This window comes from Lepidochelys kempii, chromosome 15 (assembly GCF_965140285.1).
Source record: "Lepidochelys kempii isolate rLepKem1 chromosome 15, rLepKem1.hap1, whole genome shotgun sequence".
Lineage (NCBI taxonomy): Eukaryota > Metazoa > Chordata > Testudines > Cheloniidae > Lepidochelys > Lepidochelys kempii.
Window position 1 is genome coordinate 7159267 of NC_136394.1, and position 72089 is coordinate 7231355.

At 44.0% G+C, this 72089-nt stretch overlaps 1 protein-coding gene across 1 annotated transcript; it reads right to left on the reverse strand.

Annotated features, from left to right (window-relative positions):
* Positions 1 to 10991: 10991 nt before the first annotated feature.
* TBX5 (T-box transcription factor 5) lies at positions 10992 to 60020 on the reverse strand. Its single transcript, XM_073312831.2, has 9 exons — positions 59812 to 60020; positions 55808 to 55985; positions 53767 to 53861; positions 50848 to 50967; positions 50024 to 50171; positions 45792 to 45944; positions 37708 to 37799; positions 21633 to 21859; positions 10992 to 11572 (listed from the first exon to the last, which is right to left on the reverse strand). Exons 1-9 carry the CDS (start codon positions 60018 to 60020, stop codon positions 10992 to 10994), a joined length of 1803 nt encoding a protein of 600 aa, XP_073168932.2.
* Positions 60021 to 72089: the final 12069 nt, after the last annotated feature.

The following is a 72089-nucleotide window of genomic DNA, read 5'->3' on the forward strand; positions in this document are numbered from 1 at the left end:
AGTTCTAAAAATCAAGAAACCCAGCCAATTCCTTTAGCACCTGGGCTGAGAGTTCTGGGCCAAATGAAACCCTGACACAACTAATCTGTGTATAACTGGAGCGGGGCTAGTCGAAACTAAACCTATCACTTCAGTGTATATGGTGAGTGCCACTTTATATCAGTGTTTTCTATGAAAAGAAAAGGAGCTTTTCTTGCTAGATTAAGGAATACATGTTTCTGGAATAAATTTACCTACACACCAAAGCTGTAACAAAGAGTTTTTGCTATCTAGCTATCATCACAGAGAGCAGAATTTAGTGATACGTTCAAAACAAAACCCCAGGACACATGACATTCACCTGGTTTCGAATTTCCTTACAAATTCAATGCACATCCATTTTTCAGGAGGTTGCTGGCATTCATGAGCTTTTTGAGGGAACTTCGGTTTATTTTTGAGCCAACTTCATTCACAATCTCCCTTCAAAGCCAAAAGGAACTCAAATGTTTTTGACTGAGTTATTTGGGTTACTTGAGTCTGAAACTTGAAGCAGTTCTCAGTGAGTGTGAAAAGAGGGGGCTCAGAACTGAAGGACATGTTCAGATTAACCTCAGTGAACCAAAAACAATGGGCTTCACTCAACTCTAGGAAAATGCTGTGCATGAGAGGGTGTGTGCGCTAAGGCTAAGTATGTGGTGGTCCTGAGTTCCAATCCTGGTTCTTCTCTTCAGCCACTCTGGCTCTGGATAAGTCATTCCACTTCTCTGCATCAGTTTCCCCATTTGTAAAATAAGAATCAGAATGTCCATATATTGCACAAGGGATGTTGTAGCTAATGCTTTAAGTCTTTGATTCCAGTGGAAATTATTGAGAGGATCAGACGTTTAGCACCCATGGAAATTAGCCTTAAGGTGTCTGAAGTTGGGCACCACACAAACTGAGACCCCCAATTAATGAGCACCTTGGAAAATGAAAGCTGTGTATGGTAAATGTTAACTATTATTATGTTATGATCTGGAATGATAAAGGCTCCATTTCCAAAAGCTGCTTAAGCACCTGAGTGGTCCCATTTAAGTTAAAGTTAACCATGTTTAGGGCCCTACCAAATTCATGGTCTATTTTGGTAAATTTCACGGTCATAGGATTTTAAAAATCATAAATTTCTTGATTTCAGCTATTTAAATCTGAAATTTCATGGTGTTGTAATTGTAGGGGTCTTGACCCAAAAAGGAGTTGTGGGGTGGGGGGGTCACAAGATTATTTTAGGTGGGGTTGCGGTATTGCCACACTTCTCCACTGCTGCTGGCGGGGCACTGCCTTCAGAGCTGGGCACCCAGCCAGCAGCTGCCACTCTCCAACTGCCCAGCTCTGAAGGTGGTGCAGAAGTAAAGGTGGCAATACTGCAATCCCCCTAAAATAACCTTGCAGCCCCCCTGCAACTCCCTTTTGGGTAAGGATCCCCAATTTGAGAAATGCTGGTCTCCCCCTTAAAATCTGTATATTATAGGATAAAAGCACACAAAAGATAAGATTTCATGAGGGGAGACCAGATTTCATGGTCCATGACACGTTTTTCATGGCCGTGAATTTGGTGGGCCCTAACCATGTTGTTAAGTACCTTGCTGATATGGAGCCAAACTCAGAAGTTGGCTTGAACCAGAACATGGTGTTCAAGTCCCTCCTCTAAATTTAGGGATGTTCAGATCTAGCTCTGAACCCATCTTTCTGAAGGGTCAGATTGCAAAACAAAATCCAAACAATCCCAGAGTTTATGGAAGTTCAAATTTGGACCTAAGTTTAGATTTCAATTTCATGACTGGGCCATAGGTCTCTAACAGATCCCAGCATCCCTGAACTTTGGGAAAGTCCAGAAACAAACTCCGTGAGCCAGGATCGTCTGTAGATAGAATCAATATTTCCAAACCCAAACATTTAAGTCACCCTCTCACCTCCCACCAAAAAGCCCTCCAAAACAAAACACGAGATTGGTTTCAAAATCACAAGATTTTTTTTAACAATAATTTATGGGGGTTCTCTTTATTTGACTTCTGGCTTTTCAGCACTCAAGTTGCATTTTCAGGCTTTACTCCACAGTCATGAAGGCTAGAAACATACTTTCTTTAGAGAAGAAGAGCAGCTGAGATTCTCACCTTATCACAGGCTTCCGGGAGCTGGGTCTTTAAGTAAAATGCCAAATATCCTGAGACTTGTGATGAAATAGTGAGAGTCAGCAACTCTGTAAGAGAGAACTCCAGTGTTTTGCATTCCATCAAAGACAAGTGTAAGATGTCTTGCTTTTGTGTTCATTACAGGAATGAAATAAAGAAAGTCACTTATGTTCTTAGAGCTGCCACCTCCAGCAGATAGCCCAGTGAAAGGAGACCTGCACCACAACTATGGAACTGTAGCTATTGGCATTTGACGTTTGAAAGGAGGCTGGTGTAAGCAAACAAAGAGCCTTGTGTTTGCCCCCTCTGTGCCTCCTCATCCCCTTCAGGCAGAAATTGTGTGATACACAGGGAATATTTTAGCCCAGGAAGGCAGCTGAAAAAACAGAAAGCTCACAACCACAGCATGGGCAATGTTTAAAAACACATTTTTCCAGTTACAGGGGTAGAGCAGAATGCATGTATTGATCAAGATTAACATAGAAAGCACTGGTTTATACCCAGTGGTAATGCACCAGGTTTATTTCCCAGCTGCTCACTTGTGCAGATCGCTCACTCCAAAAATGCCAGCAAAGGGGACAGTGTTGTGGTGAAGGTGCAGGACTTGGAGTCCAGAGTCCTGAGTTTTATGCCTGGTTGTGATGCTGACTTACTGTGACCTTGATTGAGCCATTGAACTTCTCTGTGCCTCAGGTTCTTCATCTGTAAATTGGGGTGATACCCTCCTTCAAGGGGATGGACCAGGCTTGGCTCTGTTCTCGCCTTTCCTACCTAGAACCGAGGGGCCATTGAAAACTATGGATTAGATTACCATTTATTGTTTATTGTTTCGAAGGAGTGAAACCAAACTCCCAATGTATTTCAGGGGGAACTGGGCAGTTAATGCCCTTAGGACCCTTTGCAAGTTCCAACTTTAATCATTTTCCAAAAGCCAATATGGTGTGTGCTGGGGATGGGCTTGAGACCACCAAATTCACTCCATTGTGGCCTGAGCCAGCTTGGAAGACTGAGTCCAAGTTTGCAAGGCTCAGGGGTGAGCACTCTGCACCATCTAGGTCACTACTTAACTTCCACTTTTGTCTAGTTTTATTTATCCCATTCATTTCCCCCATCCTCACCTCACTCTATATAAAACCAGCGTTGGCCCGTCTGATGTCTTCTTAGAGACTCTAACCCCCATTTAGTGAATCATGGAATAGCCATCTGCTGGGGCATCTAGTCCATCCCCTGCCCCAAAGCAGGATGAGTTTCATTATGCCCAAGTATCCCCAGTTGCAGAATATCTAATCTAGCCTTAAAAAGAACAGGAGTACTTGTGGCATCTTAGAGACTAACAAATTTATTAGCGCATAAGCTTTCGTGGGCTACAGCCCACTTCATCGGATGTATAGAATGGAACGTATAGTAAGAAGATATACATATACTGTGACAAAATTCCTCCTCTACCATAGGACCTTCCTCCTGGTGTCTAATAATGCTTGTACTCCTCAGTCCTCCAACAGTCCACATTCTCACTCTCAGCTCCTAGCACCTCTTGCTCCCAGCTCCTTACATGCGCACCACAAACTGAAGTGAGCTCCTTTTTAAACCCAGGTGCCCTGATTAGCCTGCCTTAATTGATTCTAACAGCTTCTTGATTGGCTGCAGGTATTCTAATCAGCCTGTCTGTCTTAATTGTCTCCAGAAGGTTCCTGATTGTTCTGGAACCTTCCCTGTTATCTTACCCAGGGGAAAGGGACCTACTTAACCTGGGGCTAATATATCTGCCTTCTATTACTCTCCTGTAGCCATCTGGCCCGACACTGTCACAATACATACAGAGAAGGTGGAAGTTGCCATACAAACTGTAAGAGGCTAATTAATTAAGATGAGCTATTATCAGCAGGAGAAAAAAACTTTTGTAGTGATAATCAAGATGGCCCATTTAGACAGTTGACAAGAAGGTGTGAGGATACTTAACTTTAGGGAAATAGATTCAATATGTGTAATGACCCAGCCACTCCCAGTCTCTATTCAAACCCAAGTTAATGGTATCTAGTTTGCATATTAATTCAAGCTCAGCAGTTTCTCATTGGAGTCTGTTTTTGAAGCTTTTCTGTTGCAACATTGCCACCGTTAAGTCTTTTACTGAGTGGCCAGAGATGTTGAAGTGTTCTCCTACAAGTTTTTGAATGTTATGATTCCTGATGTCAGATTTGTGACCATTTATTCTGTTGCGTAGAGACTGTTTGGTTTGGCCAATGTACGTGGCAAAGGGGCATTGCTGGCACAGGATGGCATATATCACATTGGTAGATGTGCAGGTGGACAAGCCCCTGATGGCGTGGCTAATGTGATTAGGTCCTATGATGGTGTCACTTGAATAAATATGTGGACAGAGCTGACATCGGGCTTTGTTGCAAGCATAGGTTCCTGGGTTAGTGTTTTTGTTGTGTGGTGTGTGATTGCTGGAGAGTTTTTGCTTCAGGTTGGGGGCTGTCTGTAAGCGAGGACTGGTCTCTGAGAGTGAGGGATCATTTTTCAGGATAGGTTGTAGATCTGATTGATTGATTGATGATGCGCTGGAGAGGTTTTAGTTGGGGGCTGAAGGTTACAGCTAGTGGCGTTCTGTTATTTTCTATGTTGGGCCTGTCCTGTAGTAGGTGACTTCTGGGTACTCTTCTGGCTCTGTCAATCTGTTTCTTCACTTCAGCAGGTGAGTATTGTAGTTTTAAGAATGCTTGATAGAGATCTTGTAGGTGTTTGTCTCTGTCAGAGGGATTGGAGCAAATGTGGTTGTATCTTAGAGCTTGGCTGTACACCATGGATCGTGTGGTGTGTCCTGGATGGAAGCTGGAGGCATGTAGGTAAGTATAGCAGTCAGTAGATTTCCGGTATAGGGTGGTGTTTTTGTGACCATCGCTTATTAGCACCTTAGTGTCCAGGAAATAGACTGCTTGAGTGGATTGGTCTAGGCTGAGGTTGATGGTGGGATGGAAATTGTTGAAATCATGGTGGAATTCCTCAAGGGCTTCTTTTCCATTGGTCCAGATGATGAAGATGTCATCAATATAGCGCAAGTAGAGTAGGGGCGTTAGGGGATGAGAACTAAGGAAGTGTTGTTCTAAGTCAGCCATAAAAATATTGGCATACTCTGGGGCCATGCGGGTACCCATAGCAGTGCTGCTGACTTGAAGGTATATATTGTCCCCAAATGTGAAATAGTTGTGGGTGAGGACAAAGTCACAAAGGTCAGTCACCAGGTTTGCCGTGACGTTATCAGGGATACTGTTCCTGACGGCTTGTAGTCCATCTTTGTGTGGAATGTTGGTGTAGAGGGCTTCTACATCCATAGTGGCTAGGATGGTGTTTTCTGGAAGATCACCGATGGATTGTAGTTTCCTCAGGAAGTCAGTGGTGTCTCGAAGATAGCTGGGAGTGCTGGGAGTGTAGGGTCTGAGGAGAGAGTCCACATAGCCAGACAATCCTGCTGTTAGGGTGCCAATGCCTGAGATGAAGGGGCGTCCAGGATTTCCAGGTTTATGGATCTTGGGTAGCAGATAGAATACCCCTGGTCGGGGTTGTAGGCATGTGTCTGCACAGATCTGTTCCTGTGCTTTTTCAGGGAGTTTCTTGAGCAGATGGTGTAGTTTCTTTTGGTAAAGAGAAAATGGCCTGTAGAATGTGGAGTTAGAGAGCTGCCTAGCAGCCTCTTGTTCATATTCCAACTTATTCATGATGACGACAGCACCTCCTTTGTCAGCCTTTTTGATTATCATGTCAGAGTTGTTCCTGAGGCTGTTGATGGCATTGTGTTCAGCACGGCTGAGGTTATGGGGCAAGTGATTCTATGTCCCCATGTTAAGTATCCTCACACCTTCTTGTCAACTGTCTAAATGGGCCATCTTGATTATCGCTAAAAAAGTTTTTTCTCTTGCTGATAATAGCTCATCTTAATTAATTAGCCTCTTACAGTTTGCATAGCAACTTCCACCTTCTCTGTATGTGTATATATATCTTCTTACTATATGTTTCATTCTATGCATTCAATGAAGTGAGCTGTAGCCCATAAAAGCTTACGCTCTAATAAATTCGTTAGTCTCTAAGGTGCCACAAGTCCTCCTGTTCTTTTTGCGGATACAGATTTACAAGGCTGCTACTCTGTAATCTAGCCTTGGAGATGATGATTTCCACATCCTCCTTTGGCTGCCTTATTCAATGGCCTAAATTGTTCCTCTGCAGATTTTCCTAACATTTACTGTAAAATGTCCCTGTTGTAGTTTAAGTCCTTCAAGAATATAAATCAAGGGAGATTTAGGGGAATCAGTAACAAAATATGGCAACATAAGAGAAACTGTCCATATATTTAAAGATCCACGTATCAGTCTTAGGCCATGTCTACACTTACAGGCTAACAGTAGCACAGGTGAACTGGAAGAGCTGCACCGCTGTAAGAGCACTCGTGGATCCCATTATGCCGACGGGAGAGAGCACTCCCATCGGCATCATAAAGCCAGCTCAGCGAGCGTTGGTAGCTCTGTCGGCGGGCAGGCGTCTCGCACCGACATAGTGCTGTACACATGAGCGCTTATGCTGGCAAAATTTATGTCACTGCAGGACGTGGGTTTTTCACACCCCGGAGCGACAAAAGGTTTGCTGACATAAGTGCTAGTGTAGACATGGCCTCAGTCTCAGGCGGGAGGGCATTAAGTATGAAAACTATGGCCTGCGGCCAATTTGCAAAGGAACTTAGTCACTGAATTGCCTCTTTAGACATCTTAGTTCAGCATTTAGGTGCCACTGGCATTCACAAAACCACCATGCAGCTGCTGATGAACCCTGAAGGGGCCTAAATCCCCGTAGGTGCCTACATTTCTGCTGAGGGCCATGCACCAAGCTGCCTAAGTCCTGATCCATCCCACAGCCACCACACTGCTCGGCACCTGAGCTCATGCCTAAACCCTGAAGGGATTTTCAAGCGAGGCATTCCCTTGTCTATCTCACCTGCAAGGTGTGATCCCGGACATATTCCCAGAGCATACCCTCCCCACCCGTATGGCACCACCCTAAGCACCAGAGGCCACCTCACGTTCTCTGGCCTAATGAATATTTAACACACACACACACACACACACACACACACACACACACACACACACACACACGCAAAATAGCCAGTCTCCTGGAGGTTCGGGCACTTCCTTGCAGTGTGGGAGATGTGGGTTCAAACCCCTGCTCCAAATCAGGCAGAACAGGGATTTGCGAACAGATCTCCTGCCTCCCCAGTGGGTATTCTAACCACTGGGTTCATGTTTGTAATGAGGAGGGGGGGGTCTCTCTGTGGAGTTTTTGCAAGAAAGGACTGAGCTGGCTTAGGAGCCTAACTCCAAGAAGAGGATTCTGGTGGAGGTGGGCACTTTCTTTGGCCTGTCAGTCAGGGACCTGAGGGCTAGATCAATGTGATTTGGGTGCTTATGTAGCTTTGAGGATCTGGGCACTTGCTCCTTTCCTCTGCATTTCGCTCCTGGCTAGCTTAGGTAACTTACTGCTCAGCTTCTGGGAATCCCTTTCTTAGGAAAAGTGCCCAGGCTCCTAACTCGGGGATCTGAATACCAAGGGGCAGTAGGGTGCCTAGGAGTTAGACGTTGAAATGCTCTGTCCCCTTTGGGAATCTAGCCACTTTTTCTTAAGGAAGGGCAGTGGGCCAAGAGCCAGCAGTAAGCTATACGCCCTTGAGCAAGTCAAGCCAGCTCTTCTTTCCTGTCCCACCGTTGGCTGTCTTGTCCATTTAGCCTGCAAGCTCCTTGGGGCAGAGGCCGTCTCTCTCTCTCCCTGTGTTTGTACAGTACCTCGCACAAGCAGGCCCTGATTTTGATTGTGGCCTCTGGGCGTTGCCATAATTCAAATAAATAATATATAAGACACTGTAATCAACTCTGTCTCAACTTCCCAGAATCCAGGAAGGGACTTCAGCTTTTTTTCCATTAAGGAAAACAAGGATAAACAAAACAAGGAAGGAAATTAGTCAAATCGAAAGCCTAAGACTTCTCTTCTGAAGCATGAGAAATAATCGACCAATGTGGGTTTATTTTCCCTAATGCTCTTTAAGATGCAATTTAATTAGTAATTTATCTTGGACTATCTAGGTGCTGAGTAGTCTGGAGGTCTAGCACAGGTTTTATGAAGTAGTATAAAAATTGAGTAATTCCCATGGGTGGATTCACTGCTATGAAGAAGACCAGCAAAGGCCTTTGCATATAACTTTAAATCTCACTCAAGCCCTCAGAAGACAGTTCAAGTGATCAGTAGGTCTTGTTTTGTCCCTCTGTGCATGGGTCAATTTTTTCCAAAGTGGGTAAAAAGGACTCAGAGAGGCACAACTACAGGACTGAGGCCTAGGAAGGAGCATTGCTGGGAGTCTGTTCTAGGTGAATACAGCAATCCAGTTCAGGCTCTTTTCCAGGGAGTCACAGGCTTCCATTGAAGTTAGAGGGAGCTTTTCCACTGCTGATAACAGGAGCAGAGTGAGGCCCATATAAATTAGAAATGGAGAAGAACTTTTAGGTCATCTCAGTCCATCTCCACTGGGGGAGGCGATTCCTGTTTGTTCCTTACAATATATTTTCTAGTGCTAGTTTACATCTCATTTAAGAGATGGTGCTTCTGCCGTTTCTTTAGTGAGCCATGCTGCAGCCTAATAAATCTCACTGGGCCAAATTCTGCCAACTTTACTCATGTTGAGCAGCACCTGATTCCAGGACTAGTCCCGCTGACTTCAGTAGACTATTTGCAGTTGTAAAGCTGGTGGAATCTAGCCTCTGGGCGGCTATCTGCCACTGGCCCTCCACCAGTGTGATGCTAAGGGTGGATTATAGGTTGGATATTGAATTGGAAGAGGGAAGAACATGAAGAAGGAGACGCAAAATAAAAGAATATTAAACCAAACATCACTTGTTATTAAAACTCCTTTTATATTTTGGAAGGAAGCATGGTTTTGTGCTTAAGACATAGAAATGGAGCTTGAAAGCTCTGGGTTAAATTCCTGGCTAAACCTCAGACTCCTTCTGTGACCCAGTACAAGTTACTTAGCCTCTCTATGCCTCAGTTTCCCATCTGCAAAATGGGGATGGTAATATTTGCTTTGTCCCACCCTGTGCCTGTTTAGATTGTAGGCTCTTTGGGGCAGGAAGTGTCTTTTACTATATGTATGTGCAGCAAAATGGGGTCTCAATCTCTTCCAGAGCCTATCGATGATAGTGAAATACAAATAAATAATAATAATTTAGCTTGTGGTTGTTTGCTAGAAAGAACAGAAAATGGGTGTCTGGGTACCTTATATCCATAGCACCTTGTATTTATTAGACATAAATTGGCACACAAGAATATGGTACAATGAGTTAGGTAGGGATATTTTTTTCTTAGCAACATAGATGTGCTCACATTTCTATAGACACTCCCACATACACACCAACACTCACACACATTCACCCACATCCTCATTCCCCTTCACAATTACATATACCCTATTCTCTTAATTAGGGTCACTTTTAATTAATATATATAGAGAGAGAACAGTTTGGGGGAGAAAAAAGAAAAGAAACCATACTTGAATTAGAGTATCAATAAAATAAAAAACTCTCAACCAGCTGCTTTGCTGGTTTTATTACCTGTTATTACTTATTAGAACTCCTGTTTATAAATAAATAGTACCAGTAAAATATTACATCTGAAGAACCCTGCAATAGAAGTTTTATTTATACACATTTTCTGCTTCCCCGCCATCCCACTGTTTGCTGCACTTTTAAAACGTTTTGTTCAGTGTCTCATTTAACATATGTGAAAGTGTTCTTTTTTCTTTTTTCTTTTCTTCCTTTAATAGAGGATGAAAAATAAAGACTGAAAAGAAAGAGATGATTTTACACATTTACATTTTCACCATTCTTTAAGAATGCAGGCTTTCTAAATTTCTTTTGCTGTCTGCGACTCCTTGCTTGGCTCAAGGCCTTGTTTTCTTGTTGCTGTTAAGAGTTCTCCTGAAGACCAACCTGGTTTTCAAATTTTAAGGTATCCCAGGACATAGGGATTAAATAAGAGACAGTCAGTTGAAGAGGAGGAAAGAGAGATGTGAAAGGAAGAAGAAGGAGAGAAATACAGAGCCCAGCTTGGCAAGGAAATTATTTTACTAGACTGCTTCTTTTGGAGACAAATTTCAGGCATGTCGCATTTATATTGGAACATAGCACAATGCAGTGAGTAATTGCAATCATGAAACAACACATGGCAGAGGTAGATACCTATTTTTTCTGATTTGTGGGGGTGTCATTTGTTTTTGTTTAAAAAAAATAACACACACTGAAATCCACCCTTTTTAGGCCTCTTTAAAAAGGGGCAGTGTCTTTTTGAGATAATTGCAAGAATATATATATATATATTATTATTATTTATTATATAACAATGTCAACATCAAAAAAAAAAGTAACATCCTAGTTGTTTTCGTCCAAGCACTCTGATTGTGGTAAAGGCAGCAGGAGTTGTGTGTTCACTTGAAAACCAGAAGAACGGAAGGAATGAGGGCACAAGTTTTGTGCAGAAATAACACAAAAGTTGTGCGAGTGTGTCTGGGGAAGGGAATGGCGGGGGGGGAGTGTGCTGTTTTGTCGATTTTCTTTTGGAACAAAATAATAGAAAAAAGTCACAATGAATTACTATTTAATCTGTGGTTTCAAACAGCTGATCGGATCAGTGTCCATCTCTTGAGTGCTAACTGTGAACATTCAGTTAAAGGAGTCTTGCAAAATATTCTTGTTTGCTTGTTTGTTTTCAATTTTTCATGGCTAGATTTCTTGCATTTCCCTTATTGCCTTGTTAGCTGTTCTCACTCCACTCTGGCACCATGCCCACCCCATGAACAGAGTGGTACTGGTGAGGTGAAAGGGTTCTGGGCACCCCATGGGAATAAAGGAATTCTGCTGGCTGTATGCTGGGAGGAGACTGGATGCCCGTTTGAGGTCCACACTGCCGGATGATGGGCTGGTGAGAGACAGATGTTTGGTGCTGGAACATGCTGTGTGTGTCCCCTATTTGTGGTGATGTGTGATTGGCCACACCAGTGAGACGGGGCATAAGAGGACCAGAGGTGAAATGGGCAGAGAAATGCTGGTAGGGTAATCTGTCCATAGGCTGCATTGCAGTCACTGTGCAACTGCTGTAAGACGGCACGGTAGGCCACGTATTACAGCTAATGTCTTCCAGGCTGGGCACGGGGTCCGTGGTGGGAGCAGAGCTGGCATACATACAAGCTTGGCGCTGGGCAGATTCAGTCCTGTATGAGGTATTCAGTCCTTGCTGCTGGGAGTAACTGGACCTGTAGAAGGGATCCTCATCTGCCGGTGAGGTTTCCATGTAGGGTTTCTTGTACGGATGCTCAGTGGTGGAACATTCCTCATCTGCTGAGAAATAAAATGCTTAGTTATAAATAAGAACACATTGCCCTGTGTTGAGCCTCCCATCCTAGGATCTTGAAGTGTTTTGCAAGGATGGGTCAGTATCATCATTATCCCCATTTTTTCAGAGGAGAAACTGAGGCACAGCAAGGTGACTTGCCCACGGTTACACACAGCTGGGTCAAATTCTGCTCTCAAGATGCACAGCTGTAAAGCTGGAGCTATTCCATGGAGATGATCCAGATTTACATTGGTAAAACCAGGAATAGCATTTGGCCCCAGATCTCCAGACCTCCCAGATCCCTACTTTGTATTCTAGAAAGGAAAACAGACTACAAGATAACCAGAGAACAGCCAGGACAGAATTTAGCAACATGTAACAAAATTCTTTGCTATGTTAGGTTTTCCACATGAAGTGCTTACAGTTCACCTTAACCTTAGTCTCAGCGAAATCCTTTAGAAATGAGCATGGGAAATGGACAGTAGCAATTTAAAATTTTCATTGTTAGAGTTCGAGTTTATGTGTAGGTATGCGATGAGAGACAGTATGGTCCAGTGGATAATTTATTAGCCTAGGACTGGGAGACCTGGCTTGTATCACTTGGCTCTGCCCCTGATCCCTTGTGTGACCCTTGGTAAGTCATGAGACATCTGTGCCTCTGTTTCCCTTCCCACCTTTTCTCTGCCTTCTCTGTTTAGACTGCAAGCCCTTTGATCCAGAGACCTGCTCTTTTGCTATGTGTATATACAGTGCCTAGCACAATGGACTTCTGATCATAGCTGGAGCCTCTGGGTGCTATTGTAATCCAAATAATACATAATGATATACTTCAGCTATAAATATGGAGCTTACCATAAACCCACTCTGGATTATATTACTGTTGCCTGATCGGAAACATCCAATTTCAGGGCTTACACCCCTAAATCAAGTGTGACAAAAGCAAAAGCTGTCTTTGGTTTCTGCAGCATCAGTGGTTGAATTAATTGCAGCAAGAGGAATAAGAGAAACAGCTGAGATGCAAATCTCAGGAGGAATACTAAAGAAATAAATATGTATTAAGTCATAGATTGAAATCCTGACTCCACTGAAACCAGTGGCAAAATTCCCATTGCTTTCTATCAGAGAGGATTTCACCCGTATTTTTAATACCAGATGGGACCACTGTGATGATGTAGACTGTGTTCTAGCATGACTACCTGCGTAATGCAGGTTATAGAACATCACTTAGTAATTGTTGCATCAAGCCCATAATGTCTGTGTGAGCTATAGTTGAGCTATAGCATCTCTTTGGGAAAGACATCCATTCTTGAATTCATAGAATCATAGAATATCAGGGTTGGAAGGGACCTCAGGAGGTCATCTAGTCCAACCCCCTGCTGAAAGCAGGACCAATCCCCGACTAAATCATCCCAGCCAGGGCTTTGTCAAGCCTGACCTTAAAAACTTCTAAGGAAGAAGATTCCACCACCTCCCTAGGTAACGCATTCCAGTGTTTCACCACCCTCCTAGTGAAAAAGTTTTTCCTCATATCCAACCTAACCCTCCCCCACTGCAACTGAGACCATTACTCCTTGTTCTGTCATCAGCTACCACTGAGAACAGTCTAGATCCATCCTCTTTGGAACCCCCTTTCAGGTAGTTGAAAGCAGCTATCAAATCCCCCCTCATTCTTCTCTTCTGCAGACTAAACAATCCAAGTTCCCTCAGCCTCTCCTCATAAATCAAATGTTCCAGTCCCCTAATCATTTTGTTTGAATTAAAGACTTCAAGTGATGGAGAACCCACCATGCTTTAAATAAAGTCTAGAAAATATCTAGAAAAGTGGACTTCTGAAGCTGAGTTTTCAGAGAAGGATGCAAACATGAGGGCTGGTCAAAAACTTTCCATCTAAATAGTTTATTAAAAACCCAGTTTTCTGTCAAAGGTTTGTTTGTGAAAAGTTTCTGTTTTTCACACACAAAAATTGAATTCTCATTGAAAAATGAAACACCTCAGAGTAGAAAAGTTTGCAGTTTTTGGCTCAAAATTGAAAAGATTCTACTTGGAATTGTCCCCACAGTGCCTCACAGGAGTTGTATTTTGTGTTCCTCAGGATCCTATTTTCTTCTATGGCCTGGGTTACACAGCAAGACTACGTTTCCCATGATATAGGGTGGCCAGAGACTCCCTTGATCCACTGCAGTGGCCCAGCAGGAAGGGGAGACCGTGGTGCATCATGGGAGTTGTAAGCTGGCCTGATATCCAATTCCATAGAGGAGAAATCAGGGCATGAGGCCTTCAAACTGCAACTCCCAGGAGGAACCACAGCAGCATTTTTTCAAATAAAAATGTTCAGTTTTTGGCCTAAATATTTGGGGGTTGGATTTTTTTTTTGCCAAAAAGTCAAAATTTTCATGGGGATGGGGGGAAGGGAAAGGGCAGAAATGGACATTATCAGACCAGTTGTAGTGAAGAGTGAACATGCAAAGATGCAAGTACCAACCAAAATATCTGTGCACACATATTACCTTCAAAATGTATGTGCAACTATCCTCTCTACAAGCGTGCGCGCTACTGCAAATACAAGTCTACACATAATGGGCCTGCAAAAATCCCTGTGCACCCTGGGTGCCTGCAAATCCTATCATTTTCATGTGCTGTCAGACTACATCTCCCATGATGCACCTTGGGGTCCCCTCTTGCTGGGCCACCGCAGTGCATCATGGGAGTCCCTGGCCATGCTGCATTGTGGCAGATGTTCTTTTGCTGCAGTTCCCAGCCCACAGAGAAAAATGGGGACATGTGGAAAACATGCAAATGTAGGATCTCATTGGTGCAACCACTGAAACACAGTTTTACAGGCCTGCCCATAGCTTACTGCTTTGAAAATTGGGGTGCTTAACTTTGCATACAATTGCCTGTATATCCAAATTCATATACTTGGGGCCAAATTCATTTCTGGAGGATTGCGATCCCATCTTACAACACTGAAATCCACATTTTAAGCAAACATCAGAAATCTGAATCTCTAGTTATAGATACAGATCTAGATAGCTTACACTGACAATCAGTGGATAGTGTCAGGGAATCATGGACATGATAGCCCTAATTCAGCAAAGCAGATAAATTTAAGTAATTTTGAAGTCAATGAGATTTAAGCACAAGCTTAAAACTAAGCACATGCTTTTGTGCTTTGCTGAATCTGGGCCTTTATCAGGAGGTGGCTTTAGAGTAACATCCTGTCTAACCCTCCTGAATATTTCAGAATTCCGGTCCCAAGAGCCGCTACTGAATAATAAGAACACTAGGGCTGAAAAATGTCTTGTAAAATGAAGCATTGTTCTGCTAACAAATTTTTCAGCATTAAACTGTAACACAGCCCCAGCCATGCTCTGCTGGCACTGGGAAACACCAGCCCTGGGTTTTACTGTTTATTTTCCTTTTAAAAAATAGTTGAACTTTGCGTTTTTTCATTGTACTAAGTATTTGCTTGAGTTACAACCCTAGGTTGTTGATTTTTCCATTTAGTCAGGACATTCTTCTCCCTGCCACAGCATAACCAGGCAAACCTCTCCAAGTTATAGACCTTTTCCAGATTTACTGTCAGGTGCAGAGAAAAAATAAACCTGACTTTCATTTTGTAAAAGCAGGACGGTATAGGTCAGATCCTCAGCTGATGTAAGCTGGCATAGTGCCTATGAATCCTCTGGAGCTACACTGCTTGACATCAGTTGAGGAACAGGCTCTCTACTTCCACACTTCAATTTCCCCCAAAGTATGATACCAGCCCCCCAAAAAGAATTCTATAGTTTATCGCAACTGCTCTCAGTCTGCCCTTTGGTCCATCTTCCCAACCCCTCCCATGCTCATCCTCTGAACAAGTTCTTCAGTAAGGAATAAAATGCCAGGTTCGTCTTGAAAATAGATGCCGTTGTGCAGTGCGGAAGCCAGTTCCTCAGCTGGTGTAAACTGGCAAAATTCCATGGGGCCAGATTCTCTGGTCTGCTCTGCTCCCTTTCCAGTCTTCCCAGAGCTCTCCAGCTGGGAGTATACCTGGCATGGAGTCCTGAGCAGGCACAGAGCTGACAGATCAGATTCCTGTGCCTCCCTCCCTACAGCTGGCAAATGGATCCTACAAAGCCATTGCTATCTAACGCAGTTTAGAGCAACCCCAAGACAGCTCTAAACTGTTTGGGGGCCAGGACGCAGAATCCAAAGGCCATAATCCTTATCCAGACAGCTCCCCCACTTCCCAGCCTAAAGTGAACATAGCAGATAATCTTGACCATATCTTCAGTGGAAGTGGGCCGAAATACAGCAACTGAGGAACTGGTCTTGTGTGATTTTTCCTTGATGTTAATAACCTGATAGCTTTCTAATGTATTCATTCTTGCAGGGCCCAGTCCTGCAAGGTGACAAGCACCCTGACCTCTGGCTACCATCAATGGGAACTGAGGGTGCTAATCATCTCACAAGATCAGTCTATTACGATAGGCAAACCTCAAAGGACTAAAGGTTCTGCTGAGTGTGGAGAAGCAGCCAAAGTTTGGGCAAAGCTTCTCCAAAGTATATCCAAGCAAAACGGAGACTGCTAAATTAGCTGGAAACTTCGTGAGAACTGGCTTCCTCGCAAGGAATTTGGTGCTCTTTTTATTGAAAGGACTTGAGCATAATTGGACCCAAGATTTTCATATTTACGACTTCCAGCTGGGTCGTAAATACCACAAGAAGAGTTTTTTAAATGGAATTTGCACATTTCTACCACTGGTCCCATCCAGAATCAGGTACAAAAATGTAAACTATATGAGTGGTTTTGTATCTTGTGGGTCAAATCCTCAGGGTTCCTACTTTCAAGTCATTGAGGATCCGGTCCACTAAACTCAAGGCAACAAAGAATTGGGCCCTGTTTTTGTTTTTAGAAAAAGTTTGTCCACATTCATCAGGCTCAAAAAAAAAAAAATGCAGGTAGGCTCAATTTGAGTTTATGCTGAAGGCTTGAATGCTTTTTGTTATTCTTATTCTACCCAATCTAGTTTACGCTCCCTGGATTTAAATAACAAGCCAAAATTCTAAGGCCGACGAGAAGTAGCAAAGAAAAAAATTCCTGTGAGGAAAAGGGAAGGACCATTTTAAAAATGGCCTAAGCAAGGGTGAGTGATGCCTGTATCCTGGGGAATGGGTCCAAAGAAAGGACTCACAAATGGACTTAGAGCCAATTTCTCCGCTCCTGTAAATCCGCGTCGCTCCACTGGTCCAACAATTTCAAGATCTCCAATGCTTCTGTTAAACTTAAAATAGATTCCGAGGAGAGATGGCTGCAGTTTGTATGGAGACTTTGAAGGAGAGAGCCCAAAGCTGGAGCATCCCAGGGTTGTAAAAGATTGTAAACTATGAAACACAAGGGTGACTCTGGCCTTGCAACTTTACTGCCAGGTGGGTTTTGGGTGAACAACCTCTTTTTTTAACTTAACTAGCTTTGGACCATAGGGTTCAATATCCTATGGAGACAGACAAATTCGCAGGGTCAGTTCGAAGCCCCTATTTGCTACAAGGGCAGGGAGTATGCATTTGGTGCCTTTGGTGTTAATAGGATAACCTTAAGTAACCCCTTAAACTGAAAAAACAGCCACTGAATTGGGCCTCCTAAAACTCACAGAAGCTGGCATGGGGTATGGCAAAAAAAAAAAAAAAATAAGGCCTTAAAGGATTTAAGGATTTAAACTTGTGCGGATTCTATTGAAAAACAGGACTGTAGCTAATTTGTCCAGCATGCAGAGAGGACAACAATCCTGCTGCTTCCCAGAGTGAAGGAAGAAAGAGGTAGGATGAATAAGAACGGTGTGACAGTGCAATTCTGAATCGACAGAGGCATGTGCCCTAATGGTGCCTGTTACGAGAAAAAATGGGGATTTCCATATCTGTGAAGACCTCATGAGGCTTGGTGAAGCAGTAAGGAGAGAAAGTCATATTCTTTCCACCATGGACGGCATCATCTCCAACTTCGTGGGTGCAACAATTTGGAGCTAAAAGTAGCGAACCTGTCATCTAAAAACCATTCTCTTTCTGAACTACTTTAAACAGACTCTGTGTGGATAAAGCACAGGAATGCGCTGATGTAACTAAACTCTGTTGATCTCATCTCTAGTGCTGCCATTTTATGAGCATTTCAAGTCTACGGCAGTTTCAGAAGACACAAACAACAAAGGTCTCAGTTACACCAAGATGACTGGAAGCCTGTAGCATATTATTCCAGATGACTTTCAGATGCTGAGATCAAGTATGCCCAACTAGAGAGATTGTTTGTTGAGTGTATGTACACGCAAAGAGGGCCACAAGATATTTGCAGGGTCTTATCTATATGAAACTTATAACAGGCTGCAAGCCACTCATGCTATTAAAAACAGTAAAAACTTAGTCATACCTCCTAAGATGGTACCTACATTTTTTAAGATTTAGGTTTATTCGGAATACTGCCCCAACAAAGCCCCTTGTTGTGGCTGGCACCATATTTAAGAGTGCCATGGATCACTCAGGTTTTCCAGAGGTTTGGTATGATATAGAAGCTCATGTAGGTGCCCTTTTGAACGGTCTGTCAGGCTCACCACTGAAATTTAGAACTACTAGCACTGATAAACAACTATAAAATGTATCCAATTTTATATGGATGACCAGTCAGACCAGTTACTTGGCAGGGCATCCTCACCCAGCATGTGACTCCTATGGAATAAGATGAGAACTCGTCAAAGCTGATGGTCTGATTATCTATGGCACATGTACTCTAGTCCTTCAGTCTTTGCAGGATGTTGTATTAGAAAGGGTACCTAAGGGACTTCACAAAATGCTAGGAGATGGTCCAAATGCTGGTGTAGAGGCCCTGAGTAGGGCAGGTGCTTAACAACAAGGTAGAATCCTGGGGTAACCAGAAAAACACAAGTCAAAGAACCCCTTGTACCTACACCATTATCCAGAAGGGCTTGGAAAAAAATAGCACCTGACCTATGTGACAAAAAGGCACCTACATGCCTGGGAACCACTGGTTATTTTTCTACGTTTGTAGAAATTCTATTTCTGAATAGACGCACAAGTTAATGGGCCATAGAAATATTAAAAGGCATTTTTTTCTCATTTTGGCATTCTGAAAGAACTTGTCTCAATGGGACCCAGCTCTGAAGTCTAAGCTTTTGGGATAAAATATGTCTTCCTAGTACTTCCAGCGCTCATCACCCACGAGAGGAAGGACTCTGAGGTCTCTGAGGAGCATAGATTGTTAAGAGAATTCTGCAGCAATAGGATCCCACATTAGCCCAGCTGTTCATCTACAGGGGAACCCCCATTTCAGTCACCAGGGTAAGTCCATCTTTGCTCAACAGATAAGAACAATGCTATTAACCACAGAGGCAAATCTTTGTCCTAGCAAGTGGTTGAGAGGCCAGGAGGTGTCAGATGCCTCAGGATTTCTTCTTTAGCCGTTGGCATACAGACCAAAACTTACTCAAGCGTAAATCAAGAAACCTAGTCCTGATATAAATGGATAAGGAAAAAAACTGGACATGACTAGCTGTTGCAGTTACACCCTGACAGTCTTCATGGTAGAGGCTGATCAAAGTGTTTAGCACAGAAACATACAGGCAGCAGCTTAAGAACAGAAGAATGTCCCTATTGGGTCAGACCAAGGGTCCATCTAGCCAGTATCCTGTCTTCTGACAGTGGCCAGTCAGCTAGTTCTGAACCCAGCTGGATTGCCCTGTGATCCCAGTAACCTTAGAACCCACTGCACAGCCTTGCTGAAAGGTGATATTTCTATTGAGACTAGCTAGCGTACAGGAGTTAACGCCTCTGCACATTTGATGATCCAGGTAAATCAGTTGAAGAAAACCCTCCTCAAGACCAGAAGCTGAGCAGAGCTGGGTTAATAATGAATCTGCGGAGTTTATATTTTTGTAAAGTATTAAAGCTCATTAAAAGTTATTTATAAAGAAGATTAAGTGAGTGGGGAGGGGAAGATGTGAAGTGATGTGCACTGTATTCTTAAAACTGTAGCAGGAAGCCAGGTAGGAGTTGGATCCAGGAAAGTGCAGTGAAGTGAAGAGAGAGAACATGTTAGGGGGATACTGTTTTCCTTATTCTAATAAAGTGCCTTGTTTCAGTGTTAGAAGAAAGTGGCCCGTGACAAATGCAGCCTGAGATTCAGGTGAAAGCTTGGGTCAGGTTCTGATTTATCCCAACTGGCTTGCTCATCCTTCGTTACTTTTCTTTTTAATTAATCTCACTTTGCAAAGAGCCACTTGGCAGCTATGTTCGCTCTCTCTGTTTCCCATTAACTTCTTGTTTCTTTTCTTTAAGCCCTGGTGGCTGTTTTCGATTTATTAGATGCATGGGGTGGGGGGGAGCACAGAAAGGAAGGCAGAGATTCAGGCTCCTGAGAGGTACAGTTCTGGGCTTACGGAAGAAGCCGGTGGTATCTGACAGGACACTGCCACTCTTTGATTAAAGCATTTGGCGGCTTTCATAAAAGGCCCTTAACTGCTTGTGCCACTCAAGCCATTGGAGAGATAGCGAGGAGACAGCAGCGGCCCAGACGAGGGCTCCCTTTGCCAGTCCCCTGCACTTTCACAGGGCCCTGCCTGCCGAAAGGGGTTGGTGAGCTTATTCCTGAGGAGATATCTTCTCTTCTGTGACAATAAGAGGAAGTGAGATAATTGGGGGATTGAGGGAAACCACCCATGGAGCCACCACTTAGCGGGAATCCCAAACCTGGAAGGAAACCTCTGTTGATTCCTTATCACTTTACAATGTGGAGGCTGATGATGAATTGCTTTGTGTGGCCGGGACACAGAGCAGTCAAAGCTCGCCATGAGTGTTTGTTGTTGTTCAGGCTTTCTTGTTTTAAAAACAGAGCGCGGGGGAAGAGGGTCTGGCAAAGGTTAAGCTAGTTGTGCAATGGAGCGGAGCTCAGATGCGCCGGAGGCAGGGCTCGAACTCCGGGCGGGAAAGGGTGGCAGCTTTCTCACCACTAAGTGAGCTGAAGGGGCAGCGTCTGGCTATGAAGGGAGATGGTCTCCCGGACAGGGTGCTGACTCATGATCTAGGAGTCTTGGCTTCTGTTCCTGACTCTTCCATTGACTTGCTGCATGTGACGTTGGCTCTGCTTAGATTATAGGATCCTCCAGGCATTCACCACGTCTTACTGCATGTATGTGCAGCAGCTAAAAGGATGCATGATCTCAGCTGGACCTGCTAGGTGTTACCATAATGCTACTAAAAATGACCGATAGCAGCCTTATGCCTGAGGAATCAGTGCTAGGGGGGTCACTATTTTTTCCCCTCTGGCATGGCTCAGTCTTGCAAGTTTTTCCCCACTGACTACATATGCCTTACTCCTGCTGGTGCACAGCTATTCACAGAAGCAGTCCCATTGATGTCAGCGGGATTACTCATTTCTGTAATTGCTCCTCAGTCTGAATATGGGGTTCCCAGTAAAGCTTTGGCAGGACTGGGCTTAGGTCGCACAGCAGTCAGTGGCAAAGAACTCAGGTCTCCTGATTCCCAGTCCAGTTCCCTATTCACTGGACCAAAGACATAAAAGGAGCATAGGCCCCATGCAGCTGCACCCAAATATAAGACTGTATTCAGCAAACACCACCTGAAACCCAGAATATCTAGGTGTGTGCATGTTTAGATTAACCCGTAGACCTTCTCAGAGACTATAGAGACGGATAAGTTCTCTTTATCTCAGTCACTGGCTATCTTTCTGGATGTGGATTCGACTTGTAGCTGTGTTTCATCTGAGCGCTCTTTCCTAACCGAGTTGAATCGAGCGGCAAGGCAGCTCGTCAGCCAGTGCAATTCAGCATCGCTCCTGAAGTCAGCGGCACTGCAATGATTTACAACATCGGGGGATCTGGCCCAATGCATGTAACGCAGGCGACGCTGACAATAGCAAGCCTTTGCCCATCCAAAGGACTTAACTTTAAACCATGGCTGGGGAAATCAGGTATTGGTGAGGAATGCCAAATGGGTTTGACATCCATTTTTGCACGGGGAACCAATGAGCGAGATAAGGGGAAGTTGCCAGGGCCTGACCTTTTCTCTTGGTGCAGTGGTAGATCTGGCTGTGCTCCTGGGAGATCGGGTACGGGTTGGCAGGCGGTAGCAGGTCCTGGGAGGTGCTAGACACCCCGTTCTCGCACTGATACTGGGATGCTAGGTTGGAGGAGGCCGAGAGAACCCTGGTCTCACCACTGAAAGGGCTGTGATTAGAGGCCACTTTTTGTCTCACCGTACTCCTAGGAACCACTGGGTACTCTTTACTGAAAAACACAGGTGAAAAAATGCAGCACATTAGTATTGTCCATTTGCTCCAACTTCCAATAGAACCACCTCCCCAAGAATCAACGCCTTATGCGCACTTTATCGATACAACAAGCTACAGGGGGCCAGAGCAACGCTTATTTTTCTTCCCTATAGGTCTCTTTAAACATGTACCTCTCCCACTGTGACTGCTATTATATATGTATAATAATCACCAGACCTACTTCTGCCATGCTGTTTATGGGGAATCAAGCTGACTTGGATGTAAATTATATATTGTGTGCCTATTGCTGTTTCTATTCCTTTCCACCAACCTTCGCAGGTTTGTCTGTCCTCAGATTGTGATCTCAGAGCAGAGTGTGTCTAGAAAGCACGCAGCATACAGTGATGCTACCATAAATAAATAATCAATTATAAATAATCTATCTGAGCACGGAGACCTGCCTCAGACTGGGGGCAAAACAGTGTAGCTGAACCAACACAAACCCCCAGTGCAAACAAGCTGCACCAGTGTAAACTGGGACTTGCTCCCTTGCAGCTAACCTGGTTTGAAGCATCATTGTAGCTACACTGCTAGCTAAAAACCTCACGGTGGACAAGGCCATATAGTCATTTTCATCCATGGTTCGCAAAGCACTTTAGAAATGTGAGTTGGCATGATTATTACCCTCTGGGAAACTGAGCAGCTCCACTGAGTTCAACTACACCCACTGCGTTACTGGTATAACATCCACATCCAGAGACCTCAGCCAAGTTCAGGGCCACATTGTCTGTCTGTGAGGGCACAGGAGGCTTTAATTGCCACATCATGAGAGGCAGTCCCTTACTCAAAGAATTTACAATCAAAATAGATAGGGCAGACACAGAGTGGAAGGGGAAACTGAGGCTCAGAGTGGTGAAGTGAATTACTTAAGTTCACCCTGCAGGTAAGTAGCAGAGCCCAGAATAGAACACAGGTCTTCAGTCTCCCAGTCCTTTCCTGTATCCACCTCTGATGTGTACATGGAGATTACTCGTGTGACTAAGGTCTGCGAGCTGGAGTCTGGGCCTGATCCTGCAAACACATCCGTGGGACTTGGGGCATCAGTGGGACATCTTGTGTGAGGAAAGGGACTTCTGGTTGCAGGATGGAGCCCTATGCAGGATCAGGCCCCTTAGAGAGAACCCATTGCTGTGGCAACTAGAAGCTTATTTACAAAACTTAACAAAGCCAATTATAGAAAACTCCCTGCAGCAGCCAGCGTTCCTCCAAACCGCTGCGTCTGCTGCTGCCAGAAACATTAGCAGCCACGCTGTCATGGGGGAGGAAAAAGTCAATCGAGAGCTCAACACCAAACAAACGTGTCTCACGTCGTGCCCTGGAGCCGGCCAAATGTTGGGCTCTGGTCGTCTGCCAAGCAGAGAGTATTGCAAAGGTGGGGTCCCTTCCCCTGAGTAAGCCCATGGGAAGGGATAGTAGGAGCCCAGCTTTGCTGCTGGGAAGGGCTTGAAGGCCAGAGGCCCCTCTCACATGCCTGGGACCCAGGCTGTACAGGATAAGAAAGCGGGAAAGGGCATGGTATGAATGCACTGGCCCGATGTTGCAGCACCTTTCCCTCCCAGGGAAGCCAATGGCCATTGAGTATTGCTAGGGGCTCAGAGATGCATCTTCCACTCCCGTGGGCATTAACTTGTGCAGGTTCTGCCCTATGGTCTTGTCAGGGGAAGGGTTTTGCCTTCTGGAGAGGGAAGGTCCAGAGGCCATGGCCCTCAAACATCATGGAGCTGAGGGATCCCCAACTCCAGGTTATATCGTCCTCTCGAGCACAGTCAGCAGCCAAGAGTGTTTTCCTCCTGTGTATGCTGCAGCCTCCAGGAATCAGAGTGAGACCAGGGATATAAAGTGTAGTTCAGAACTCTATTTATTAGTTACATGACAAGATGGATCCTCCAGAGTCTAAGCAGCCAGCAGCTGAGTGTGCCTGCATCGTGCGAGAGACCCCTCACAGCGGGACGCCATCTGGTGATTACACAGATTGCCAGTGTGGAGTGGGCTCGACCCACTGGCAGTGTGGCTCCCAAAGCTACATCAGTGTCCTATCCCCTCTCGGCAGGCCGAAGAGGAGTTTACACTTTAACTCTCCCTTGCCTTTCTCCTTGAATCCAGAGGAAAGTATGGTGCATATAGTGCCTGATCCCCAGTCCCTTTTCCCCGTGCCCCAACATACCCTGAGAGCCTCCATTGTGCATGGTCATATGGAGGGAGGGGCTCCCCTAGGCTTGGAGCGGGGGGGACAACGCAACATTGCTTCATTTCCCTCTCTCTGGCTGCTTTAGGGAACACAGGGGTGACTTTCCATTGTGTTTGTCCCCAGCACATTATGAGAGAGTAGGTAAGTCTGTGTAGGAATGGATCATCCCTCTCTATTCACAGGCACAACTCACACTCACACAGAAGTTACATATACACACACACACAATACAGACCACTACCTTCGAGAGGAAGTGATGGAAAATTAGGGCCGGTCAAAAATTTTGTGTCACATCTGTTTTTTGATGGAAAACTGGGGGTTTGACTAAATGAATTTTGTTGCCAAAGTGTCTGCTTTCAGCAGAAAGTGTTGATTTTTGTCTTGTTTTGTTAAGAAAAACCAAATGTCTGAAAATCAGGATGTTGTTATTCAGACTTTCCACCACGGTGCCTGATGGGAGTTGTAATTTGGGTATCTCATGCTCCTATTCTCCTCTATGGGTTGGGCTCCCCACTCAGACTTTATTTCCTGAAGATGCAGAATGGCCATGCCATTTCCATGAGGCACCAGCTCCCTTTACAGAGAGAGGAGACCCAGAGGAAATGTAGTCTGGCCAGGGAAGCTGGCCTGTCGAAAGAACTCAAAGTACAACTCCAATGCGACACCTCAGTGGCATTTGTCAGAACAGAAATGTTTCGGTTTTCAGCTCAAATATACATTATTTTGATTTTTTGCCAAAACCTCAAAATTTCCCATGGGGAAAAAACCCTGTTTTCTGACCAGCTCTATATAAAATGTCCTTCTTCCAACTTGCTCATCTATCTATCCATCTGTCCAGACAGACATCTACAAATTTATATCTTGGTCTTCCCTGCGGTGTCTAAGTTCTCACAAAGAGATTTCTCTGGCACCATCTAAAGCAGCAGTCGTCTTGAAACATTTATTAATGTTTGCAGAGCACACTTGATATGTACTGTGAACATTTATCATCTGAGATTGCCCCCTTGGTCTTTAAAAATGCATTAGACATTTTTCAGTGCCGAAAATAGCCAATTGTAATCATAGGCCAAAGGTTTAATGGAACAAAAGGTTTTACTTATTGCTGGCGCAGAAAGATTGCCAGGCATAGGACTTTTGCTTTTCAAAAATAACTGCATGAAGGGGGACAGGGGAACGTGAAAGGCTGCATGCTACTGGCGAGTGTATTCGGCCTTCTGAGCGGCAAGGGGATACTGTTGTCATACAGCCAGAAAGCCAGGGCTCTACTTTTATATTACAATGTTAATGTAGGACTTTTTTTCACATTAAACATTGTATATAAAAAGGCTGGTTTAGGAAAGAATTTACAAGGAGGGAAGCTATTTACAGCATTCGAAAGGACGAAAGGTAAATGTTCAGTTACTGTATTTTATTACTGTTTTGCAGTAGAACCAAGGGGCCCCAACTGAGGTCAGGGCCCCATTTTCTAGGCATTGTACATACACATAGGGAGAGGCAGTCCCTGCCCCAAAGAGTTTACAGTCTGAACAAGCAAGAGGTAGCTAGAAGACAGTATTATTTTGTTTTATTACCATTTTACTGGTGGGGAACTGAGACCCAGAGAGGTTAAATGACTTGCTCGAGATCACACAGGAAGCTTCTGGCAGACGCAGGAACCTAGGCTGGTCCTGCTGGGTCTCAGGCTACGTCTCTACTTAAACTGCTACAGCGCACAGTTGTGCTGCAGAGCTTCAGGGTAGACACTGCCTGTGCTGATGGGAGGGGTTCTTCCCTTGGGGTGGGGAATCCATCTCCCCGAGAAGAACTATTCCATCGACCTAGTGCTGTCTACACCAGGGGTTAGACCGGCTTAACTGTATCGCTTTTTCACACCCCGGAGAGACGTAGCTATGCTGTTTTAACTTTTCAGTGGAGATGAGCCCTGAGTCTACTACCCTAACCACAACGCCTCCCTGTCTCTCCAGGGGGAGGGATAGCTCAGTGGTTTGAGCATTGGCCTGCTAAACCCAGGGTTGTGCGTTCAATCCTTAAGGGGGCCATTTAGGGATCTGGGGCAAAACTTGGGGGATTAGTCCTGCTTTGAGCAGGGGGTTGGACTAGATGACCTCCTCAGGTCTCTTCCAACCCCTGAGATTCTATGAAAGCCAATGGGAGATGCATGGCTAAAACCCTACACAGCTGTTTTAAAATCTGTCCTCTTGATGGGGGGGCGGGGGGAAGGAAAGAGAAAAGAGGGGAGGCAGGGGGAAGAGGTCCTTTTCCATGCACCTGATCAGCAGCAACAGGGAGGTCAAAGGATGGGGGATTCCTGGAGTGACTTCTGCCTGCCAGACAGCGGCACCAAAAGCAGCTGCTGAAGGTGGGGCTCTGGAATGTCTCTGTACAGCCTGGCTAGCGGTACTAGAAAGCAGCTCCACTATGTGGTGGCTAAGTGCAGAGGGTGCAGAGTGGGGAACTCACCACATGTCATATGTGCCCTGTCAAAGCAGCTCATAGATTCATAGATACTAAGGTCAGAAGGGACCATTATGATCATCTAGTCTGACCACCTGCACAACGCAGGCCACAGAATCTCACCCACCCACTCCTGCGAAAAACTTCTCACCTATGTCTGATCTATTGAAGTCCTCAAATCATGGTTTAAAGACTTCAAGGAGCAGAGAATCCTCCAGCAAGTGACCCGTGCCCCATGCTACAGAAGAAGGTGAAAAACCTCCAGGGCCTCTTCCAAACTGCCCTGGAGGAAAATTCCTTCCCGACCCCAAATATGGCGTTCAGATAAACCCCGAGCATATGGGCAAGATTCACCAGCCAGATACCCAGGAAAGCATTTTCTATAGTAACTCAGATCCCACCCCATCTAACATCCCATCACAAGCCATTGGGCCTATTTACCATGAATATTTAAAGATCAATTCATTACCAAAATCGTGTTATCCCATCATACCATCTCCTCCATAAACTGATCGAGTTTAATCTTAAAGCCAGATAGGTCTTTTGCTCCCACTGCTTCATCTTTTAAATACCAAATCCTTACCGCAAACTGCTCAGCAACAACCCACAGGACTTACAGAGAGTCAGAGAAATCACCAGCTGTTCATCTCATGAAGAAGAGAAATTTGGGGGATATAGAGAGGGGGAAATAAATGATCTGGGATTAATCATTTGCCCATTTCTAGTAAAATCTGTTGCATGCTCAGAGGAACCAATCGACATCACTGTGCCCATCGACATCACTAGGAATTTTATCTGGCTAGCTTTAAGCAATATGTTTTGAGCAACAGACTCAACTCCAGCTTCATAGCCTGTTCAGCAAAGGCTGTATGGGCAATGAAAGGATTAATGTGGGCCTGAGGGGCCAATTATGCTACCTGGCTGCACCTGGAGGGAGGGCGCAGCTTAATTAAAGATGAAGTCCCGCTGGGGAAGAAGCTGGGTGGTGACTATAAAGAAGGGAAGTCTGGCTGAGAAGGGTGCTGTAGGAAAGAATGTTTTAGTCATGCTTTAAGACTAGAAAGTGGGAAAATGAGGGGTTGGGAGTGTCAAGGAGGAAGCTCAGGGGGACAGTTAGCCCTGAGATCCTCTCCTAAGCAGATACATTGGACAGGAGAGACATGGAGCAGCCTCTGGCCTTGAGCAAGCTCTGGTGCTGAGGGTCCTAGATAAAAGGACTGGACTAGACTTCCTAGGAGTTGTTCAGCTGAGTAAGGGAAATGTGAGAAGTCAAACCTGAGGAGGGCAGAAGTTGGGTTAAATTTGCACTTTTGGTTTGGGATTTGGTTGGGGGAATCCAGCAGGGAGTCCTGACCCTGACCGAAGGACTAACTGAGAAAAGCTGTGGGAAAGGCCAGTTGCCAGGCTATGGTAGAAAGAAGGCCTGGAAAGCAGCAGCACAGAGTCTGACTGAGCAGATGTTGGTTGCTGGTAAGGTCCTGGACTGGAAACCAGTGTCATGAGAGGGCCTGGGCTCTCCTATTCACCTCTGGAGAAGGTGGTGTCAGGCCCAGAGCTGAAGACCTTTCCTAAGGACATTGGATTGTCTGTGGACACTGTTACCCCAGAAAGGGTGGAACTAAAATGTGACCAGGCTGGAGGGCTGAGCTGAGAGACGACCAGAGCAACCTATCAGCCGAGTGCTCTAGAGCGGAAAGGTTTCAGAGTAACAGCCGTGTTAGTCTGTATTTGCAAAAAGAAAAGGAGTACTAGTGGCACCTTAGAGACTAACCAATTTATTTGAGCATCCGATGAAGTGAGCTGTAGCTCACGAAAGCTCATGCTCAAATAAATTGGTTAGTCTCTAAGGTGCCACTAGTCCTCCTTTTCTTTTTTTCTAGAGCTGAAAGAGGCACTTCCCCAGCCGTAGCCACAAGCAGGTGCATCAGTGGTAAGTCCACTCTTCTCACCACGCTTTTTAAGTTCAAAGTGCTGGTGACGTTCACAAGCCCATATTGGTTTCATTGATTATCAATAAACTTGGCAGAATTTGACTTTTTATCAGTGAGAGATTATATTGATTGTTTTTAAGCATTCTTCTCTTTTTATCTATGAAAACTTTCATAGTTGCAGGAAATTATGGGGTGGGAAGCGGGTCTGATGACGATTATTTCATGACCGTAGACACAGATTCCAAAATGTCAAGCTTTATGAATGCTGCTGCCTAAGTATCGGCAGCTCTAGTTCTGTGAATGCTGGTGCTGGCTGTTTTAGCCGAGCTGTAAATACGTGCTTCGTGCAGCATTCACGACAATATGTTTTGTACGCATTCAGATGGGACTCTGAGTTCTCAGGCAACATGTTTCTTTCTTTGCCTATCTGTGAATTTCAGTTATCAGTGGAAATTTTGTCTGGAGGGTAAAATTATCAGCAAAGTAGATAATTGGCCTTGGAAGGATTTAGAATTTTAACAAGGAAGGCACTTAAAAGAAGGGGTAAATAGAGAACTGAGCAAACCAGGCAGGGAGGGCAAAAGGACTCAGTCAGAGACTATAATCGCCTTCTTTGAGAGTCAGAAAAATGGTTCTGTAAAAATCACATCTCTTTGCTCTACATCCCTGCTCTGAGTGTCTCTGAATTGTATCTGCTTATAGCAAATCACTTATGCCCTCAGTGCAAAGCCAATGCAGCTATAGGGGACTAGGCTGCATTCCAATGTGCCTGCTGCCTCATCGGAGAATTGTCAGCTAGGTTGTGTTTGCAAAGGGCCAGGTTTTCCTGCATGTGTGTGTGTTGCACACACCTGGCTAGCACTATGCATGACAGATCCAATGTGCACAGGCAAACTGATTTCAGGGTGTGCATGCACGTACAAATCAGTGGATGAAATTCATGGCTGTACAGAAGACCAGTCTAAAGTGTAGGCATCACCCAAACCTGCAAAATAGGGGTTAAGTGAGATTTAAATGGTGTGTATATACTCCTTCCACTGACTCTCTACCCAGCTTATGCACCTCCACTGAAGACGGCATGGATACACACACACACACACACAGTTGGACGCTGCCATATTTGAAAGTCTGGCTTAGAGGCCACAAACCTCTTCCATGCTCCAGTGGAGCAGGGAAGAGGCAAAGACTGTGTTTATGCTTCCATTTATCCTAAGCCATCTGGAGGGCCAAACTAGCCTCTGGTGCAAGTTAGAGCAGCCATAGGACTGCTCTAGCTTACTCCAGCTGGAATGGTCCCTAAAGAATGTTCCACTCACTGGAAATTAACAGAGCGCATCAAGCTCTTGTCCCCGCTCCAGCTCCCTTTCCCCAGCCAAACCAGATACAGCCACTATGCTAAGTCCAAGATTCCCCAATGCTGGAAGAATCCTGTTACAGCTTTACAGTAGCTTTGAGGTCATTTTGCATTGCGGGGAGGAAGCCCAGAAGTTTTGCTGTTGAAAGTTCAGATGGCACAAGGAGCACAACTTGATTTTCAGCTCTCCGGCAGACTTTGCAGCACTGAAAGTCAAACAGCTTCACTTGATTTTTGCAAATGGAAATTGAATTCTCATGAAACCTCACCATGTGAGTGTCATGCCACTTTGCTGACTGCAGTGAGGTTCATGCCACACTCATATGAAGGAAAGCAACTGGCATATCATTAAGTAAAACTTAGTTTTACAAGGTGCCCCAAGGCAGGCAACAAATATCAAGACTATCCAGAGTTATCCTAATTTGTTAAACAAAACTTTGGAAGGGAGATTAAAACCTCATGCTTCAGGGCTTAAACCAATCTCTAATAGAGTTCCGGACAAGACCTATGTGGGGGCAGATTATTCCAGATCTACTGTGAGATTTACACTTTCCTCCAAAACATCTGGTACTGGCCAACATCAGAGACAGAATACTGGGCTAGATGGACCTTGGGTCTGATCCAGTCTGACAAGTCATGTTACTAAGGTAAATAAGATGAGTGCAATAGCTAACTGTAAACCCAACAGTTAATATCCACTGACTTATCACTCACATGCAGCCTTGGACAATCGGGAATGGTTTTATTGAAAGGGAAGGTTGGCCAGGACACTGAGGTTATCCTTTATCTTTTTGATGAATCATGGGATCTTTAACTCTTACCTGGTCATCTAACTTAAGCCGAGAGGGCTTATGTTTACCAGCTCCTCAGTATGGTTTTATTCAATATCTTCATAAATGATCTGGAGGATGGTGTGGATTGCACTCTCAGCAAATTTGCGGATGATACTAAACTGGGAGGAGTGGTAGATACGCTGGAGGGGAGGGATAGGATACAGAAGGACCTAGACCAATTGGAAGATTGGGCCAAAAGGAATCTGATGAGGTTCAATAAGGATAAGTGCAGGGTCCTGCACTTAGGACGGAAGAACCCAATGCACAGCTACAGACTAGGGACCGAATGGCTAGGCAGCAGTTCTGCGGAAAAGGACCTAGGGGTGACAGTGGACGAGAAGCTGGATATGAGTCAGCAGTGTGCCCTTGTTGCCAAGAAGGCCAATGGCATTTTGGGATGTATAAGTAGGGGCATAGCGAGCAGATCGAGGGACGTGATCGTTCCCCTCTATTCGACATTGGTGAGGCCTCATCTGGAGTACTGTGTCCAGTTTTGGGCCCCACACTTCAAGAAGGATGTGGATAAATTGGAGAGAGTCCAGCGAAGGGCAACAAAAATGATTAGGGGACTGGAACACATGAGTTATGAGGAGAGGCTGAGGGAGCTGGGATTGTTTAGCCTGCAGAAGAGAAGAATGAGGGGGGATTTTATAGCTGCTTTCAACTACCTGAAAGGGGGTTCCAAAGAGGATGGCTCTAGACTGTTCTCAATGGTAGCAGATGACAGAACGAGGAGTAATGGTCTCAAGTTGCAGTGGGGGAGGTTTAGATTGGATATTAGGAAAAACTTTTTCACTAAGAGGGTGGTGAAACACTGGAATGCGTTACCTAGGGAGGTGGTAGAATCTCCTTCCTTAGAGGTTTTTAAGGTCAGGCTTGACAAAGCCCTGGCTGGGATGATTTAACTGGGAATTGGTCCTGCTTTGAGCAGGGGGTTGGACTAGATGACCTTCTGGGGTCCCTTCCAACCCTGATATTCTATGATTCTATGATTCTATGATGCCCCCTCTACGGCTGCAGAATCAAAACTGGGGATGGATCTAAGTGCAGATGTGCATATTTGGCACAAAAGTGTTTGATTTTAGGCCAATTTTTTGTTTATTGCTCAGAACAGGGGTCAGGAGAGGAATGGATGTTAGATACAACTGATGCAGAAAGGAAGAGGAAATTCATTGACCTACCAGCCCCCAACAAGAAAGCCTGGAGTGTAAATTTGCATCATTTTAATATTTGCATTGTGTGTGTGTAGTTATCTGTGTAACTAAAAACAGGTGTCTTAGAAGCATTCTTGGGAGAATCTCCTGGGATCCTGAATTTAATTAATCTACATTCTGAGAGAAGTCCGAGGAAAAACTGACACATTGCCTTCCCTCGCCAAATGACTCCCTGATCTCTTAGAAAATCCCCCCTCCCTGAGCCAGCAGGCCAGCGCCATGGAAAGCAGCAGAGTGGGTGGGTTACGTAATGGAATGAGCCAAAAGTCAGACTTGGTAGGGCTGCACTATTCCATCCCCACAGCTGCCCTCTCCACATTGCTATCCAATATCCCATCTCCACCCCACCCCCAGCTTGAGAGGTGATTTAACAAGACCAGTTTGGACTGGTGCAGGTAGTAGTTTAGCACCTAACACTTCCACACACAACACCTGATACCAGAAGTGAAGCCTGATGGAGGAGGGTTCTGGGGGGGGAGCCTAGCCACTCTTTACCAGAAGCTTGGAGTGGGTGACTGAGGATAGATCACTTGATTGCCTGTTCTGTTCATTCCCTCTGAAGCAACTGGCATTGGCCAGAGTCAGAAGACTGGACTCTGGGCTAGATGAACCATTGCTCTGGTTCATAAGAGCAGCCATACTGCATCAGAATTGAGACTACAGGAGACCTAGAGCTATAGTAAGGTGAGGGATCAATAGAATAGCAAAAAGCTGGGATGTAGGGGGCATGCCCCCTACTCAAATGGTTACACTTATGCCTGATGCAAACTCTTTAGAGCTAATGTTCTCAGGTTAAATATCTAGTCTTAACTGTTGCTGAATGTGAGTATGGGGAGGGGCAGGGGAATAGGAAGGTACCCTGGAATTTTGATGTCCGTATTTATTAGTGTTTAATTGTGAGGATCTTCTAGAGATATTGTCTTGTTGGATGGCTGCCCTGTAACTGAGCACCAGAGCAATGAAGGAAGCAGAAGCAATATTATGCCTCCCTAATAGAGATTTGACTGACACTTAGTCCGGTATCTGCAGAGCCTGTTGGAGTAGTACTCATGGGCCAATTCCTTAGTCTTAATCTGGACCTGATCCAAATCCCATTGATTTCAATGAACTATATGCATCAGGCCCTGGGTTTGCACTCGGTCCTTCTGCAGGCAACCTTCTATTGGAGTCTATTGTCAGAATAGGGACTGAGCAACATCTCCCCACCAGGGGTGATAGCCCCCACACTAGGGGTTAGCATTTTCTCTTAGGAAGTGTCTAAGGTGACACATGGAGCTGCTGAGATTTCATTGAGCCAGAGCATGGGGAAATGAAAATGCATATAGAGTTGCAATGGTAAAATGATAGCAGTAACTTGCAATGGAACAAACCCCAGTTGCATCCGGTATTATGGATCTAGCAAACAGATTTGGTGTTAGCATGTCCTCCTGCGTGGACACACCTTGGTGAGTCCTCAGATTCACCCAAAAATTCCACCAGCACCAACACAAACACACACTGACATGCATGTCTCAGCTGTGGAATCCTGGCACTAACTCTTGATCCATGTTGATCATCCTACTGCACAAACCAAGGGGCATCTACCCATTTAGTTCTGTAAACTGTTCTTAAAAGGTAAAATCTAGACACTGCCATGATAGCAGATGTTGGACCAGATTCTGCTTTTGGTAACACCAACATATATCAGAACAATGCCTTTGAAGCCAATGCAGTTACTCTGGATTTATGCTACTGAAAGCAAAAAATGACCCTTTATCTCCATTAGAGAGAGACCCCTATATAACACCAAGCCTCTTCTGTTGTTGTATACCCCATTCTAGAACTTTGTCACACATTATAAAGGCCAGTGATAGCCATTTAAGTCATTCAGAGCATTGCTTTCATATAATTTTTCATAAACAAGAGCTTCCCAAATGTGAAACTCAAAACTACTGAATTAGTTTGAATGGTAATTAGGACTTTGATTTTTCAGAAGTGCTGAACACCTGTGACATCAGTTGAAGTTAACAGGAGCTGCAGGTGCTCAGCAAGAGATTCAGTTTCTTTTAAGATGCCTCTCATTTTGAGTGTTCGGGGCTGAAGCACAGTAAAAGTCACCAACTCTTTTCCCACCCTCTATTCTATTAGCTGCAGGTACACAAATCTGAACTCTCTAGGCAATGCCCCATCCCTCCAAAATCACTCCATAGATATGGTTTATTAATACATCTGCATTGGCTCCTGCGTGGAGAAGTTTAAGGGCAAAATTCTCCTCTGGAATACACAGTGCAGATCCCTGCTTTAATTTCATCCTCTGTGGATCAATGCAGAATATTCTGCATGTGATCTCCAGGCTTAATTCTCATGGGCACTATTAGAGAGTTGTAGACGAAAATCTAGGGTGAAATATGCCCCAACAATCCCCCACTGTCTGAGGTATGAATGTGAGAAATAATTTGCCTAAAATTTCCAAGCATTAAAATGACAAACTTTCATCTGAATTGGTTTTGAATTTCAACATGAACACAACAGGCAAACAAGGAGATGGATAGATATACACATTCTTTTTCTTTCTATGAAAGTAATAGATCTCAGTTTGTTTGATCTCACAAACTAAAGCTCACAAGGTATGTATTCCTAAAGTATATAGCAACTGACATGAGCATGAATAGTCCTGTTGCTAATGGAGGGGAAGATAAACCTCTATTGGAGGCCTGCATTAACTAGAATTTGGATCTCACTGCAGACCTAGTCTATTCTTTGCCTATGAATTACCTGATGTTGAAAGGTATTGCCTTGATCACCCAGTTGACTGAAGTCTTTTACTTGGACAGGCCTATATGCTCACTTCAGCTGTGTATGTGGAGGAGACCAAACCCATGGCGATGCCATGCAGAGAGGAAGGCAGCTAGGGGGATGTTCTCTCAAACTCATATATGTTCTACATAACTGACCGTTCCCCTCTCTGCTAAAACATCCATGTGGCTGAAAGGCTGGTTAGGAAAAGTGCATGCCCAGGCAATTAGGAGTGGAGTTGGGGGGACAAGTCCCATGGTATGGGCATATTCCTTTCCCCAAATGGTGAATTTGCACCAAAATAACCTTGGCTATTAATGCTGCTCAGAGGAGCATGATTCTGCTGTAGACTTTACAATCACCACTGTAGGTGGGGGCTCAGCAAAACACAGGCAGCTGTGGAGCAGGAAGTAGTGGTAAATGAAGCTAGGCTTAGCTTGTACCATGGTGTAGGTGGGGGAGCTGTTTGGGGAGTCTAGATTTGGTGGGAGGAGCTCTCTACAAAGAGCCTGAGATCTACAGAGGCCCTGCTCCATATTCCCATGGATCTTGGCCTATTATTCGCTTTGGAATGTAGTGCATGACCCCACTCCCGCCCAAGTGCGCACATTCTGCCACTGCATTTCCATCAGCCCCCATTCCTCTCCTGGTATCCTGGACTCCCTAAAGTCTCCAGGTCTCCAAGGACTGCAGTGGTTTTCAGATGCCTGTCCTGCATTTTTTACCAGGGAAAGGTTGATATTGGCAGCACAGAACACACTGTAATGGCACCACCAGCATAAGTCTCACCTGACCTGAAGAGGTCACCCTGCCAGAGACTGGGTAATTCAAGACACATGCCTGTTCTATACTTGCTCTTTTCTAAGGTTGCCCACAAGGAAGAGAGTGCCCATTCTGTTGTTTTTTTTTAGGTGGTAATGGGCCTGTTGAAATTAATGTCAAAACTCAGGCCAACTTCAGAAGTCAAACCCAATGGATCAGATTTGCTCCTGCCTTTTGGTCCCCTTTCTGCCACTCTGGTAGTGCAACGATGCTGGGGAGAAGCCAGACCTGGGCAGCTGAGAAGACCCCTTGTTTAGTGTCCCTGCGCCCTCTCCCCTCCAACCTGGATATCAGGGGACATGTATAGGGCAGGAGGGCCTGTGCTGAGGTGGATCCTCAGTTGGGGTATGATCCCTTAAACCCCAGCCTGATCTGATGTGGGGACAAGTGCCTGAATCAGGAATCCATAACCAGCTAATGCTCCGCTCCTGTCTTGAGCCTCATCTTGGCTTTGCAAATTGTGTTTCTATCAGCTCTGCTGTCTTACATTAAATGTCCTTTTGTAATAACTACAGACCCATATTTAAAACTCAACAGAACTGAGCTCTAGCTAGAAGAAGATAGCATTGCCCTTCCTTCAGAATGAAACATTAATGATGTCCATGGCTACATTACCCAATGAGATGATTGCTAACCAAGGGGATCTTAGGTCACCAATTTCTAGTGGTCTATTTTTATTTTATCTCTTCATCTCCTTTTTATAATCAGTAGCCTGATATTTTTAGTCTGGCTGTGTTCTCAGCTGACCTAAATGGATGCAGCTCCATTGAAGTCGATGGAGCTACGCATCCGACCCATCATTTTAAAACCTGTTTTTCTCACACACGGTCAGGCCACTCTTCTGCCTTTTATTTTCCTCTACAAAGCCATCCTGAATGGTTCTTTATTTCAAAATAACAATCTTACTCCACCCTTCTCCAAAATAACTTCTTTGTGAAAATGGCAAGGTGTGTGGTTTTTTTCCCCTCCCTTCTGTCTAGGAAGCAAACTAAGCATCAGAAAATGCACAGTGCCAACTCTGCAGAATACCTTAACCCTTTCAACTACTCCAGTTCCCACTGTGTATATTTCCAAGAGTTTCTGTTCACTAGATCCACAACCACAGGATTGCACAAAACTATTGACTTTAGCACCAGCTCAGCATGGCCATGTGCCATGATTTCCATACGGCATGAAGTTTTTCTAATAGTCTTTAGCATTTCACCCCAAGGAAAAATAGTAATTTATGTAAAGGTTCAAGATTTTCCATTCATCAAAGCTATAGGGTAACTGAACAGCAAAAACTTGTCAGGACATGATTGTCCAAGTTTAAAAGGAGGTGTGAGTAGGGAAGGAAAAACTATTTCACTTTTCAGTGTATGAAAAATATATTTACATCAGCTGCCAGGATCAGTGTAGCTGTTAGAAAGGTTATATGATAAGGGATCACAGGACAGTCTGATTTATCACAAAGGTGGATTCAGAGGAGAATAAGGTGGCTTTTTTATTTTTGGCTCTTGGACGTGAGCCTACAAACACTTGAACATGTGAGTTTAATCTTATTCAACTGGACAGTCACATGCATAAGTGTTTGCAGCATAAGAGACATTGTTGTCTAGCAGTATGATTTACATAGCCATTAAGGCTCGATCCTGCCAATGCTTGTACACGTGAGTAACTTTACACATGGGAGTTCTGAGTGCATGGAATGAATCAAGTTAATAGATTCTTAGATCTTAAGGTCTAAAAGGGACCATTCTGACAATCTAGTCTGACCTCCTGCATAACACAGGTCAGAAAGCCTCATCCAGTGATTCCTGCATCAAGTCCAACTGCTTGTGGTTGAGCTAAAGCAGCTCTTTTAGACAGACCTCCAATTGCCATCAGATTCTATCATGTCCCTTTTTAAGTTGTTGCAGTTGTTAACTATCTGTAAATTTTACCCATGAACCTTCTTTCTAATCTGAATTTGTCAGGCTTCAGCTTCTGGCCATTACATCTTGTTTTGCTTTCTCTTAGATTAAAGAACCCAGATATTAGAAATCGTCTCCCCATGTAGGTACTTAAAACCATGATCAAGTCACCTCTTAGCCTTTTCTATTTTCAATCTTAATGTTTTTTGTTTTTAATCAAGTTCAACATATACATAAATGTTTGTAGGATTGAGGACTAAATTTGACAAACTAAAGTAATGCATATGAGGCCAATTGCTGCAATGGCAAACTTTTTCATACCGTATGTATAAATATTTTACCTTTGCATTCTTGACATTCTGTGTAGCTCCATATCGTCACTACCTCGAAACCCTTTAGCAAAGGGATTATTTTCAATCTTTAACTGGGTGATCTGAAGGAAGGAACAAGAAGTGATTTATCGTGAGCATTTCATTCCCACTCCAAAGAATTAGGCATTACAAATCAAGCTTCCTAGAATTAGAAATCTCTGAGCTGACAAGAAGTCCTCAGTCAACAACCCCTCTTTCTTAAGCTTTATTATGATAAAGTAAAGACACTTACAGGAGTAAGGGTTTACCAGAATTAGTCCTTTTTCATATGACAATTGCTTTGTATTTGGGTTTAAGGTAATAATTTATATTGTGGTAGCACCTAGAGGACTCAAAATTATGGACCCATTTTTCTAAACATCTATTCTATTTATTAGTATGTCTGCTCAGACATAACTGAAGTGAACAGAAATTTTCCCCCTCTTATATCAATCAACCGATACCCACAATGCCTGTCATCTCAGGGCTTGTCTACATGGTGTGGGGTGTAAATTCTAAAACACACCCGCATGTTGTGCACTAACTGGCCCATGTAGACCTTGCTGGAGCACATGAAGAGTTCCCCACTGCATGTTAATGTAGCACTTTATAAAGATGGATAATATCCCCATTTTATAACTGAGGAAACTGGCACTTTTTGCTCAAGGCAGCACAACCTGATGGCAGATATGAAAACAGTCTAGGTCCCCTAGTTCTGAGCATTCTGCTCTTACCACTAGACAATGCTGCCTCCAATATAGATGCTCCTGCTGAAGCTGGATAACTGCATAGGTCCTTAGTCTGTACTTGTTTAACATTACACATATGAACAGTCATTGTACTTGAGTTCCATGGAACCTCTCATGTGTACGAAGTTAAGCACGTGTGTATGTCTTTGAAGCTCACAACCTTTGCAAGAATCCATGGATGAAATCTAGGCTCTATTGAAGTCAGTGGCTAAACTCTCTCATTGTTTACTTGTATTCTGCAACATCATGCCCATGTGAATAGTTCTTACTTGCTAAACACAATGGGAATAGCTGCTTGAGTGAGTGAAGTCCTCTAGTAAGTTGGGGTTTATGATACTGGTACTAAAACACACTAATTCTCTTTCAAAATTTCCATGAAATGATAAGAGCCCTGCAGTGCAAAAGCTTAGGTAAGTGAGTCAGTTGTCCCACAGCCTTCGGTGGAACTGTTCACATGAGCAGTGATTTAATATGTGTTCATAGATTTGGGCTCCAAGAGCAGTTTAGGTCACTTAGTCTATTCTTGTTTAAAACCCTGATTAGGGGCATGATCTAATGCCCACTGGGGTCAAAAGGACCCTTTCCATTGACCAGTGGGCTTTGAATCAGGTCCTAGCTCTTTAATTCATTACAAGCATACTATTGCCATTGACTTTGATAGATTTTTTTTTTTACTTTCTAAGTGAGTTAGTCAATTACATCCTTTACTTTTTCAAAAAAAGAGAAAAAAAGGCAACTCCCACAAAGTCAGAATGCCCAGGAAAGCATTATCCGATATGGATGCAATAAAAATATAGGGCTCTAAATACTGTACTATTTTGGAGAGGGTTAACTGAAGGAAACTGCTGTCAAAGTTCTCACCTGACCTATAGATTACTCTTTGCTTTCCCACTTCTCTATTATGATAAACTGGGCACAAGTACTTCTGAACAGAGTTTATGGAAGGAGCTTGCATATAAAGGGTCACCTTTAAAACTGTCCATAATTCTAACATTTAATTTATAGAACATTTGAGAGAATGGAAGTATATGTAAACATTTATATATTGTACAGTTTTAGATACATTATGTGCTGGTTTTGCCACCTACTAAGGTTGCCCAACACTTCTCATTATAAAACCCTATTTTCAGTTGCTTTTAACTTTACCAAACTTTAACCATTAGAACTGACGTTTTCCATGCCGCTGTCTTCCTCAGACTGATTTTTTTTAAAATCGTTTCAGCCAACAGAATGCAGCCATTTTTTGAAAACAAAGCTAGGGGGTAACATGTTTTGCACATCTTTTTTTATTAAAAAAAAAAATCTGGAGATCTTTTCTCTGAAATACTAGACTCCCTACATTTTGGAGCAGGGTTTCAAAATTCTGCAGGAGGGCATCCTTTGACAGGGAGATGCCCCTTTTCTGTCCCTCTGAAATCTCCCCAAATTTGGTCCAATTATAATCCTTTGGAAAAAATGCAGCTTGCATATGTTAATTAGACCTTTTTTCAATTTAGCAGCTCAAATATGAAGTCGCCATCTTCATTGACAATACTTCATCTAACCTAACTCTGTAAGTATCTACACTACAACGTAGCTCCCACCAATGTAACTTGCCCACTCCCCTGACTTAACTCCACTTCCATGAGAGGAGTAGTGTTTAAGTCGATGTAGTTAGGTCAATTATGTCAGTGCAGACACTGCATTGCTTACATCGACTGTTGCTGGCTTTCAGAAACTGTCCCCCAATGCTCCACAATGGTGCAAGTGCTCCTGGGGAGGCCATGCACCTCAAACACAAGAAGTCTACTGTGGACATGCAAGAGAAATGGAATTATTGTGGTGGCTGTATATTGGAGTATCTTAAGTCAACTTAATTTTGTAGTGTACACTTGACCTGAGTATTTTCTAGTCCAGAATTACAGGGGCTGAGCTGGACTCTCCCTGTAATGGCTGTTCACAACTGCTCCCGGTCAGGGTGGGGCTGGGCACTGGAACTGTGGACAAGGAGCCTGTCTTTCCTCTAGTCTCAATGACACCCCTGCTGGTACCCAGGCAGTGTGGTGAGGAAGCTGTCTGATTTGAATGCAGAGAGAACAAATCCTAGACCTGGGGGAGGGAAAGAAGTATATTCAGATAAGGAATCTGGTGACCCTACAATGGGAGGGAGTGGGAGACAGAGTGAGGAGCTGGTGAGAGAAATGGGGCTGGGAGCTGGTGAGAGAAATGAGATGGGGACTGGGATTGGCTGGACAAAGACTGCGACTAGGAACTAGGTGGGGGTTGCAGAAGGAGGGGAGACAGATCTAACAAGAAATTGGGGTGTGGGAATGCAACTGATACTGGCTGGGCAAGGAGACTGGGACAGACAGCCAGGAATGGGGGTGACTAGACAAGGATCTAGGGAGGGACTGGGAGGAACACTGAGATTGGATGAAGAACCCAGATGGAGGAGAGACACATAGGATGAGGAGCCAGGACAGAACTGGAATAGACTGGGCAAGGAATCTGGGGACAAGTTGTTGGAGTGGGAACTGGGACTGGCTGGGCAAGGAGACTGGGACTGGGTGTGGGAAGGGGGAGAGATGAAATATCTAGTGGGGCGGGGGGAGGGAGAGAGAATTGGGAGTCTTATAGTGAACCTGGAGTGAGACTAGGACTGGCTGGACATGGAGACTGGGTCTGGGATGAGTAATCTGAGGAAAGAAGACTGGGATAAGGAACCAGAAGTGGTGAAGAGACGACTGGGACAGGTTGGCGGGGATGTGGCAGATGGGCTCAAGCTTGGAATGGCTAGAGTTTGTACTCGGTAGCTCTCACTCCCCTCCTGCGCCCAAAATGGAACCCAAGGTTTGAGTCCCACCATTCCTCTGCTATTGGCAAATATCTGTGAAACCTGCTGGTAAAATGTGTCCTCCCCTTCTAGTGCTGGTCCCCATAGAGCATGATAACCTACTACTGCTATCTGTTACTCCATTATTTCAAGTTGCAAAGGTCTGGGAGGTGGACCTCAAGGTTTCAAGCTTGCTGATGAACTAGATGGTCCCTTTTCATGACCTTGTTCAGAGTGTACAGGATGTATGGTGCTCTGGGGATAAATCAGGGTTGTGAAAGAAAGGAGGCTGTCTGTAGGACCCCAGCCTCATTTGTAGCAGAAGTTGAAAGCTAAGTAGTAAAGGAGGCAAAAGATTGTGAGAAGCATAGGCTGGCCTCCTGGTTAAGGTGGTTGAATGCTGCCCTGGAGAGCTGGATTCTATCCCTGCCTCTGCCAAGTTCCTATGTGATGCTGGGCAAGTCATTTAAACAAGTAATCACTAATTGTGTGCTCCTCACTTTCTGGGTGCCTGACTTGACTCTCTGGGTTTGGAGTGCAGAATTGCTGAGCTTTGAACATATAAAATGCTCTATAATGCTAAGCACTCTGAAAAACCAGGTCCCAGGCATCTCATATCAGGTATCCAAAATCAGTGAGCATCTCTCTGCCTCCACTCCTGATCTGAAAAATGGGGATAATACAAACCCTTCACTACACTCCTGTGAGGTGAAGATATTGTAGTGATGAGTGCCATAGACTCCCTGAGAATTACTAATCCTGTCTTCAGAGCTGATGTGAACAGTGCACAGTAAATAAGGCCTAGGGCCATATAATAAACAATAGTATGAAACAAAATATTGAATAGCTGCTCATAATTGAGCACGGTCTGTCATGTGCACTGAAAGAGGCAGGGGCCTGGTGAAAAAATAGTGTGTGATCATGCAATTGTAGAAAGTACAATAATGGATATACATGGAGGCCAAATTAATATTGCCCAGGCAACCTTCATACTGGCATTTCCTAACCTCTGAGTGCTTGACTTCATTAAGATTGCAGTGCTATTTTAATAGAGGGTTTTGAGTATAATGTGTGTACATATAAGTTAAAGTATATATAAACCCTTATGACACACCTTTGGTACATATTGGCAATGAGTTACAATGTACCCTTGTGCATTGTCCTTTGCACATCTCTGTGCACTGTAGCACAGCTGTGTATGTGTTGCCTTTTTAGCTAGGGCTGTTCTTTCCTAGTGCTGTACTTTACAGGATCTGGGCTATAAAGCATGTTAAATCACATCCAAAAAATAAGCATAAAACCGGATATCCTGACAGGGGGAAAGCCAATATAAAGCCCAGGTCCAGCTAGGGGGGCAGTAGGTTGTAAAAATTAATGAGAATAATTGTTGTGAATTCTTGCTTTGGAAAGAAACCTCACGAGGGCAGAACTTTAATTATTTCTGTCTATTAGGGTTCATTTCCTGGTCCTAACCAGAAAGCTAGTACCTAATAAATATGAGCGAGTAACACAATGATTTAAGCTGCAGCAAAATAGTCCTTAACTGCAGGGGAAGTTTAATATTTGGGAATCAACCTGATTGCATGCAACCATTGTGCAAACGGCAAGGAAATGAAATGTGCATGTGACCTAGTTTAACGGTAAATATTTCTGGGGTGAGAGTAGGAGTTGTGGGGAGCGGGAAAGGTCTCTGAGCTGCTGACAACTGCACTGAAAACCTGACAAACTTTCTTCATGGCTTCACCCTCCCTTAATGTGGCTGGGGAGGTGGGGGGCAGGGGGAGAGCCAGTTTGTTTAAATATCTTTTTCTGGCTGCCTAAAATATCAGGGGAAATAAACACCAAATCCAACGGGGAATGCAGCGGTGCAAGGGAAATAAATCCACGGATCTGAAATCAGTTGAGTCTTTCCATAGCATGTGTAAGCACACTGACTCTCTCCGATATGCCCTATAGATGCACAGCTAAAAGAAGGCAGCTCACCAAAAGCCCTTGACGACTAATGCTGGCGTTCATTTGCAGCATACTTCTGGCAATGTGTGTACCTGGGAGTGGGTGTGATATGGACACGTATACAGGGGTGACTTGGATGTATCTGTAAACTAGACAGACGGGTGAGACTGTGAACGAATACCTAGGTTGAGAATAAATATATTCACTATTGTGCCATGAAAATATCTCTTGCACAATCCGCGTCTCATCCGCAAGGGAAATCGGTCCCCACTGTGAACGAAATGTCCCGACGTTTTCACAGCGCTTTTCTTTGCCTTACTACAGTACTAGGAATATAAACTGTTCCACTCAAATATCCGCTAGTACAGGGTCCCGGAAAACTGGCTCTTACTCCTATTGGGCAGTCGGCAAACTTTATTCCCTTCCCTGGAGGGAGATGCCATTTAGGGTAGATCATTACATAGTTATATAATTTCTCAATTGCGCCTTTATTCTATTTAGTTGTTCCTGAACGGTTCCATGAATTTGTGGGTCTGCAGAAAGGGGATACACACAAAGGGGTGGGGTGTGTTTCCAGACTGCCAAAGACACAGGTGTCATGTCTTATCAACTAAATGCAGCTGACTTGCAATCAAATAGCCCTCTTTCCCTATGGCAGTTACCTACCCAAACCTTTGGATTGTGTTATTTGCTCACAAGACGCTCCTTGCGTCTACAAACAGCAGGTAAATTCAAGATCTCAAATGCGGAGTTTGATTTCCTCTAGGAAATCAATTTTAAAGTGGTTATTCTGTCCTCTTATTGCCGTCAATTCTGTTATTATTTTTTTAATATAGGTGAACCTATCAACCAGATTTTATAGTCTCCACAGCGGGGTTATAATTTAAGCCATAAATTGGCCAAGACTCCATTTGGCTTCAGTTTGCGAGCACTGATTGTTCTGCCCGTGCCAACATCTCCCGGTCGTAATGGCTTGGACCTATTTCCTTTCACTCCCTAGTGACAGTGAGATGTTGTTTCTTCACAAACCTATCTCTGTTTTTGTATCTAATGGGTTGGTTGGTGGAGATACCAACGAGATTGAGAAAGCGAAACCTGTTTAAAGTGGTTCAGGCGTTTCATGGCCACATCTCCAGGAAACCATGCATAATTTATCCGGAGTATTAAAGTGACACGTTCTTGGTTTGAAATTAACCACACGATTGAACTTTTTAAACACAATGAAACCATTCTACACGTCCAGCAGTGTAATTAAAAGCCCTCGCCCTGACTTATAAACAGTTTATGGAGGATTTTTTTAAAGGATTTAAAATTCAATTTTACCTTAACATGACCTCTACTTTGAAAGTAATCTGTTTGCCTTGAGTCTAATACTGTTCTCTTGCCACGAGTTTATATTTGTATTAATTAAGGATTATCTGGCTCTAGTTAAAGGATCCACACACTAGCCCTTCTATAAGTGGTCTAACCTGATTGCTATTTAGTAAATTCAGCGCCCCCCCCAAAAAAAAATTAATTTTTGATTTTTCAACTTCTATCACCCCCCTTTTAATATCTTCAATTCTTTTTTTTCCCTGCTATCATACTGCTAGGACCACTTCACCCCCAAAAAACTTGCAGTTGGCCACCGCTGGAAAACGTTTTTTGGCCAGGAATAGACTCTCCAAAAGAGTTTAAAGGCAAAAACCAGGACTGGGTCGCTTTCACTATAAAACGTTAGGTGGGCGAAACTTAGTCAAAATAATACCACGCCCCAACGCTCAGATCCTGTGGCCTACGGGCGAGCCAATGGGAGACACACAAAGCATGGACCGCTCATAAAAGCTCTATGGGGGCTTCACAAGCCTAAATCCGTACATCAGTGTGACTGAAAGGGTGTGCCCATGGACTCGTGTATAGACCTACACGAACACCCATCCCGCTCACCGATTTCTTGCGCAGAAAAACAAGACAAGGCGTTATTTTATCCACGCCTTTTATATTGCTTCTCTGGGACTTTTTGTTTCCCTCCCAGCCCTCCTCCCTTGACTTCCTGACGGAACCGAGAGGCGCCCCGAAAGCCCTGAGGTGAGGTACAAGCCACGCAACTACCTAGCCTGCTTTTGAAGAGTTCGCCAGCAAGGAACCATCCCCAAAGCAAAAGGAGCAAACGCGCCAGGCTGGGTTATAGAGACAACTGCGAAAGATACCGCTCGGGCGCCCCCCTCCAACGCCAGATTACAAGCCTTTGACCGATGGCGGGGGCGGGGGGGGGGGTCGTCTCACCTCTGAGCAAACCATCCTGTTCAACTAACTTCTCTCTTCTCCCCCCCCCCCCCTGCTAAATCCCATCATTACACCGTATGGCTGACACGCCAGGAATAACCCCCCAATGAAGAGTGCAAACCCTCTGAGCGCTTGGCGTGGCAAGACAGAAGGGGTCTGTATGTGATGGGGGGGGGGGGGGAGAAGGGATCTATGTGTGATTGGGGTGGGGGAAATGCTGCGTGCGTTCGTGGCGAAGCCTCTGCCCCGGCACTCAGACTCTTCCACGTTGCGTGGCTCTCCCCCATCCTCTTTACCTTGTGGTTTTGGTAGGAAGTCACGGCGATGAAGGCCGTCTCCGGAAAGACATGGGTGCAGAAGGCGGTGTTTTTGGAGCCGAATCCGTTGTTCTCATCCGCTTTCACGATATGGAGCCTGGGCTGGTATTTGTGCATGGAGTTCAGTATGATCTTGAAAAGAAAGAGACACACATGGGGGGGAGGGGTGTCAAGCATCGAGGCCTAGATCCGTCACTCTCCCCTCAGGCCAAGATCCCCACGACAGGGCTTTGGGGGGCAGGGAGGGGAGGCTTCGCTTGGGAAAGGGGCGTCTGAGGAGACCAAGTGAGCTGGTTTTATCATTCATAGACTTCACATCCCTCTAAAAATGTGTTTGGGGGGGGGGGGTGTGTTTCATCTTTATGGGACTCCAGGAGTAAAAATAGCTGAACTTATTTTTTTTAGGAACAAGGCGGACTTTCTCCTCTGCTGAAAGCCAGCCCCTTGACACGGGAAGCAGACATGAGCAGTGGGAATATTTTCCACCAGGGATATAAAATTGATCTCCACAAGGAATCTACAACCAGCCTGGCCATAAATCAGGTTCCTCGCTAAACATCATCTTGCAATAACATAACTTTAAAGAGCTTACGGGAGGCGTGTGTGCCTGGGTCTAACATAGATATTTACATTTAATAAAAGCCACTGGGCCCACAGTTCTCCCGCCTGCAATGTAATGACCCTAACTGAAGCATTTGGCTCACTGGTTCTATAGCGCAGTGGAATCTCCTGCTTTAGTTTGACTGCCTGAGCATTACAATTATTGCTCTGCTAGTCACATTTATTGTGGGTGGGGTTGAGTACGAAAGGAAATCCGACCCATCAGAAATTACATGATAGAATTCCTGGGGCTCGTAAGTTATTCATTGCTCAGATTGTGGGAAAGGCCTGAAATGAAGACCCAGGTGGCGTAATAACTAAACTGGATTTCCCTTAAGTGCCTTCTTCAAGGATGAAGCTGTCTCAGTGATGACCCTGGAGGGGACTATTTAGCACTGTTGGAAATGACTGTGAAGGCGAGCAGCTGCCCTCACAACTGGGAGGGAGGGAGGGGTGTGTGAGAGAAATTATTTTTAAACCAACAGCCTGAAGGTAGCGCTTGCCTCTCCCCTGAAATATCTGTTTCTTTGACTCGCCTGTTGCCCCCTTTTTAATCTTGTCCACACTTTCTAAGCCAAAAGTGAGAGCTGGCCGAAATGTTTTGAATTGTCAACCTGTCCACAGCTCTTTATTAAAAGAGCCTTTTTCAAAAATTCTGGTAGGAATTTTTTTTTCGGAAGATCCACGAACTTTTTTCAAGAACAATCTCGGGGGGGGGGGGATCGCCATTTTTCCCAATTGTTTCTCGATATAAAATCAATAGTTGGCCCAGATGTTAACAAATCTCAAAATAAGAGAGCCTGGATACACAGCGGTGCTGATCTGGGCTGGCCACCACTACGGGTTCAGCCTTCGCCCTGATTGCTTTCTCCCAGGAGCTAAACAGGCTCTTTAATTGATCACCCCAGCTAAAGAGACCTCAGTGATTTTCCTAACCCAGCCAACCGTCTTTGCATAGACTTCCCTGGATGCCAGGGTTGGTGCCCACCATAAAACCAGAGACTGTCTCTTTCGAAAGCTTGGCATTCAACTGGGATTAATCCTGGAAGAAAAGACTGTCTTCCTTTCCTCCCCCCTTCCTTGGTTGCAGTCTGTAATGATAATGACTGCTGCAAAACTCGGCGACAGACAGACGCAGTCTGTCCCGCCAACCCCGGCCCCTGCAAGTCCTCTGTGCCTGCCAGACCTTCTCATCCTGGGGCTTTAGCCAAATTGCTTTGACATCCCGGTAAATCGTGGACATCAACGGTGAACGATCTAATGATTTTTAATTTCATTACAGCGACTCTAATTGAGGGCCCACTGGTGCCGCTTCCCCTCTGAAGTCCCTATTGTTTAGCGTGGCCTTAGGTTTGTTTAAAGAGACTTTTTCCTATCGCCGCCTGCTCGCAGCAGGGAGTAAAATGGCTGCTGGCCTCTTCCTTCCAAGGGCATCTCATATCAGCCCCCGCCGCCCCCTTCCTTCCCTAGAACTTTCTTTGAAGCCTAGGTCCTTGAGGTGGGGGAGTTTAGAAAGGGGAGTTGCTGGTGGAGTCTAAACCTCCAAACACAGGACAAGATGTGCTGGGCACGAATTGTTCCCCCTCTCCTGGGGTTTGGGCAGGAATCTCAATTCCTGGAAGGGACGTTTCTCCACCCAGGCTGAGTGAAGAACCATAAGGAGATCGTATGTCCTCTTTTGGGGAGCTGGGGGAGGGACAGATAAACCAGAGGACGATTAAGAGGAGGAAAGGGGGGTTAGATTAGGCTGTGATCTCACATCCACCCCACACTTCCTTAGTAATTATGTCCCGTCCCCCCTTCACTGCGCTAGCTAGTTGCATTACAGTCCACATGGAGGATTCATTCCATCAGTGGAGGCCACTTGTCTATGGATTTCATGGCACAAGATTTGTCGTTTTTAAGAAAATCAAAGTGTTGAAAGCAGACTGGAAAATTCACTCTTGGAAACGAGACACTGGGGATCTTGATTCATACCCTCTTGTCTAATTATAAATGTATTTGTTCAAAGGAAGACCTTTGAAAAATGACTCTTCCTGGCTGGGCAATTCACACAGCCTTTCCGTGCCTGACCCTACGCACAGAAATCGTTTGTATATGAAGTGCTAGCGGGGTTTCTTTTCTCTTTCTTTCTTTTTGAGCCTCGTTCCATTTTGAATCGGAGACCCCGAACCACATTCGGTCCCATTTCCTTGAATAATTATGCCTGCTTTTTACCTTTAACCCACTTCACGGAGGCAGCAAGCCGCTTTTAAGCCACATGAGGTTAAAACGAGGTAGCTAAAAAGTTACCCACTGAAGCCTGGCCTGGCCATCCTGTTTTTAAGAATACTGTTAAAGGGCAAGACCTGACAAGGACTTGCATAAGCAACTCCCAGTCAATACAGCTAAATACCCAATTTTCAAGAACGTTGAGAATGAACATGAATTCAGATGTATCCACTCTCTCACTGCCCCAAAAAATGAGACAATCCCAACCTTCTAACACTGGGAATGAGCTCGACTTCCCTGGGCCGTCACTCCTTGCAACTGTCCAGCACCGCCCAGTACAGAATAGGAGGTACAGTGCAGCATGCATACAGAGCCTAACATGCTTGCAAATGAAAGCAGGGAGACAGAGCGGTTCTTGTGTTCTATTTCTGGTGAGAGAGAATCATAAACATGGGACCCCTACAGGTTATCGACTCCAGTCACCTGCTCTGATGCAGGATATGTGGGGGGGAGAAAGGGGTGTGAATGTGAACACGAATTTTTTGCTTCATACATGGATACAAAAACTAATATGCTGTTTATGTTAAAGGCTAATTAATTCCATTGTCTTCCCCCATTGCGTTATTCCCTTACACTACAGCCTCATAAGTTTTGCATCTGGCCCATGTAGTATTTCATAAGGTTTTCCTTTTCCCACGGAGTACACTCTACTGTTTCTCTAAACAGGCCTGAAGTCTGCGCTTTGTAGTGTCCTACGACAGCTGCCAAGTTACTGGGACAAGATCAGATCAGATCCAGCAATTTACCACATTGCACAGAGAGACATGCAGTCACGATTTATATTTCACCAAGCATCACCCCCCCCCAACACACCCACACCCACCACCATGTATCTTATAAGAATGTCTGAAAATGCAACCGACTGAGTAACAGCTCAATTCTAGCCAACTGTTGATAACAGTCCTAGGACTTTGCCAACCACCAGCGTGCATCAAAAGCCATTTCGTGAAATTAATACCAACGTTATGCCTATTAAACCTCTATCCCGCTCCAGGTTCTCCCCCTCCCCCCTTGCTCTGACTTTTCATTTCATCTGACAAGCAGAGATGCCACAGAAATAGGAAATGAGTGCAAAAAAAAATCACCCTGAATATTCGCTCCCGGACTCTATGCTAGACACTAAGCCAGCCCCCCCACCTCCACCCCCCGCGCTGGCAGACTTTTGTTGCAACCTTTTTGCCCCAGGCTTTGCCGAGCCTCAGGCACATGAAACCAGCGGAGTTCAGAGCCCGAAGCAGGTGTAGGCTTACTGCCCCCCGAGGCTTTGGGCTCCCTTCTGCCCTCCGGAGCGCTGACTCCGTAACAGCGAGAGGAGGCCGCCTCCTCGCGAAGGTACTTACATGTCCGAACGGGTCAAGGTGGTTGTTGGTGAGCTTGAGTTTTTGAAAAGAAACTAACTGCCTCATCCAGTGCGCCCCAGTAGCGGGTGAGTCTGGGTGGACGTACAGCCGGCCCGGCATGGCCGGTTCTGCCTTCCCTGTCACTGACCTAAACCAAAGGGACACAAAGCCGGCTTAGCCCTCGGGACCCGCGTCAGGCCTACGCCCAGCGAAGCAAGTTCACCACCGCAGGACGGGCAGGAAAGATCGGGCTTAGAAGGAATGGAAACGTATCTGTCTGTCTGTCTAGCTAGTTCCTTTGGTCTGTTTCAAAGGAAGGGGCTGTTGGACGGTCGCATCATATATTTCGGGGAAGGAGACACCAACACACACTACTCTGGAAATTAATGGAGATTTTTGACACATTTTCCGTTTGGTTCTCCCCCCCCCCCCATTTAACCCCTTCCTCCCCTCTTCCTAAATATTAAAGAAAAGACCATGTGGCAATTCTTAACATTTACCTTCATGGTGATTTTCTTTCTTAAATGCAATTAAGTTGTTGGCCCCGCGATAACCAATAGGATCCAACAGGATTCAAGTCATTGGCTAATTTAAAATGTTGTGCCCCCCGCCCCAAAGTTTGGCTGGCAAACTGGAGTTATCTCGGGATACTTCGCAACCTCCCCCCCCCCAACATTTCTTCCTTTGTTAGCTTATTAATAGCACCAACTGACAGCTAAAAGGTATTTTTCAACCCATTTGAACTTAGGTTTTGCTAACTGCAATCCAGACACAAAGATTTCCTCCTATCTCTGCACCTTTCCCGTCCCCCCATGCATGCATACCATTTATTGTCTGCAAATTTGTATCTGTGATCATCAGCTGGTACGATATCCATGAGCAGTATGTACTTAGTTTTTGGATTGAGTCCAGTGACCTTCACTTTGTAACTGGGGAACATACGCCTAAAAAAAATAAACAAATAAACATAAATCTAGAGAAGAAAACATGACAAGAGGAGCGCAAACTCAGGCAATTGTGAGGGAAGTATAGGCTACGGTAATCAGCAATATTAAACGAGAAACTATTCCGCACCCTTCAAACACAGACACACGAAACATAACTTTTCCTTTATGGTCCAACCGGGACTTTTTTCTTTCTGCTGAGTATTGCTCCGCTGTTATAGTTCCTATCTCAGGCAAAATAGTTAATTAATTAATTAAAGTTAAGAGGCTTTTTTTTTTTTAATTCTTCCTTTTGTCTGTGATCAGTCCAGTAGTTAAATTCTTCATTCTTTTACAATACAAGAGCATATAATCTCTTTCAGGGATAGTTATATTTATAGCCCTACAAAGAATAAATTACACTTATGTAAGTATGAGCCATTATATAGTGGATGTTTTTTTGCTAAACTATTGGCCTTTGAATCAAACACATGCTCGTACATATATCGTATTTGCGCACATGTATGAAATGTTAGATACACGCTTACATAGGCTATGTTTATCTACATCAACACACTTGACAAATCTTTCGAAACATGCAAACACTCTTGAAAATATGACTTTTAGAAATATTTTCCTTCACTACAAGCAGTATTATTTTGGTTTGAGCTTTCCCAGTGTTTAGAAATAAGCATATGAAACTGTATCCTTTAATTTAAAGAAAAAACCTTAAACTTACTTATTTCTGAAATTATATTTACTTTCAGATCTTTGAAATATGAAATCAGACCCATTTGTCAGTTCAGACTGAGTGATTTGAAAAACAGGAAAAAGAAAGCTATACAGACCAAAGTTACTCATCAAAAATAGCAAAACCTGATATTTAATATTTTGCAGGAAAAGAAAAAAGACCTGAACAATGAAATATAGCTATATCCCTAAATATATAACTAACAAAATATTGTATAAATTATATGTTTATGTCATAATAAAAATAAAGTGTTACATAAATAGCTAAAACTATTTGGTTTATTCTGGGAGTGATGTCTGCAATTACTTCTTTAGAAGCTCTATGTTGTAAATGTTTTTCATTGCTACTCATACGAGACTTTTATCCACGCCTGCACTGGAATTTTATGCAAGGTGTTTTATATTTCTCTTCTCTGCTTTGTACACTCTGATCATTTGCAAGGCAACTTATTCCTGGCATTTTGAAACAAGTCAATGTGCTGGTTCATTTCACAGCATTGGAGTCTACAGTCTATTTGCTCCTTTCCCTTTTCTCAGTAGGACAATTAATTTAGTCAACTCTGTTCTGTGCAAACCGTACTCCCTAATGGTTCTAGAGAGCTCCGGCCCTTTGTTTATTTCCTGTCTCTTTATTTGTGGAATATTCTCCTTTTAAAACGATACCATCTTTTCAACAATAGATATGTTCAAAGGGAAGCCGAGCCGTTAGACAGACCTATTTGTTATCCACTGCAAAACTTTGCATGGCTAGAACTTTGTTTCTCTAAAGCACAGTTTGGGAGACCACACCGAGAACTATATAACAGAACAGAAAGCAGGTTTGATTTCTAGACGGTTTGCCGTGCAAATATAATTTTGAACTATTATTATTTTTCTGTCTGGTGACTTTTTTCCTGTATCGAACGAACCCCTACCTATGATGATGGCATGCACATTGTTCAATGTAGTATACAAAGGGAAATACATTTCGATTCCCGGAGATAACTGATGGGAGTCTGCATGGTGCTAGCCAATACTGCGTCTCAATCGATCACCAATTCCTCTTCTCCTTAACTTTTATTTCAGTGCTTCTTCAGCAAAAGGGACTCTGCAGTGCCCCAAAGCATTAATATCAAGGGAAATGGTAAATTGCACCAAATGCACTTAAAAGAGGTTGGGTTTTATTAAGTGATTAGATTTACCAGGCCAACCATGGAAGTGATCTCTCTCTCTCTCTCTCTCTCTCTCTCTGTCTCTCTCTCTCGCTGTACACTTAGATTTGCAAACCTTATGTTGGTCTAGATAGAGACACAAACAGTAGCTCAGGATCATGTATACTTTTTTTACAGAATGACTGGGAGATGTCTCTGCATGTGTGTATTTGCCTACAGCTGAACACAAAATAAATGTCTAGAAGCACAGAAATATGCTTTTCCAAATATTTAACTACTCCTTGTGTTTAAAAAAAAAACCCACAAAATCGTCCACCGACTTGTATTACATGAAACAATGTAAGATTTTGGCCAATTGATTGCAACCAGCATGAGTTTGGAAATACTCCAATGAACTGGATTAGGGAGAACCCCGTCCTGGTTAAATAAGAAGCCAGAAGAAACAAATCTTTTTGGTATACACTGTATTGGAGGCCTCCCTCCTGAAAATATCCCAACCAGCCTTTCTCGCTGATCTACTCCGAAACCTTCAAATCGAAAAATGTCTTCAACATTTCTGTAGCTTCAATTAGGCAATCATCTTATTTTATTTCTTCCTGCTTATTTTCATTCAATTTTGCGAAACGGCCTGTCCGTAACTCATAATTATTGAGATTTTACATTAATTTTAAAATGAACTTTTGACTCTTACATGACACGTGTGTCATACATAAGGCCCACACACAAATAGACAAATATATATGTGTGTGTGCTGTGTGTCATAGGAAAGATGTTCATAAAAAGTTTCTTTTCAATCTCTGTATACACACACGAATGTGTGTATTTGTACATAAACATCTGTGTGTACAGAATATACATCTGTGTATACTATATATATATATTCATTTTCAAAACAGAAGCGCTCTTTTATTAACCTTACCTTCCAGCCTTTGTTATAATCATTTCTGTCCCCACTTCGTGAAATTTTAGCCACAATTCTCGTTCGTGTAAAAACACTTTGATCCCCTCCATGCCCTGCAAATAAATAAGTTAATGAGTGAACCCAGGAGAGGACGAGCTCCGAGCTTTCCAAGAGCTGGGGGAAAACAGGAGACCCAGAAGAGAGATTGAACTTTGGCATGTCAGCACCGAGCGCTTCTGCTTTCTATACAATCCTAACTGACGTGACATTAAAAGACTGTAACTCCCAGACCAGCGCAAAGGAATGATTCATTGAAGGGAAATCTCCAGGAAAAAAAAAATTCAAAGAAGCTCTTGCAAAGCATTGCAGCAAGGAGACGGATTTCTGCACGGCACCCCCTTTCGTAGGAGAAGTTTGTAGCCTTTTGATATAGGGCTAGAGATAGGCACGGGGCCAAATGCATCAAAATAGACAATGCGTGAGGGCAAGACAATGCGTGAGTTTACTAGAAGGAAAACGATCCTGGGCAGAGGCGATTCACAGAAAGAAAGAGAATAAAACACCGTCTGCAAAGCCAGGGAGGTGCCCCGCACCCTTCAATTCCTCTAGTGGTGTAAATGAGCCCTCGCTCCACCACAAACGATGCGTAGGACCAGCCGAGCGTGCAGCCCCTTACATTTACACAGATTGCAATGGAAGTCCTATAACAATACACTATTGACAATAGAGCACCCGATCTTGCTTTTCTTGACCCCCCCACCCCAAAAAAAAGCTGCACCAGGAAAGAAGGCTCGGGCCTCAAAACCGGTTTCCCCCCGTCACAGAATTAACATGTGTGTGTATATATATTACGTGTGTGTCTGTATTAATGTTAATTCTGTGACGGGGGGAAACCGGTTTTGAGGCCCGAGCCTTCTTTCCTGATGCAGTTTTTTCTGGGGGGGAGTCAAGAAAAGCAAGATCGGGGTGCTCTATTGTCAATAGTGTATTGCTATGTACACACATGTCCCGAAAGAAATAATAATCGTATGGTATTTCATTAATTGTTTCTTTTTAAATCCACTTCTTCCTACATGATTTTTGCGCCTCCCCCCCAACACAATTAAGATCTGAATAAGGATAGATTTATGCTAGAATCTCTCTCCCCTCTATTGTTCATCACACTAATAATTTTCCTTTTCTAGATGTACCTGAGATGTAAACACAGAGCTGCATTAAACATGTATTCAAGACTGTCTTTGCCCCGTCAGCCGTGTTGTGCTCTGTTCTCATTTAAAGAAAGGGGAATATTCGCTTAATCCCCAGCCTTAACAAAAACTGCCCTGCATCTCATGGGGTGGTTTTAGACAAACAATGGTTTGTTCTAGTCCACACGAGCCGAGTCCCTGTGGTAGGCTGTAGTTTAAAAAACCAAAACAATCCGTTAACTGGGCCGCCGGCGTCCTGGCCTACTTTCCTCTTAAATGGTTCGGTTCAAAGGCAGAGCGACACAGTAATATCAGTCCACCGGCGGGTGCATGCTGGAGAGTCTCAAAAGAAAGGATCAGCACCCCTTCCCAGCAACACGGGGAGGGACAGGACTTCTCCAACACCCCCCAAACCCTTCAGATTAAGGAAGAGAGGTGGAAAGTCAAGGAAGGAAGAGGGAGACACTGAAATATGCATGTCCGTGTATATGTGGATGATGTGTGGGCCTCGTGTAGGTGTTCGTGTGTGTATGGATGTGTGCGTCGTGGATATGTGAGTGTGTTTCAGTATATGTGTGTGTCGCTGTGTCTGTGTACGTGAATGGTTCTATATTTGTGTGTGTGTGTCTGTTTGTATATAGGTGGGTGTTTGCTTGTAATTACCATAGCTGATTGGGATTACAGCAGTTACAGCTAGTATAGTCTGACACTAGTGTCCAGTCTCATCACTTGACCCTGTGTGCCTAGAATTAGCCATCTCCACAGCACAGAAACCCGGACAAATCTCGGCAACAATTCAACAAAAACCCAAACCGGGGAAAGACCATACGAGCAGCGACTGTTTCTCGTCAGGTCTCTCCGCCTCCGCTTACCTGCTGGGTGAAAGCTGCCTGGGGAGAGGAAGGCGACTTGCTGCTGGCCCCGAGCTGACTCTCTTGTTTGGTTTCAGATTGAAGCTCTTTAGACTCTGAATCAGCCGGCGTGTTGGGAAGCCCAAAGCCTTCTTCAGCATCCGCCATGTTACAAGCTTCCCCCGCTGAGTCTCCCGCTGCAGGCGCGCACAGCAGAGAGGGAAGATAAGAGAGACATAAGTCAAAGCTGGCATTTAAGAAAATGTATAGAGAGAGCTATAGATATAGACCACCTTCTTCCCCCCCCCCCCCCCCAACACGCCCTCTGGCAGCAACTCCTCTTCAGCTGCTTGGAGAGAAAATATCGGTGGGGGCACAGAGAAGACTCGACTTATTATTCCAGTCCGCAGGGGAGATTAAATTTTTATCAAACATCACCGAGAGAGAGATTTTTTATTAATCAACACACACGAAAAAGATTAACAATATAGTTTAGCTGCCCTCCTAGTAAGCTGTTGGCTAAATATATCTGGAAAGGCCAATAAAGCTAAGAAACCGGGTATTTTGGTTTTTTGGGGAAGCTCATTACAAATTTCACCCTTTTAAAGAAAATGCACAAGCCTGACTGGTGAACTACTGACCACTCTTGACTTTTAGTTTTATACTAGCTCCCCATTTATGGAGCCATCTACAGCTGATATTGCTTAAAATGTTTCCTTGAGAGAACTGAATTCATTCCAAGGGTGCTTTACCCTCATGGAGACGTGAAGCAAACGATATAACCTCGCGTGCAAAGAAAAATAAAGTCCCCTTGCAAAAGCAAACCGCGAAGCAATCAACATTCTCACATGAAAGTGACTGCTCCATTCAGATGCAAACAACGTGGGAAGTTGCCTTTAATAGATCATATGGCACAGCAGAAGTAGACTAAATACATAGTCACGAATTAATACATAAAATCAAGCCATTGTATAATTTCATGTATTAAATGTATCTGTCAGTTACACTTGCAGCTACATTGATCTAACCTACAATATTACAGCAGAAATGCAAAACCAGAGAACCTAAACTGAGAGAAAAACTTCAGTCAGATACTAACAGTAAAAAGCGAATTTCAAAGATTTTTTAAATTGTCCTTTAGGTTGCAATGAGGGATATAAGCGATTAAATTGCCTGGTTTCTTTCTCTTTTTAATTTTTTTTTTTTAGGATTCAGAACTTTGGTGTCGTTTATTTTAAATATGTAAAAATATTTAAAATAAAGTACCAGGTCCGTTTTTAACAGCCATGTCAGGGGGAGAAAGTGACATGTTTTAAGCATAATAAAATAATTGCTTCTCCATGAGCTCTTTCTTCTCGAACCGTATTTAAAGCACTCTCTTTAAATATTAATTCCTAGTTATAGTCTCCTTTAAATATTGAGACACGACGTGGTGTGTTTGCACTGGTGCTTGGGGGCGAAACAGATGAATTAAAACAAAAAGTGAAGGGGGACACATGCCACTTCTCTCTCCAAACATCATTTTATAAAACTATCTGGCTTTCTCCCCCCCCCCCCAGTTCAAATGCTCCTTTGGTTTTCTTTCCCCCCCCCCCATCCCCCAGTTCAAATGCTCCTTTCCCATAACACACACAAGGCAGATGGTTTGTAATAAGTGGCTGAAGGGCGAAGGGGGAGGGGGGAAGGTCCCAGTGCAGCGAAGGTGTGCGCCGGGCAGAAGGGATGAGACACGGCTGCTGGATTCGGGGTCTCACCGGTCCCCTCAAAGCCCAGGCACGCTAATGGCAATGATGTTGTGCTAGGCACGCCAGAGGCAGGGACCATTTAAGGTTCCCTTCGCTGGGCTGTTGTTTTCATTCCGCTTCTCGGCGAGCTCTGGCCACCCTCCCTGACCCATTTTGAATCGGCTTCAGGCGCGCTTGTATGCGCCGGTCCCCCGCAGTCGGCGAGCTTAGAAACAAGGCACGTTCGTTGAAACAACCAGCCCGGAGCCCCGGCGGCAGCCGCGGCCGCGGAGAAGAATTGCTCGGGCAGGCTAGCGCCACACGTCGCCAGTTTTAAACATAGTTAAGCAGAACTGGGGTGCGGGGGGGGGGGGGTGGAAAAATAACCACAGCGACTCAGCCCACTTTGAGATCAACCCCCCTGCCAAAAGCGCCAGAGAGGAAATGGGGCTTGACAGAACCAGGCCTCGATCGCTGTATGACAAATGCCTCTTGCGCCGCTAGCTAGCACCAAAGTGGGTTAGCAAAAAAATAAATAAATAAATAAAAATAAAAAAACAACCCCAACCCTTTCCTTTTGTTCCATCATTTATTTGTGTTTCTCTTCCCTCCCGCCCCCCCGCCCCCCAGCGGAGGTTACCTGGGAGGAAACCCCTTTGCTGATTTCCTCCCACAGGCCTTGGCATTCCTTGGGAAATACACTGTCTGTGTAACAATGACCCCCTGCCAGCGCTTTCCTCTCGCTGTCTCTCCCCACTCCCCCCCTCCCCCCCCCGACAGACAGGGACAGACAGACAGGGCAATGGAAGAACTGTTACCTTGCTTGTTGAATTCCATGCAATCAACGCATCTCCTTAATGTTTCCCCCCCTTGCAATGGAAATGAGTGGCATCAGGCTTCTGGTTTGCATGTCCTTGCATTTATTTATGTTCAGACCCGCATTATTATTATTTTAAAACACAGCCTGGAGGGGAAAAAAGCTCTCCAATGCATAGTGCCTCTGGCCCTCTTTCTCGCCAAACACTTCCAGGTTGTCAGACGCACCAGAGAAAGGATCCTGAGGCCGAGATAAAGCCTTCCTTCTCGGCCTGATCGGGTGGATCCGGATTCTCCCCCAGCCAGCCCCCGCACCCAGCCCCCTCCTAAGGACCGGGGTGGGGGTGGGGGGAGAGGGGCGGGGGAAGACGACAACAGAAAGTTTAGAGAAGGCTGTCGCTGAGTAGCAGGAGCAGCCTCCCCCGGCAGGTTTGTGATCTTGGCTCGAGTCCCCTCTCTCTGGAGGGCAGAGCGAGTTGCACATAGGAAATAGAAGCCGAGCGGAGCGCGGAGTGCGGTGACGTGGGGTCGGGCTCAGCTTTGCTCGCAAAGTGCTGAGATCTTCTGTCCAACCAGCTCTGATCCTGCTCCGAGTCTCTCTCTCTCTCTCTCTCTCTCCAGCCCCCCCCCCCCCGGTTATTTTTCTGGCAGGCAAACAAGAACAAGGCACAAAGACAACCATCAAACTCACCAGTAACCCCCCCCCGCCTCCTTCCCCACTCCCTCCCTCTTCCATCCATCTTCCCCAACCGGAGAGAAAATTCAAAGCTTGTGAATCCCCCAAAGAAGCAGTTGGCTTCCCTAACACAAACCATACATCGGCCTCCCTCCCATCCCCCCAACACGCACTCCCCCAAACACCCCTGAATATATAGGTTAATATTTTAAACCAACTCACGAAAAATATTTCTTAGTTCTCTTGGGGGCCTTTGACATATGAAAATGGGACTCGTTGACCCAAGCTAGACTGGATAAAAGGGATACCCAGGGCAAAGAAGGAACCAAGGCACCTCGTTATTCAACCTCCTTAAATTCAAATGGGTTTAACACAACATGAAGGGGGTGCCTAGCATTTTGTATTGTATCTGCAGAAAGATCAAAGCTCTTTTTACAAAATAGATCCCCCCCTCCCTCCTCTCTTGACCCCCACCCTACCCCACCTTTGCAAAACGAGCAGGAATTCTTCAGCCTTTCCACGGCGAGATGCAAATATATACAAAAGCTCAGAGGCTCTGCTGTATTAAAATAATCAAGCCGTCAGTTGAGAAGCGGGGATGTGTTTTTATCTGCATCTTCCTTCTCTCTCGCTCTCTCTTTTTAATGTATTATTTTGAGGGTAAAGTTGAATAGGTCAACGCAGGGTAAACAGCCGTCCTGTCGCATTCTACAGCCTGAAGAGAACCAGATTGGTGGGTTGTATTTTTGATAAGAGTTGGAATAAATGGCATGGGTTAGATCTCTGCCCACCTTTTCTTTTCTTTTCTTTTCTTTTCTTTTCTTTTCTTTTCTTTTCTTTTCTTTTCTTTTCTTTCAATTAGGGTTTCACGGAAGCTGAAAAATCGACCCAGACTTCCACCAACAAGCCCCTGGACTGCTAATTCTGGATTCCTATGAAAGTTTGAGGTGAAATGGGGATAAGACAACGTTGTGCAAAATGTTTGTGTTTGTGTGTGTGTGTGTGTGCAGTTTGGCATCTGCTTAAACCTCTTCACGTGTCCTCCAGTTTAATTGCAACTTGCAGAGAATCAGCAAAGTAGTAGTCACTTCTTTTAAAATTGTGCATAGCTGAACCTACCGTTACAACCAACAAATTAGAGACTGGTATTATAACATATTATTTTCTTATTATTTTTAAAGGGGAAATTATACGCAGAGCGATGCAAAAAAAAGTATTATTCTATAAATATTGTAAATGTCAGAATAAATCAAGCTACTTCTTTGGCCTTAGCATGAACATGCCTGCTGTTTATCTTGTAAAATTCATTAGCTCAAATCTATGTTGCTGTTAAGTAAAGAGAATGACATTTCTGCCTTTCTGCAGCCCCCAAGTGCTTTCTGAATGAAAGTTTCCAGGTAAGCAACTTGGAAGCACTATGTCAGGTCTCTTGTATATTTTGTAACCATTCGCTTGTTTATAAAATCCCAGAATTGCACATGATCTCAAAATAGTGAGGATCAGAAATGGAATTCTGCTAGTGAAATTTGAGATTTAAAAAAATAAAGTTAGAAAGTTGCATCCATAGAATGGCTGTTTTTCAGTGGACAGCAAAGTAGCATGAATGGAAAGAAATGCAAAGTGAGATGATCTAATCTAAGGTGCAATCCACAACCTGGGACATAACGATCAAACACCAGGCAATGCTGCTGCGTTTAGGCTCTAATATTGCAATGTAAACACTCACCTCTCCAAATCCAAACTAGCTTTTTCAAGGACCTTGAAGAAAAGTTGAAAACGACGCAAATAAATCGCGTTTATTTCCTTCTGCAGGTTGGAAAAAACAATGATCTAGGAAAAGGACCTCAAGTCCAGGCGCTATAGTACTGTATATAGAAGGAGCCTTCCAGCTAAAGCCGATTTGTGGTCTCAGACAAATTAAATATTACTGTTTATTACCAGCCATACTCCAATAAAATAAAGAGAGTTCAAGGCGATAGCTGCTATCTCACCAGCCCTTGCACCTATAGGACTCAGAGACGTCATCATACACGCAACTGGCCCATTCTATCATGGTTGACTGCCGCAGTAATGGAAGGTTAATTTGTATTCTTCTTTTCCTTTAAAGCCCTATCAGCTAGGTTTCCCCCTTTGCAAAGAAACCACTCAGTGCAATGCAAAATACAGCCAGCCTGGGGGGGGGGGGGGGAAATATAACCAAACAAACGTGCTTAATACATTTAAAGGGGAAGGACTGGAAAACCAGAGTCCAGTTCTGTCTTGGAATGGAAGCAGAAAATGACTATCAAACCAAGATCAACTCCTTTAATCCAATGGTACTGGCACGGTGCAGCTTACTTTTAAAAAATATACAATTAATATTAATAGGAAAACTTGTGAAATGAATGTTGAGGCGTCTCTGAAAGCCAGGGCACTGGGCTGTGTATAGTAAAGGATAGCCGGGTTATTGGCACAGATTCGAGTGTGCTTCGGAGAACTATTATCTTCCAGGATTCATGATAATAAAAATGGTAAATGGAGGCTGTTTCTTGACAAAAGAAACTGACCCGAAAAACTACTTCTCCTCTCAAACTCTAATCAGTCGCTGCAAATTAATAGCCAGAGCATGTAAACCAGATCTGTTAAGCTGGTACAATTTTGTGTTGCATTTCACCTCACCCTCTCTGGGGCACAAAGATTTTCCAAAAGATGCTAAAACATTGTGTCCCCCAACAGAGAGAGAGAGAGAGAGAGAGAGAGAGAGAGAGAGAGAGAGAGAGAGAGAGAGATCGGAAGAGAAATCAGGAGGAGAGAAAATAAATTGGACACCCTGCGGCCCTCAGGAAAACCCTAGATGCAAAGCAAGAAGTTGTTGCAGGATCTGTGGACTTCAAGGTAAGTGAATACAGCAGAGACCCAGTGAGTTTCCCAGCTATTGTTTCACTGATTCTCTGCCCTACAGTTTCCCCTATTTCATGCAAGTGACCTGGCTTTTTCTGGTGGTTGAGTTTGTTCCCCGCCTCCCCATCTCCCCCCCCCCCCTAGATTTTCACCCAGAGAACCATATTGGGGCTAGTGCGTCCCGGTACGCTCTGAGCTAAGGAAGCAGCGGGTGCGAACTGCAGCATTCCAAGCCCATCTTCAGCATTCCACACCAACACGAGCAGAACAGAGTGGGGGCCGGTTAAAAAGCAATGCAACCCCAACTCTTGGGGGGACACCCCCACAGATCTGCACGGCAGGGCGATCGCCGCTTTTAATCACCAGCAAAACCGGCGCAGTGCTCCCCGATCGAGTTCATAATACACAAACACGCTCGTTTGCCCAGAGTGGATTTAGTCCCTTTTTATGGAGAGCCAATATCGGACAATTTAGCAACAATCTCACCAGAAACGTTTTGCTTTACACTGAGTCCTACTTTGCCCTAGGCTGCATCAGGCTGAGGCTGGCATTTACTTGTCTATATATGCAATTTCAGTTTTAACCTTAAGAGTGGTCTTCATCTCGAAGGGTCTTGACGCTGTTTTATTTAGAATGAAAACAATGTCCCTTCACACACTGCACTGGTTCTGATATTCCCCCCGCACTCCCGGCCCAGATATTGAAATTTATAAATTCCTATTAGCTAGAGGAGAAGCGGATACAGAGTAGCTGCAATTACTTTTTAAGCCTTCTTCCCAACACTAAAACAATCAGACCAACTCCTAGAGTCGACAATGCATCTGATGAAGTGGGTTTTAGTCCGCGAAAGCTTATGCCTAATAAATGTGTTAGTCTCTAAGGTGCCTCAAGTCCTCCTGTTCTTTTGACAATGAACAAGTTTACTTTCTGCCTTTTCATTCCAGCAAGGAACCTTTCTACTGAAGCAGGTTGGAGATTTCTGATCATTTTCCTTTAGGGTTCGCAGACAATGTCAAATATGCTTAAAAACTGCGCAACAGGGGATACATATATGTGTGCCTGTGGGTTCGCACCCCCGCGCGCACCTCAGCACATACATCTGTATCTACACACACACACACACATTGTGTGTGTTCTGTTGCTCATTTGTTTACTCATACTCGGCGTGTGTGCGCGCATATATTTAGATACAGAGGTCGTCACATTTTGGGTATGTATATATGTAGGGGGGGGTGTGTGTGCATATACATCTGTATATACTGTGACATTCTCTCACTTTATTCACAGGGCTGGATCCTTGTCTTCTCTATTCCAGCAATAACACCCATTGACTTCAATGGGCATGCTGCCTGAGTAAAGATTACAGGGTCAGGCCTACAAACATAACCTTTGAACGGGGGAGCCTTTGGGGACCCTGTAGTGCCCACTGTGCCCCGCGTACATTGCAATGGTATTCCGTGTAGCTGGAAACAGCGGCAGCACCCATGCAGCTCATCCGACAGCTCGATATTGTGTCAGCCGCATCAGTTACTCGTTTATCTAAATATTTAGTCAGGGAAGGAAAGAGAGAGATGGCAAAGCTGATGCCTTGCAGTGGGTCGAGATACCAAGAAAAAGAACTAATGCCTACCTGGGATCCCCTGTTTGGTAAGGGATTTCACATTTTAGGGTGATATTTGAACATTTTAGGAATAGCATGATATTCACGAAATAAGGGAGTGTACCACAATGCACTGGGAGTGTATCAAGGAATAACTACTGCTCTTTTCAGTTTTCCATTTTCTCTTTCGACTTCTCTGAAACAATCACTCTCTCCGAAACATGAGAGCAATCTTTCTTTCTTTCTTTCTTTCTTTCTTTCTTTCTTTCTTTCTTTCTTTCTTTCTTTCTTTCTTTCTTTCTTTCTTTCTTTCTTTCTTTCTTTCTTTCTTTCTCGGAAGTGGGCTACAACACCTGTCTGTTTATGCATCGGTGGAAATATGTCTTCTTAAAGTTCCTTAAGTATTTAAAGAACTTCACTCTTGCCTAAATTGTTGGGGCTTTGACTTGATGCGTTAATTTGAGCATAGTCACAGTTATGCCTGTGTCGAAATAACGCCCACACTGGTTCAATCCGTGTCAGTCTTTCCCTTACAAAATCACGTTTTTCGGTGGTATACAACTCGGCTGCTCCAAAGTGAAACTTCTGGGGCTAGGGCACTCTGCGTTGATCATTTTTAAATTACAGGTGGACAACATGTTGTTTGTTTGTGGTTCCAAGTGACCTTTTTTTCCTCCTCCCTCCCCCCGCCCTTGTTACTTAAATATATATACATATATTTAGAAACACATTTCCCTGCGGTCCATTAATTCCCCGTGCGAACGGAAGCCGTAGCATAGCTGGGAAGATGAAAAACAAGCACACTGCAAATACACTGAGGGCTAGAAAGAGTAGATTGTGCAGATTCAGTGGCTATTTTATCGGAGCGCTCATAGCTGCGCCTACGCGCCGGGGGTTCTGCGGGACACATTGCTGATGGCCCGCGGGTACACAGTGTGGGGGCTACTGTGTCACTATCTGCAACATTGGGGCCCTAATAATATACACTGGTTTGACAGGCCGGCCAAGAGACCAGAATAATCTGGTCTCAACAATCCACGGCTAAACTGCCCCTAACGGTCGGTTTTGAGGGTATAGTTATGTAAAAACCTTTGTCATCTGTCCTGACCATATTAGAAGACTCCCTACAATAAATGGATACCACAGGTTATTGGAACCCACAAGGAGACACTAGGCTTTCTCAGATCCACAGTCTGTTCATTACGGGCCACTAAAATACCTGTTGATAGGACAGAGCGCACCAATGTTAAGGTCTTTTGTCAATAACTCTCAGATGAAGGGTCAGAGACACAGATTGGAATAAATATAAAGGATTTGTTGATTCAGAGCTCATCTGGCTCAGTGCACAGTATGAGACACATCTCAGTGATAGATTTTTCCCTCCCTTGATCTTAAGGAAACCATCCCCCCGGAAATTAAATACACGCGCGAGCATAAACCAGAGTTCAAATGGTATTAAAGGTCTGGTTTAAAGCCAGGAAAAACCAGGGTTAATTTTGCCCTCCTGTACATAACTCAAGGAGTTTTGCCTGTGGAGAGTATTTCTATGGGTACATAGCCTATGGGGCTTCAGTGGTAGGCACAAGGTATAGGGTATGTCTCTAACTTCTATGCATTTAAACCAGACCCTTAATAATTTGAGTCATTTAAGGTAATGCTTTGTTGGGTTTATCTGCATAGAATTCATCTCTCCCCATTACAACCTCTCTTCCCCGCCCCCCCCCCAACTCCTGAATCAATTACTAACGCTACAGCTGGATAAAAGCATGTTAATGATGCCAGAATAGCAACGCTAATCTTCTATTGCCAAACACAGTGTCAATCAGTACTTTATCTTGGTCTGAAGAAGAAAATAAAATAAGATAAGGCCATCACTCCAGCCCCAGAAAGAACGTTAAAGGGGCAATGAGGGCTAAAGTCTTCAGTGTCCTGTGCCTTTTCCTGAGAGAGATCTCTTCTGTAATGATCTTGGAGGGGGGAGGGAACCAAGGTAAAGTGGTCAGAATCATTCACTGAAAAACGCTGCACCAGTGACACCTGCAATTTTTCTTTCTCCCTTTTCCATAACACGAGTCAGGAACGGCTCTTAATACCATTTGCGGTACAGCTATTTCTGAAAGACAAGCACTTGGGGGGTGGGGGGGGGGGAAGAGAACACGTGAAGGTCATTCAGACAACTTTGTCATCTGGGGAAACCAGCTCTTTCTTTCTTTCTTTCTTTCTTTCTTTCTTTCTTTCTTTCTTTCTTTCTTTCTTTCTTTCTTTCTTTCTTTCCCAAATAGCATAAACAACTCAATAATATACATATACACATAACATCTTAAACTGGGTGTGGAATTCTTCTGTTACATTACATGTGATTCGTGTGTCCAAAGGATGAAGTTTTAATCGTATTTAGGCAAAATATTTTTCTACAGTTAATGTTTGAGCGAATATATGTATTCAGACATATAACTGATCTCTCTCTCTCTCTCAATTATAAATACCTTTGGAAAATCTCTTTCCTTTTGCTAAAAGCGTGCACCAAATTTTCAGCTGGCCTCAGGACCTCAGCACATAGGTGTTTCCTTTTGCCTCTTATTTCCCTGTGGAAGGCCCGATTTCCCCTCCAAATTTTAATAGATTATTTAAAAAAAAAACAGACCCTAATTATAAAGCAAACCAACAGGAATCTCATTTGGGAAAAAAATAAACACCCTTTCCTCACCCAAAGCGTGTTGCGTTTCCCTGGCCAGGAGAGATGTTTGAGACTAGAATTCCTTTAAAAATATGCTTACTGAGGAGCAAAACCATTTTAAGAGGCCACATCTCCCCTATCTCCCGGGGGTTTTCCTGCGTATATGGGCATCCGTGGGTATAGGCACTCGTTCCACATACACACTCAAGTTTGGGCAAATGTCCCTGTAGGAAAAAAGTAATTTAAAACTCCTTAAGACAGTTTGATCACGAAGTAGCTATAGTGTTTTGTTTTGTTTTTTTTAGTAAGGACCTCATCCTCACTTTCATCTTATTTGTGTGTGTGGGGGGGGGGTTGGTTTTGTGTGTGTGTGTATATGTGTGAGTGTATTTTTGCGTATGTGTGTGTCTATATATAGGCGTTTGTGTCTGTTTTGCTATGCATTTGTGGGTGGGTGGGTGATAAACAATTCCTAATTAATAATGATCACATTGAAAGCCTAACCCATCCCAAACTTTTACACATAAGCCTCTGGTAGGTACAATCTCCTTACCTTGAAACACTCAAAACGCTTCTGACTGCGTGTAGAACCCACACTTCCATACTGCCAGGGGCCTAGATAACTCGTTTTCAAGACAATGCTTATTTTCTGTCATTAATAACACATTAAAAAAAGATTCTTGTTTGGATCCAAGATTGTTTTTTATGGTTCAGTTGGACAAGACGGAACACATGTTAGTTTAAGCAGGTTCATGAAATAGCTGTAAATCAAATAAAGTTTACGAGTTTAGCAGGAAATACTGGATAGATGAAGGGGAAAAAAAATCCGGAGAGCAGCAGGCTGATATAGGTTGCTTTGGTTTTGTCCTGCTCTGTTTCTCTCTGTTCTCTTGAGCATCTTGCGGATTAAAGGCCTCGGACCTCATTGGAGCCTCTGTGTTGGCGCCAAGTGGCATGTTATTAATCAATTGTCCATAGGTCCAGTACACATAAGAGAGAAATTTAATCACCAGAAACCAGACCCAACATAAAAGAGAAATCTAGAATCAATTCCCACCCCCATTCCCCTCAACTAGTGGAGGCAATCAACTATTTCTTTATTTTAAAAAAATGCACCAAACAAATTGCGAACTTTTCAGAGGTTTAACCTGAAAAGCTCCTTAAAAAAATAAATAAAAAAAAAAAATCCCTGCCTTGATCTTGCTCTAAAAGCGGACGGGGAAATAATACAGTTTAAGAATTTTATAATGAAAAATAAATTTTAAAAAGTGACCTAGCTGCACGAGAGCCTATCGCAGCGCGAGGCTTCGCTCCGGTCCGCTCCCCTGCTCGGCGGTGAAAAGGCTGCGGTGGGTTGCCGCTTGAAAAGCCCAAGGCAGAGCCTGCCGCAATTTTAACTGTCACTGTGGAGCGCTGCGCCTGCTTAATTGCACTTCAAGTGTAAACCCGGCTCCTCGAGTTTTGCTGGTTGCCTGTTTGCAGATTAAGGAAGGTCAATACAATGAAAGGAAAGGGATGTGTAGGAGACCATAGCGATCTTTTTCTGTGTAGACAACAGATATTTTCTGCGGCCCGAAGGTTCTTTCTCCGTTCACATAACTTGAAAAAGTTCGTGGTTCTGATTTTATTCAAAGGCATATTTTCCCTTGAAATGCGACAAATCAGATCTATTTTTTAAAAGAGCCACCAGTGTGCTTGTGGATATAATTGTGGATGTAATTAAAATAAACTAGTTTATTTATACAGCTGATTGAGGCTAATTCCACATTCCTAACTAATATTGATTATGGAAATATTTGTAGTTAGAGATAACACGGGTGTTTCTTTCGTTATCTAATCTATCTATCTATCTATCTATCTATCTATCTATCTATCTATCTATCTATCTATCTATCTATCTATCTATCCCCATACACCCTATCATCTATCTATCTATCTATCTATCTACCTACATTTATTCAGACTACAAAATATCCAGCAATTTGTTTGCTTTGCTTTACTTTTCCGTAGAACTTTTTCTGTCTTTATTTTAAGTTCGGTGGTCAGAATAAGAAATTATTTAAACGCAATCAGCCGATTTACTGAAATAAATTAAGTACCCTTCCCCCTATATGGTATACGTGGGATCTAAAATATAAAGAAAATCTCACCGAAGTTTAAAGAATACTAATAAAGAAAACCACAAATAAAGAAATAATATAATTTAATAAAAATGCCCTTCCCTTTATTTCTGGTTCATAGTTTGATCCCGATTTATACATCAAAAAGCTACAAACCAATTCTTTGCATTTTTAAAACCTTCAAAGCTGGATTTTCCCCTGTCACTGCACATTATTTCTTGCCTTCGGAAAGTTGCGTTAGCCTGTTTCGCAGCTGTGGAAGCTGCCCGTGGAAACCACCTGAGCGGAGTTTATTTCGCCAAAAGAAAAGCGTATTATAGTGAGATTGAGAATGTGGGTAAATTTTTAATCTGAGATTTAATCTTAAATGTAATCTTTGCCTGCCTAATTACACATGCATTTGCCTTCCGCGGACTGGAATGGCTTTTCTTGTTGGTTGCCGCCAGAACATTGGGTAAAACTCTTTTTTTCTTCTTACATTTGAATCATATTTCACAGAATATGAGTCTACTGTATTCTACCTACCTACTCACAGTCTAGGGATGTCTTGGCCGGATTGCAGTGCAAGGAATAAAGTAAGTGTGGGTTGGGGATAGGGTATGGGAGGAAACAATCAGAGGTCATAAAATTTGACAGACATGCAGCAATATTTAGCTCTTTATTTTTTCCCCGGGGTTGCATGGTGTTTGTTTTTATTGTTGTTATTACTAGTTTTCTGCCTACTCTTTGCCTTGCCTGACTCAGGAGTTGGCGGTTTATATTTGGGAAGGGCAGGCGCAGGGAGGGGCGGAAGGGAAGAGGGTCGCTCCTGGGCTATATTTGGAAAAGAATTTAGAAGCCCTTCCAGCAAAGCTGTGCAAAAAGTACCAGGCAAATCCGACAGGCAGGCAAGGCGGCGGGTGGGCTGCGTTATAACACTCCTGGGCTGACAGGCAGCCCCCACTGTTCCACTCAGACCCACCGAGGTGCTACATCTTCCCCCCGTGATTAGAAAATGCCCGTTTCCTGTCTCCCGGGGTATTTTTTAAGCAAAAGACACGTTGCATCATGAGACATCCTCAGTAAGGACACGCAGATTTCGCGGTACACATTTGTCACTTGAATTCTTTTTGCCCGGAGAGAGTTCTCACCCAATGTTACATTCTTCCCACCTCTCTCCGAATACAGGGAACCTGATTCCCAAGAACTAAATCCTGAAATAAGTGGAGCTTTCATTTAGTAAGAGAGAGCTAGAGACCCACAACCAATCTTGCCAGCATAAGCCAAGAGTGCGCTGCGACGCTTTACCACCACTCGAGCTGCTATTTGAGTTGTTTGGTTCATTTTTAATCGCTGGATACAGATTCTTCGTGATATAAAGAGAGATTGCGAGTAATTCCTTCCGTAAATGCTGGATATGAGTGTGCTAAACGGGAATTAAGGAGCTCCCAGTTAACAACCCGTCTCCCTGCAGGTTTCAAAAGCCTGCTTTATTCAGAAGAGGAAAGAAAGCAGCATTTGGGGAGCGTCACTTACCTTGATCTTAGTTTTCCATCCAGCTCTTATTTTTAAATGCTACGCCCTGCACCAGAGAGGCACGGCAGCCGCAAACTCTAGGCTCGGAAAAAGAAGTTCCAATCAGAGTGTGACAAGTTACCTTTAAAATGTCTCCCCTTTACTGCCTTTGCAAACCCTGCACTCTCCGGCTACTGTGCTGAAAACCTGTAAGGTGTCAGGGGTCCTTGTATAGTTATTCACATCCCAGGAGCCCCCAGTCAAGGGGCAGAACATTGCACTGACAGTTAAACGCACACACATGCAAGTATTAGTCACGTTTGCTTATAGCTCAGAGCCAGCACGTGGGCAAATTTGTTTTTTGAAAAATGAAAATGTGATATTTGCTGCAATTTCCATCAATCTTTCCCCTAGTTGCGGTGTTTTGTCGGGACTGGAGTGTTCTCTATTCTCTTTGCCTGGAGTTATCCTTGGTTAAATGGTCCGCATAGAAAACCTCTGTGATCGCTTTCCTATAACTCACATACCAGACTGGACTCATTCAGAACAAGGAGCGTAAGTACATTTTTGTCTGAACAATCGTAGGGAACGTTTGTATCGGCGAGAGACGTATGTTTGAGTGTATAGGTACCCACGCATGTCTCTATATGCATAGATATGTACATGCCTATACCTGTATAAATATGTGCTTTTGTATAAACACACACATATATACAAATATATTTATTTATGCATCTGTCTATATTTATATATAGGTATATATGTAGGTACACATATACACGTGTGTATGTGAATGCAAATGTATGTTTGTAAGTACACACACATATATATGCATATAAACATCTATGGACCTATATGCAGACATATATGTGTGTATACTGACACACATATAGCTCCATATTTTGGCAGTGATATATATAAGCAGTGATTATGTATTTAATATTTTATCTATAATCACCTATATATATATATTTATCACTGCTAAAATATGGAGATGTGTGTATGTGGCGAGAGAGAGCGCGCGGGTATATGTGTACATAGATGTTTATATATGTGTGTGTGTACATACAGACATAGGTACGCATTCACCTATACACGCATACATATGTGTGCGCATATATACACAGAGAGATACGTTACAGACACGTATGTGTGTCTATACCAAAGTACATATTTATACATGAATATGTGCGCATAGAAATGTGTCAGAGTAGCAGCCGTGTTCGTCTCTTGCATCCGATGAAGTGAGCTGTAGCTCACGAAAGCTTAGGCTCAAATAAATTGGTTAGTCTCTAAGGTGCCACAAGTCCTCCTTTTCTTTTTATAGAAATGTGTGTTTGTATGTATATACCATACATATATACACACATATGTATGTGTGTGTGCCTATATACACAGATACACACGCGTGTGTGTGTACACACGTGCATGGGTGTATATAAATCTGTCAGACACACCAAGTGTATGTGTCTACATACCATGCATAGAAGATGTGTATCCGTGTTTACACACATATACATCTCATACATTTACATTGCCTGGAGAATTCACCCCCTTCTGCTTCGTGTGATTGAGTCCCAGTCTGGTTTGTGGACCTGAGACAGGGCATCAAGCGTTCTCCTACACTGACAAGTCCCCCAGAGAGAGCAGGGCACACCTCCATAGTGACAGAACTGCACTTTTGGGGGAGACCTCCTAAAACACAGGTCACCAACGGTGGGAGCTTTAGGTGGCTAAAATCCTGAAATGTTGATCTCGGGGAAATGATCTCCCTGCAAAGAGAACATTTATTTCCAAACCCTCGGGCGTCAGTTACACTCCATAACTCCTCCTCTATGCAAGTACAGGGTTGCCCCCACCTCCTTCTTATATTTTGCAGCTGTGTGGCGAAGGTAGCTCCAGATAAGTGAAAGTGGTATTTTTATAGGCTGATAAAACATACTTATCTGGGCTTTTCTGAATCTCACAAAGATTCCCTAATTGGTCATTTGCCCAGTACTGGCTCCGAAGTGCTGATTCTTCTTATACACTATTTTCAGCTGCAAAAGGGACGTCTTCCGCCCCCTCCCCCCACCCTTGTGTCTAGGGACTGCTGTTTCTCCCAGCCTGGGAGCATGACATGTTCCAGTCTTTCCCCCTTTGCTCTGGAGTGTCTTGTACCGACACTTTTGCCCTCCCATACTATTTAATGGTGCCAACCACATTAAATTATATACACTCACAGTCTTTTAAATTCGTTTATGGCCTTTCGGGGCACTAAAATAATCATAACAAGAAGAAATAATAATAGTGGTAGTAAAAAGCAATACATGGTTT

Bases quoted from the DNA above. Each gene is read 5' to 3' on its own strand.
- TBX5 (XM_073312831.2), bottom strand. From the start codon at position 60,020: ATGCCAAACTGCACACACACACACACACAAACACAAACATTTTGCACA. The intron at 53,862-55,807 runs GTAAGCGGAGGC...ATTTATTTGCAG, and splicing joins AGGCAGCTTTCACCCAGCAG to GGCATGGAGGGGATCAAAGT. The intron at 50,172-50,847 runs GTATGCATGCAT...CCTTTGGTTTAG, and splicing joins AAATTTGCAGACAATAAATG to GTCAGTGACAGGGAAGGCAG.